Here is a 72,089-nt window from a genome sequence, read left to right as displayed (position 1 = left end):
CGATAAAATACACACTCGCCTAGAAAACTCGTTTTAACAATCATTGAAAGCACTTAACACATTATCAATCAATAATAACAAGCCAATAAATCAAGGAATACAGCCAACAAGGAACACTCATATGCAAGCACGCATGATATGCAAGAAAACAGTTCAAAAGTAACTTTGGAAACAGTTTAAAGGTAAATAATGTAAGAAAACGGTTCGAAAGTAACTTTGGAAACAATTCAAAAGTAAATAATGCAGGAAACGATTCATAAATAACTTTAGAAATAGTTTGAGGTCACTCACCTCAATGGCTCAGAAATCATCCATCATATAACATTGCCTTGCTCAAACCCAAGTCTTAGATCACAAACTCAATGCAATCAAGTCCTTTCAAAGTTCGGACACCACTTCCCCTGAATTTGCTTACTTTTCCAGCCATCATGGCTTCATTATATCCTCATCCAGTCCCAAAGGTACACACACAACAAAAAGTTCATCCAATAGCCATTCAGCAAGCTCCAAGTAGTACTAGTACAAGTCAAGCTAGGGAAAAGTCCGGAAATGAAAGTTTAGCTCAAAATCAGAAAAACAGTTTTGACGTCATTTTGCGGTAATGGCACCAAACGTACTACGATTGTCGGATGAAGGTATAAGACCCACCGTTTCGAAGCTAAGAGATAGGGGTACAATATTACAGAAGGTCACTCAACCCAGTTTCGAGTGCAACCAGGTCAAAAATGCAAGAAACTATACCAGAATCACAAAAACAGATTCACAGAACGCATTCCAGCGGAAACATCATTACTCAGGCTCTCCAAGTCCAAATCCAGAAATTCTAAAACCAGATAAAAGCTAAGAAACAGGGCTACATTTCATCAGAAGACCTCAACAACCAATTCGGAAGCAATTCCAGCCAAAACAACCAATTACAGTCGCAAATCCCAATTTCGGGTAAACCAGAACAGTAATAGTAATTTCGACTTTTCTCACTCTACGCTACTCCAATTGACCTGAAAATTTGTAGGCACCTTTAAAATGTCATTCCCTACAACTTTCATGTTTTAATCAAAGGCCAATTCGGCCTCTATGTAGGACCTAAAATTTCGGACAGAATGAAGAACCAAGAACCCTAATTTTCCAGATTTCTTCCAAAACAGAATTTACTTGCAATCTTCCACTTTTTCCACCTTCTAGAATCATTAAACATCATTTCCAATCATCATACATAACCACATAATCATACTCATATTAAAACAGAAAAATCCCCAAAAATAATAAAAGTTCATCCATCCAACCACAACTCAAAATATAATCCATCAAACCATCTCTTTAGCCATCACAAGTCTCTAATTTAGCATAATCAAGAACAAAGAAAGGATGGCTAGACATGATACCTTCAAATATCAAGAAAGGTGATGACTTAGGGATTTTTCTTCCAAAACAACTCCACCAAGAGCTTCAATCTTCCTTAGCTAGCAAGTTTTATGGAGTGATTTGCAATTTAATCGGTTGGAACTCAAGATTTGGACAAGAAATTGAAGTGCAAGATGATGGATTTTCTCTCTCTTTTTCTCTCAAAATTTCGTCCAAGACAAGCTAAAATGGAGAGAAATTGGGTCCAAATTGGTTTTAGTAAAGTTAGAAAAGTCTTGGTCAAAAGTCAAGGTCCAATGGTTTTGTGACAAATGGTCCTTTAGTGTTTTAATCTTATCTTTTTGTCTCTCCAATACAAATATCTTAACACATTGTAAAATAATGTCACTTAATACAAAATTCCAACAAGTTGTCAAAAATATAATGCATTTACCGCACTTGCGGGTCCCACGTCCAAAATACGCTTTTAATTTCTCAAAAACTAACCGATACTAGAAAAATCATTTTAAAACTATCTTTGCTCATAACTTTATCTGGGGAATTTTTCTAATCAAGAAAATGTAGAAAAGGCGGGCGTTTAAAAAAATAAACCCTAGAAAATTAGAAAATTTCCGGGTTCTCAAACTCTTTTTTTTTCGGGGCGTCACAAACTCCCCTCCTTAAAAGAATGTCGTCCTCGACATTCCCTCTTGTACCAATCAAGTCAAGACATCCCGCAAAAATCTCTCAAGAGTCAAATCAAACCCACAGTCCGGCATCCTAAACTTCAAGCCTAGGATACACTACCGAGATCTGAAGCCTAAGCTCTGATACCAATTGTGACAGCCCCACCTCCCCCTAGGGCGAACCAGAGGGTTCGGCGGGCCGCCTGCCCAGCTCTCGCCGGGACTCGGTCGTTCACTACAATCCTCAAATGAATTACAATATAAATCTCAAAAATACATCACAGTCTCCAATAATTACATGTCATAAGCGAAGCGGAAACGATTCTCAACTATACATAAAATGATTCCAAATCCAAATTATACAAGATATATGCCATCCAGACATGTGAATAAGCACAACAAGTCCTTCCTTCGCTTTGAGCCCTGTGGAGGGGAATAAAATATTTTTGGGGTGAGCTAGAAGCTCAGCGAGTAACCAGAAAATCAGTAATCAAATCGGTTTAACAATATTTCTTTTCAGTGATGTCATAAATCACATGATAAGTCCAGAAATGATTACAGCATTTACAAAACATTAAATATGGAGTATCAATAATTCAAGAAACATGTACAATGGAAAGCGATAGTAACATTCATGAAAAGGATACGTTCATTTTTTTTATAAATAATCCCTCGTTCATCTTTTTATTCGTTCATCTTTTTTTTTTTTTCCGGACGTTGGCCGGACTCCACCCATCCGGACGTAGCCGGACTACAAGGTAATACTCGAGTATACCAAATTCACCCAGGGTCACCATATCGCTCGACCGAGTCCGCTTCTGGCTCGAGTCGATCGGTAACGAAGGGCAGTGGCCAGTTCAGCCAAACGGCTTACATTCATGCGCAACTAGCATTTAATCATTAATCATTGAAAATTTCATATTTATTTAGGTCGAGTGCGATAAAATACACACTCGCCTAGAAAACTCGTTTTAACAATCATTGAAAGCACTTAATACATTATCAATCAATAATAACAAGCCAATAAATCAAGGAATACAGCCAACAAGGAACACTCATATGCAAGCACGCATGATATGCAAGAAAACAGTTCAAAAGTAACTTTGGAAACAGTTTAAAGGTAAATAATGTAAGAAAACGGTTCGAAAGTAACTTTGGAAACAATTCAAAAGTAAATAATGCAGGAAACGATTCATAAATAACTTTAGAAATAGTTTGAGGTCACTCACCTCAATGGCTCAGAAATCATCCATCATATAACATTGCCTTGCTCAAACCCAAGTCTTAGATCACAAACTCAATGCAATCAAGTCCTTTCAAAGTTCGGACACCACTTCCCCTGAATTTGCTTACTTTTCCAGCCATCATGGCTTCATTATATCCTCATCCAGTCCCAAAGGTACACACACAACAAAAAGTTCATCCAATAGCCATTCAGCAAGCTCCAAGTAGTACTAGTACAAGTCAAGCTAGGGAAAAGTCCGGAAATGAAAGTTTAGCTCAAAATCAGAAAAACAGTTTTGACGTCATTTTGCGGTAATGGCACCAAAGGTACTACGATTGTCGGATGAAGGTGAAAGACCCACCGTTTCGAAGCTAAGAGATAGGGGTACAATATTACAGAAGGTCACTCAACCCAGTTTCGAGTGTAACCAGGTCAAAAATTCAAGAAACTATACCAGAATCACAAAAATAGATTCACAGAACGCATTCCAGCGGAAACATCATAACTCAGGCTCTCCAAGTCCAAATCCAGAAATTCCAAAACCAGATAAAATCTAAGAAACAGGGATACATTTCACCAGAATACCTCAACAACCAATTCGGAAGAAATTCCAGCCAAAACAACCAATTACAGTCGCAAATCCCAATTTCGGGTAAACCAGAACAGCAATAGTACTTTCGACTTTTCTCACTCTAAGAGACTCCAATTGACCTGAAAATTTGTAGGTACCTTTAAAATGTCATTCCCTACAACTTTCATGTTTTAATCAAAGGCCAATTCGGCCTCTATCTAGGACCTAAAATTTCGGACAGAATGAAGAACCAAGAACCCTAATTTTCCAGATTTCTTCCAAAACAGAATTTACTTGCAATCTTCCACTTTTTCCACCTTCTAGAATCATTAAACATCATTTCCAATCATCATACATAACCACATAATCATACTCATATTAAAACAGAAAAATCCCCAAAAATAATAAAAGTTCATCCATCCAACCACAACTCAAAATATAATCCATCAAACCATCTCTTTAGCCATCACAAGTCTCTAATTTAGCATAATCAAGAACAAAGAAAGGATGGCTAGACATGATACCTTCAAATATCAAGAAAGGTGATGACTTAGGGATTTTTCTTCCAAAACAACTCCACCAAGAGCTTCAATCTTCCTTAGCTAGCAAGTTTTATGGAGTGATTTGCAATTTAATCGGTTGGAACTCAAGATTTGGACAAGAAATTGAAGTGCAAGATGATGGATTTTCTCTCTCTTTTTCTCTCAAAATTTCGTCCAAGACAAGCTAAAATGGAGAGAAATTGGGTCCAAATTGGTTTTAGTAAAGTTAGAAAAGTCTTGGTCAAAAGTCAAGGTCCAATGGTTTTGTGACAAATGGTCCTTTAGGGTTTTAATCTTATCTTTTTGTCTCTCCAATACAAATATCTTAACACATTGTAAAATAATGTCACTTAATACAAAATTCCAACAAGTTGTCAAAAATATAATGCATTTACCGCACTTGCGGGTCCCACGTCCAAAATACGCTTTTAATTTCTCAAAAACTAACCGATACTAGAAAAATCATTTTAAAACTATCTTTGCTCATAACTTTATCTGGGGAATTTTTCTAATCAAGAAAATGTAGAAAAGGCGGGCGTTTAAAAAAATAAACCCTAGAAAATTAGAAAATTTCCGGGTTCTCAAACTCTTTTTTTTTCGGGGCGTCACAAACTCCCCTCCTTAAAAGAATGTCGTCCTCGACATTCCCTCTTGTACCAATCAAGTCAAGACATCCCGCAAAAATCTCTCAAGAGTCAAATCAAACCCACAGTCCGGCATCCTAAACTTCAAGCCTAGGATACACTACCGAGATCTGAAGCCTAAGCTCTGATACCAATTGTGACAGCCCCACCTCCCCCTAGGGCGAACCAGAGGGTTCGGCGGGCCGCCTGCCCAGCTCTCGCCGGGACTCGGTCGTTCACTACAATCCTCAAATGAATTACAATATAAATCTCAAAAATACATCACAGTCTCCAATAATTACATGTCATAAGCGAAGCGGAAACGATTCTCAACTATACATAAAATGATTCCAAATCCAAATTATACAAGATATATGCCATCCAGACATGTGAATAAGCACAACAAGTCCTTCCTTCGCTTTGAGCCCTGTGGAGGGGAATAAAATATTTTTGGGGTGAGCTAGAAGCTCAGCGAGTAACCAGAAAATCAGTAATCAAATCGGTTTAACAATATTTCTTTTCAGTGATGTCATAAATCACATGATAAGTCCAGAAATGATTACAGCATTTACAAAACATTAAATATGGAGTATCAATAATTCAAGAAACATGTACAATGGAAAGCGATAGTAACATTCATGAAAAGGATACGTTCATTTTTTTTATAAATAATCCCTCGTTCATCTTTTTATTCGTTCATCTTTTTTTTTTTTTCCGGACGTTGGCCGGACTCCACCCATCCGGACGTAGCCGGACTACAAGGTAATACTCGAGTATACCAAATTCACCCAGGGTCACCATATCGCTCGACCGAGTCCGCTTCTGGCTCGAGTCGATCGGTAACGAAGGGCAGTGGCCAGTTCAGCCAAACGGCTTACATTCATGCGCAACTAGCATTTAATCATTAATCATTGAAAATTTCATATTTATTTAGGTCGAGTGCGATAAAATACACACTCGCCTAGAAAACTCGTTTTAACAATCATTGAAAGCACTTAATACATTATCAATCAATAATAACAAGCCAATAAATCAAGGAATACAGCCAACAAGGAACACTCATATGCAAGCACGCATGATATGCAAGAAAACAGTTCAAAAGTAACTTTGGAAACAGTTTAAAGGTAAATAATGTAAGAAAACGGTTCGAAAGTAACTTTGGAAACAATTCAAAAGTAAATAATGCAGGAAACGATTCATAAATAACTTTAGAAATAGTTTGAGGTCACTCACCTCAATGGCTCAGAAATCATCCATCATATAACATTGCCTTGCTCAAACCCAAGTCTTAGATCACAAACTCAATGCAATCAAGTCCTTTCAAAGTTCGGACACCACTTCCCCTGAATTTGCTTACTTTTCCAGCCATCATGGCTTCATTATATCCTCATCCAGTCCCAAAGGTACACACACAACAAAAAGTTCATCCAATAGCCATTCAGCAAGCTCCAAGTAGTACTAGTACAAGTCAAGCTAGGGAAAAGTCCGGAAATGAAAGTTTAGCTCAAAATCAGAAAAACAGTTTTGACGTCATTTTGCGGTAATGGCACCAAAGGTACTACGATTGTCGGATGAAGGTGAAAGACCCACCGTTTCGAAGCTAAGAGATAGGGGTACAATATTACAGAAGGTCACTCAACCCAGTTTCGAGTGTAACCAGGTCAAAAATTCAAGAAACTATACCAGAATCACAAAAATAGATTCACAGAACGCATTCCAGCGGAAACATCATAACTCAGGCTCTCCAAGTCCAAATCCAGAAATTCCAAAACCAGATAAAATCTAAGAAACAGGGATACATTTCACCAGAATACCTCAACAACCAATTCGGAAGAAATTCCAGCCAAAACAACCAATTACAGTCGCAAATCCCAATTTCGGGTAAACCAGAACAGCAATAGTACTTTCGACTTTTCTCACTCTAAGAGACTCCAATTGACCTGAAAATTTGTAGGTACCTTTAAAATGTCATTCCCTACAACTTTCATGTTTTAATCAAAGGCCAATTCGGCCTCTATCTAGGACCTAAAATTTCGGACAGAATGAAGAACCAAGAACCCTAATTTTCCAGATTTCTTCCAAAACAGAATTTACTTGCAATCTTCCACTTTTTCCACCTTCTAGAATCATTAAACATCATTTCCAATCATCATACATAACCACATAATCATACTCATATTAAAACAGAAAAATCCCCAAAAATAATAAAAGTTCATCCATCCAACCACAACTCAAAATATAATCCATCAAACCATCTCTTTAGCCATCACAAGTCTCTAATTTAGCATAATCAAGAACAAAGAAAGGATGGCTAGACATGATACCTTCAAATATCAAGAAAGGTGATGACTTAGGGATTTTTCTTCCAAAACAACTCCACCAAGAGCTTCAATCTTCCTTAGCTAGCAAGTTTTATGGAGTGATTTGCAATTTAATCGGTTGGAACTCAAGATTTGGACAAGAAATTGAAGTGCAAGATGATGGATTTTCTCTCTCTTTTTCTCTCAAAATTTCGTCCAAGACAAGCTAAAATGGAGAGAAATTGGGTCCAAATTGGTTTTAGTAAAGTTAGAAAAGTCTTGGTCAAAAGTCAAGGTCCAATGGTTTTGTGACAAATGGTCCTTTAGGGTTTCAATCTTATCTTTTTGTCTCTCCAATACAAATATCTTAACACATTGTAAAATAATATCACTTAATACAAAATTCCAACAAGTTGTCAAAAATATAATGCATTTACCGCACTTGCGGGTCTCACGTCCAAAATACGCTTTTAATTTCTCAAAAACTAACCGATACTAGAAAAATCATTTTAAAACTATCTTTGCTCATAACTTTATCTGGGGAATTTTTCTAATCAAGAAAATGTAGAAGAGGCGGGCGTTTAAAAAAATAAACCCTAGAAAATTAGAAAATTTCCGGGTTCTCAAACTCTCTTTTTTTCGGGGCGTCACATGGTGGCAAAAAACTCGATCCTAACGAGATATAAACGGTCAGCGGGATAAAATCCGGTCCTGCCGAGGTTGGTGAGATAAAACCCGGTCCCAACGAGGTATAAATGGTCAACGGGATAAAACCCGGTCCTACCAAGATTGGTGGGATAAAACCCGATCCCAACGAGATATACACGGCCAACGGGATAAAACCCGATCTTGCCGAAGTTGGTAGGATAAAACTCAATCCCAACGAGATGTAAACGGTGTGACGCCCCCACTTCTCCCAAGGGCGAACCCAAGGGTATCCGCGGAACGCCTGCCCAACTCTCGCCAGGACTCGAGACAAATTGATTCAAGCTTAACAATATATAACAATTTATACTAGTCTAATAAGGAAAAGTCGCTTCCATAATCAAATATCCAAATCTTACACCACGAGTTCAGAATACATCAGTTACCCAATTCTTACATCAGGATCCAAAAGATACATCAATTCCCAAATATATACAACATCCAAAAGTTGTCTAGACAAATACGTCCAATATGCCAAATCAAAAGTGCATCAAGTTTCAAAATACAACAATTATAAGTCGACTAAACAATTATAACCAAGGTACTAATCAAAAGAGTAATCTAGTCGGCTCTTCTCCAAAATCTTCCCATCCGGTCCTGTTAAGGAAAACAAATCTAACGGGGTGAGCGAATGCTCGTGAGGCCAAGAAACACACATGCAAACACGTATTCCAAATAGCAACAACAAATACACCGTAAGTAAAGCTATAAAGTTCGAATAATTCACATTTCCAATAAGAAAAGTAGACAGAAATAATTCAAAGATACTGTAGCTCTCAAGAGCTAAATTCCACGTAGTCGAGCCATGGTCTTGATCAAATTCCATGTTGACACTCCGTCAACCACATAAGTATCAAATCCTATAGATACACCACTTTCTTCGAATCCCGTCACCGTTACACCCTCTTACCGGGCCCGCTCATCAAAATTTTGATAATACTCGAGTATATCATGGCAATACTGCGCGAGTAATGCCGAGCAAGATCTCTCCAATAGATCATGCTCTACGAATATCTCATGGTTTGCTAAGCTTACCGACCAAGTCCATGCTGGCTCGATTCGCAAAGTAACCAACGAGTTTGGGCGTCCCCCGAATACGAATACGAATATAAGTAGATGAGCAACGCTCAAATCGACGATTCCGACTAGGAATCACAAATACGAATCATATATACGAATCATATCCACATTACTACATACAAGTCGAATATGAATTCACATAGCAAAATTTGAATATAATTTCATTTGAAAGAGAACGAGTGCGGTAAAGTACACACTCGTCTCTAAATTTCCAAATTCAAATAACGGATAAGAAGCAGTAAACACTTAGCAACAAATTCATGCACTTGACACTCACCCAGTGATTCAAGTAGCAAGTTCAAATGATGGTTTAGGCATCTCCCGTGAGATCCTCTGGAAGGTCCTCTTGAGCGCCTGAGCATTTAATAATAAACTATCACTTATAAACCCCAATTAATAAGGAAGATTGCACTCTTGTACAATCTAAGAAAATTTCATGAGAATGAGCCTTAATTATTCGTAAATTGAGGCTCAAAAGTGGAGTTTTAAAACACAAGAAAAATCTGATTTACATCCTTAAAATCGAGTGTAAAACGATCAAGTGATATTAAAAGGGAAAAGAGAGTTTGAAAAACTCCATTTCCTTTAAGTTAGAAATTTTCAGATTTGTTACACTTACTTTGAAAAATCGTATCTCATTCTTTACACGTTCAAAATTGGAAAATTTGGTACCGTTGGAAACTACTTCCAAAGTACTAAAAGTTCCTAGAATACACTTTTTCATGATTCCGAATGGAAGGTATCTAAAATTTGGCTCAAAGTTGCTGTTCTGGGGCATTGAAGACAGGTTTAGGTTGGTTTTTGGCCAACTTTGAAAATTTGAAAAAATTCACTGGATCCGAACTAACCTCTGAAATTTGGAACTCTATTAGAGTTGTAATCCAATTTTAAAACGAAACAAATAGAAAAAGATTCGGAGTTTTGAGCACCAAGATATGGTAGCTCAAAGTTACTAAAATTTCCTTGTTAATCAAGGGTTTTCCAAACTCAAATCATGAACTTTGGAAGTTTAGTTGAGTAGCGAAACGGAGTCGGAATGGCACCAAATTTAGCAGTATAATACTACCATATAGGGAGTATTCCTCTGCCAATTTTCATAGAAAAATATGTACGGAAAGTTGGTTAATGAAACCACTAAAGTCCTGAAAAGTTCCTCGGCAAATCTGCCTTGGACTTCCGTTTTTCCGTTTTCAAAACGTTTGGCCAATAAAACACCTCAAACACGGTTCATTCCAGTAGGTAATGTCTAAAATAGGTCCAATGTACATTTGATAGGTAATTTACACTAAGAAGCTTCGGATATCAAGTCCCAAATCATTGTTAGTTTCAAATCTGTCCAAATGCATGGTATTCCTTCACAAGACCAGATTCGAATTTTGATCATAAATCACTCAATTCAACTCGGAATTGAGCATGGTTGGTGGAGTTGGAAAAAAAATTCATAAAGCTATAATTTCTCAGAAGAAACCATTTTCAAAATCCATCCATAACTAGCTCATATTTGAGCATCAAGTTGTAGTTCATGTTCTTCCCTGTAGTGAACCAACGAAACAGGACAGAAATTTTTAAATGGATGGTTTGGCTCACTCGAGTGGAACCATAATGTGAAATTTATACCAAATGAAAGCTGAGAATGTCTAGTTTTCAGTGCCGCAAACGGTACTCGATTCCGACATCGGAGGGATAAATTATAGCCGAAACAAGATGACTGTCTGGGTAGTGACGGGAATCATTTTCGAGTTTCTAAACTTTGGAAATCACTTAATTTAACCAACCAAATCATGTTATTTTTCCATGAAACTTTTTACACAATCAATATAACATGTAAAAAACATAAAAAAGCCATTAGATCTTCAAAATATCACACCAAAGTGCTCGAACAAAGTAGGGGCAAAACTGTCACTTTTGGTCAATGCACCATACTTAAGTTTCTATCAACAACCCAACATTAATCCACTAGTTTAAGCACTAAATAAACATTATTACCTTCAAAACGCCACAAATCAGTCCATATATCCAAGGTGGGAGTTCATAGAGCCCACACAACCAATTTTCCATCACAAACAAGCTACCCATAAACATGCAAGGGTTTAAACGTGCATTACTACTTCCATGAAGCAAGATTTGGAGAGTTGATCGGGCTCACCTTCTTAGATGCACAAGGACAGAATTTTCGGTCCCCTCTTGGTCCAAGAAATTCGTGAAAACAGCCCCTCTTTCTTAGCTAGATACAAACTCCAAGGGTTAAGTTATGTGTAGTTCAATTTTTGTGTGATTTGGTGATTTTTTGTGCAAGAAACGAAGAGGAAAAATTTGGAAGCTTGGAGTTGTTCTTCCTTCCTCCTTGGCTGCTGGAATGAGAGAGGGAAATGAGAGTGTAGAGAGTGTTGTAGCTTCTTGAGGAAGCTTGAGAATTTGTGGCCAAGATTTGTCCTAAAAGTCAACTCTCTCTCTCGCGCGCTCGCGCGCGGTTTGTGCTCGATTCCTCTCAAGTTTATTTCACTAGTGCACTAAACCTCTAATGCACTTCCAATCATATCATCATTATTCACTCTTAATGGTCAAAAAAATAAAGGCCTTAAGTCCCTTAACTGATCGCGCCCGTAAAAACGCGTACTTCCAATTTTGCACGATAACGCTTAACTTTCAAGAAATTCTTATAACGATTGTATTACTAACTAATACTTGAGCACTTAAACATAAAAATACCTAATTTGAGACTAATGTACAAGTCTCCAATTTTCCAAACTTATTGTATTATCGAATCAATTATTTACTCCATTCGCGTATTCACAATTTTCACTTAACGAGTCTTCAGAAACTAAATTTTGAAACGAGTCACTTTAAAAATATAACTAAGCTATAGATCCATATAATTAGATCTAAAAAGGTTAGAAAATAATATTCGGGGCAATTGGCCAAATAAATAATTAAATGAGCTCGAAATAAAAATCTATTATAAGAAAATTTGTGAGTCCTCACAAATGGTCAGCAGGATAAAATCCGGTCCTGCCGAGGTTGGTGGAACAAAATCCAAGTCCAACGGGATATAAACGGTCAGCGGGATAAAACCTGGTCCTGCCGAGGTTGGTGGGATAAAACCCTATCCCAACGAGATATAAATGGTCAGCGTGATAAAATTCGGTCCTACCACGGTTGGTGGGATAAATCTTGATCCCAACGAGATATACACGATCAGCAGGATAAAATCCGGTCATGTCGAGGTTTGTGGGATAAAACTGATCTGTACGAGATATAAACGGTTAGCAGGATAAAACCTGGTCCTGCCGAAGTTGATGGAATAAAATCCGATCCCAACGAGATATAAACGGTCAGCGGGACAAAACCCGGTCATAAACGGTCAGCGGGATAAAACCCTGTCCTGCCGAGATTGGTGGGATAAAACCCGATCCCAAAGAGATATAAACAGTCAGTGTGATAAAATCCGGTCTTGCCGAGATTGGTGGGATAAAACTCGATCCCAACAAGATATACACGGTCAGTGGGATAAAATCCAATTTTGCCGAGGTTGGTGGGATAAAGCCCGATCTCAACTAGATATAAACGGTCAGCAGGATAAAACCCAGTCCTGCCGAGGTTGGTGGAATAAAATCCAAGCCCAACGAGATGTAAACGGTCAGCGGAATAAAACCCGGTTCTACCGAGGTTGGTGGAACAAAATCCAATCCCAACGAAATATAAACAGTCAGCGGGATAAAACCCATCCTGCCGTGGTTGGTGGGATAAAATTCGATCCCAACGAGGTATAAACGGTCAGCGGGGTAAAACCCGATTCTGCCGAGGTTGGTGAGATAAAACCCGATCCCAACGAGATATACACGGTCAGTGAGATAAAATCCGGTCCTGCCGAGATTGGTGGAATAAAATTCGAGCCCAACAAAATATAAACGGTCAGTGGGATAGAACCCAATCCTGTCGAGCTTGGTGGGATAAAACCCGATCCCAACGTGAAATTGAAAAGATTTTTGCAGATTGCTTTTTTGTAGAATTTAAAAAATAGATACAGATGACTTCTTCTAAAAAATTTGCCCCAGTGTGATGTTATTGGACCATTGGGCCTACAAAAGAAAAATAATCATAATGATAGATAATGCCACCACCATCCAATCAATCTTGCTTTCAAGAAATATATAAACATGAGTACTTGAGTGTTCTTCCCCGATGAACTCTCAACTTTACTCTACAAACTGTGTCAAGTTTCCTTAATTTCCGTATCTAGGCAATTTCAATAAATCCCAGGGATTGCCGTTTGATAAATCCCCGATGTAGCAAGACTCAACTTTGCTCTACGAACTACATCCAATCTTCCAATGCTCATCAAATATGACATTTGGTATCCAGGCAATTTCAATAAATCACAGGGATTGCCATTTGATAGATCTAGGGAGAAAAATGAGACCATGAAACAGATGAAAGAATATTTTATTTACACAACAATGATGAAAATTTTAGTAACATGAAAACAATAGCTTATTTTTATAGAAAGAAAACTAAGTTTAGTATAATGAACCTATAAACTCAACAATTTATGTTGGATAAACCAAAACACTTTGATCTCGAACCAATTGCCGCACTTGACCCTTTGGATATCATCTTTTCGGAGTTCAATGTTGGTAACTGAACCACAAGGTGAATAGAAATTCCAATGAACTGAGTCACCAGCCCTTCAAATCCAAGCTTACTTTCTCCTTATAAAACCCTACCTTAGCGCCTTTTTGGGTTTTCATTAAGCTACCATGCCACTTTTTTATTTTCTTCTTATCATTTTTCATTTTTTTGTTTTTGTTTTTCCTTTCATTTTTTCCTTTTCAAATGTGCCCTTTCGGGTTTTCATCTGATGAACCAATCTTGCCGATAGCCTTTATCAACTCAGAAATATGTTTTAAGAAATGATGGCATCAGTGCGATAATCATTCCCTTACAAAATTGGTGAAGGTGTATTGACATCATTTGTCGTGTGATTTAAAAAATTTCTTGAAAGAGGTGATGCAAAGAACGGAAGTCAGGACTTGCAATTTTTCATAATGTGGTCAGGTGAAATGTTAAGAAAAGGTTAAGGTTTGAAGGCAGATTTTATAAGTGTTTAAATCACCTGAGGTCGCATATTCATATTAACCCTACTTAGGATTAAACTAAAATCGCCCCAGTTTATTCTCAATTGAGGTTCTCTTTTCTTTCATTTTCCCTTTTTTCCATCACTTTTCACCTCTTGAAACTTTTCTTTCCTTTTTTTTTCTTTTCAACTCAAACTTGCCCCAGTATGGGGTTTACGATCCTCAGGGGTTGCCAAACGAAATAATTTATTCTGAAAACTCAAAAGGGATAACTAGGGATAGAATGTTTAATTGGAAAGGAAGAAGACCTGACTTTCATTCCATTCTCCGCATTAACCCTAAAAGAAAACTTTCATTTATCATATGAAAAATTTCTTACCCATATCTGAATTGATTGGTTGAGGGAAAACTTGTTCATCCATTTATGCTAGAACAAGCGCTCCACCAGGCAATACCTTTTGACAATAAAAGAACCTTGCCAGTTTGGGACAAACTCTTCTTTTGGCCTCAACTTGCACCGACAAAAGCTATCTCAATGCTTCGTCTCCTCATCTGAATAGTCATGATTTGACCCCTTGATGGTAAGCACGGGCCAATCCTTTTGTATTATTGACTGTGATAGACTGCATCAAGTGATCACTGATTTTTATTTCTTTAATTTTGATCCCAATTTGGCTTGAGTTTCTCTTTATACCATTCAGCCCTCTTTGAAATATTTTCGGATGTCTCTTCGCTACTCTTCTCATTTTGAAATCCAAATTCACAATCGTGAGATATCGAGATTGCCGTCACCAAATTTCGAAACAGTGATATCCAAAGGGTCAGAGGATTTTATTCTTGGCCATCTAAAAAGAATGCGTAAGTACCAATACATATAAAACTGTACATTTTATTGCATTTCAAGATAAAGATCAAACATGCTACTTGTTAAACAAGACGTGTCTTCAAAAGTCACTTGATTCAAAACTATTTACAAAAACATAATTTAACAAAAGACACACGCATAAATGATTTTCATGGATTTTAACCAAAGACATTTCCCAAGTTTATCGAAACTCCTTTCAAAAAGGAGGGATCTCACTAGTTCAGGATTTTCAAGTTTTCTCACTGGGGGGTGAATGCCTCGAATGCGTCATTGTGTTCGGGAAAGAGATTCGTAATTATTCTCGGTCCTTGTTCTCCCCTTTTCCTTAGAACTATATCTCCTGCTTCAATCATATCCTGGATTTTATGTTTCAAAGCCCTGCAATTATTAGTGAAATGCCCAGGAGCTCCAGAATGATAAGCGCAGACGGCTTAAGGGTCATAGACAGAAGAAAAACCCTTAGAATGGATCTTGGGAGGCATAGCACCAATTTTTCTGGCAGTTTTGGGTTGTTCGTACAATTGATCAATGGGTTGGCCCAGGTTGGTAAAGGTTCGATATGGGGCTAGGTTTCGAATTTTCCTGTTTAGAGGATAATTTGGTTGTTTGGTTGAACAGGTCTTGGATTATAAGGAGGTCGAAGTCGAATTTGAAAATTGGATTGAGAAATTGGGACGGGTAGTATAGGTGGGTTTGCATAGGTTGGCCGAGGTGAGGGTGATTGATAGTATTATGGTAAACAAGGCGTGGGTTTGGGTAATATGGGTAAGGGTATGAGTAGGTAGGTTGACTAGCAGGTAAGGGGTCATACTGAACACCACTGCTACTACCAGCAACCAATTGATCAATGACGTGCCGTTGTGCGGTCACCTCCATACTTAACTCATTGACTTTGTTTAACACTTCGCTCATTTGAGCTCCTAGATTTGCAAGGTCAGCTGTTGGCGTCGTTGCTGACCTATCGGACGATTCAGGATATGTACTCATGTTTACACTATTTCTCAAAACTCGATTACGTGATCATGCAATGATGGGGCTTTTTCGTGCAGCTATATTTGCAATTACCTGAGAATTTAGGAAAAACCTTATTGAGATTCCCCTCTTGATTAATCGCTGATAAAAGAAAGGAAAAGAAAAATACAAAGACGGGAGTCAGTAAAAGTTAAAGTAATTCGGATGCATGTCCTATTGGGGAGCCCTTTTTGTGCCAAAGGTAGGCCTAGAATGAGAATGCAATCCTCTAGGGTAGGCACCATACAATACCTGATGAATCTGATTCGAGTGAAAAATAATTTGAAAAATTTGACCGATTGGGGTGAGAAGAAACATTAGTCTTAACAAAATGAGGATAAAGTCCGAATGGATTGATTACTTTGATTAACACATAAAGTGATGTGTGAAAGAGCCTACTCTTGAAAGGATTGCAACATCTCAACTAGTTTATTCAGTGAACTTTAGATCGAAACCCTAAAAGAGAATAAACGGGTCAAATGGATCGGATGAAATTGATGATTTGTTCAAAAATTGACTGGATCGCCCTAAAAATAGGTAAACTGGTCAAATGTATTGAATGAAATTAATGATTTATTCAAAATTGACCGAATTGTCCTAAAAATGAATAAACTGGTCAAATGGATCGGATGAAATTGATGATTTGTTCAAAAATTGACTGGATCGCCATAAAAATAGGTAAACTAGTCAAATGCATTGAATAGAATTAATGATTTATTCAAAATTGACTGAATTGTCCTAAAAATGAATAAACTGGTCAACTGAATTGAATGAAATAAATTGATCAAATAGATCAGATGGAGTGAATGGCTTATCCAACAAAAACGACTCAATATCCTAGATGCAAATAAACTTGTAAGAATGGGATGGATGGAATTGATATGGTTTATTTAAAAATTGACTAGATTGTCCTAAAAATGACTAAATTGTTCTAAAAGTGAATGAATTGATCAAATAGATGAAATGGAGTTAATGATTTATTCAAAAATGACTAAATTGATAAAATGGATTGGATAAAGTTGATGAATAAATTGGTCAAATGGATTGAATAGAATTGATGGTTTATTCAAAAATCGATTGAATTATCTACCCATTGGTAGTTTCAAAAAATTCAATGCGATGCATTAGTCTAGAAGCCTTCTAAAATCAAGATTTTGGCTTTGATTCATTTATTGCCTCAATAATGAGGAGTCATTCATGAATTTATTTAATTTAAAGTCCTTTATGCAAAGGATTTTACCAATTTGATAAAATGGGTCAAAAAATGGGTGTTAGAGGCTCGTATTATAATGTACAAAATATCGCTCTATGAAAATGAACGGATCCTACCTTACCTTGTGCACTACCCCTCCGGATGTTACAAAAATGTAAACGTGCAAGTGTCGCGCCCCATTTTTAAATGAAAAATAAAAGTGTTTAGAAAAATGGATTTTTGATTTATTTTTGAGTAAAAAATGAATTTTTAATAAAAGAATGAATCTTGATTAATTTTTTATTTGAGAAATGAGTTTTTTATTTAAAAAAATGAATTTTTGTTTTTAGAAAAATGAATAAAGAAATGTGGGTCTAAATGGGAATTAAAAATGCGACGATTTTGACCCAAAATAATAGTTTAAAAAGGGTTTTAATGAAAAATAGGAGTCGCCACTTGGTATTGTGTTAAGATGTACCAAGTCACCTAAAAATGAATTTTTAAAGAAAAAGTAGAAAAAACCCTTTTTAAACGACTCCAAGTCCTCGAAAATCAGAGAAATGTGTTCGGGAGTCACATTTGAAGAAAGGGAAGGCAAGGATAAAAATCCAAGGCACCCTTTCAACCTAACCAAGGCTATTTGCGTGATTTAGTCAAAGATTTTCTTATTTTAACCTAAAAATTTATCACATTCGGATGTACTATATGAATGCAAAACCGAAACCTAGTGTATCAGGGTCAACATGTCTCTTCGAAGCTTAATTGGTGCAAATCACATTAATTGTGTTACCCAAGAGTAACTATTTGAAGAGGTCACGAATGTGCAAAATATGAGACTCCAAGTAAAGAAAAGAAAAATAATAATTATACAAATATACATGACCTAGAGAAATGCATCATAACGGGTGCGGAGAACTAAAATTCGTGACTCAATTTTCCCTTTTATAGAGGGAATACGAGCGTGCTAAGGCTAGAGAGCCAAACTCGTCCATATCCCATATTCAAAGGGTATTTCTCCTATCTAATCATGCAAATGTACTAGCCTAATTATAATTCTTAAATGGAATGCAAATCTAATGTTATGTCTCACACATAGGGATAGGGAATAAAAATATAAGGGGGAATATGGGATAAGGGATATACGTATAAGGGGAAACATGGGGTAAGAGATATACGTATAAGGGGGGTTGTCATGCAAAAATGATAAAAAAAACCCTAGAAAGTGAAAAATATGCATGAAAATGTAGTGTAGTCAAACAAACATGATCTAGCGTGTGAATGGTTCCTAAAGGTCTTGTGTTGAACTAGCCCATGTCTACGAGTTCTCACCAGCGTTGGACTAGTGAGAAATCGAAAAAAGATGCCACAACTAGCGTTGGACTAGTGTGGAGACGTCACACATTAATTATAACTAACTAATCATGTAAAACATAATAAAAGCATGTAAACACATAATATCACATAACACATAATCATGATATCTAAATGCAAGGCCCTAAGAAAGTGGATAACACGTAACACATAAGCATGCAAAACACACAAGCAATTAAAGCAAATAAAGCCCTAACTATTACACTTGGGGCCCTAACTACAATTTAGGGGGGGAGGAATAAAATAAATAAATCCCTAACTATTACATATTCTATCTAAATACAGGTCTTGAATCCCCTAACTATTACAACTTGGCATTTAAATGCCTTTCAAATAATCAAAATTGAGCTAAAATAAATATACAAAATTAAGACAAGTAAAGCGAATAAATAAATAAATGAAATGAAGACATTCAAAAGGCATGCAATTAAGCATATAAAGTCACATAGGGGCACATAGGGTCAAGTAAAAATCAAAATAAGGGGTAGAGTGTACCTCCCTTGGATTGGTGCCCTAATGAAATGAAATTACTTATTTACCCTCCAAAAGTAAAGAAAAGGTCAAGGCATCATTTTAATTAACAAATAATCACATGAAATGGAAATAAACACGAAATTGAATTACTCAAAGCATTCAAATAAACTAAACAACCCCTATTCATTAAATTGAAACAAACAAGGACCTATTTGAAAGAATTAAAGAAGTTGAGGGGTCAATTTATTATTATTACAAATATTAAGGGCCTAAAAGGAAATAAATTAAAATTAAGGGCTTAAAGTGAAACTACCAATCAAATGATAAAATTCACAAAAAATAAATAAAAACCCATTTTCTACAATTATACGACAAAATTTCCCAAAATTCCACTAAAAATCCAAATCCAAATTATAAAGTTATCAAAAGTTATTAAACCTTCAAATTCATCCCAAAATCACAAATAATCTATCCAAATAATCTTATTAAATCATATCAAATGAAATTAACATTTAAAATGGACAAAATTGATTAAATTTTCTAATTTTCTGGGCCAAAACAGAATAAGGGCAACTTGAGGGGTTAGATTGCATTTTTAGAAAATTTTCCATGCAAACCCACGAAGAACTCATCTTCTTCAACCGAAAACTTTCTGCAATTTTCTTTCTGGGTTCCTCTTTTCATCCAAACGCAAGTAATGCTCAAACAACCAAAATTTGGAGCAAGGCCACAAGATCACCAAGCCTTCTTTTTACTTTTTGCCCATAAAACTCTTATATTTACACACCAAAAATCAGAGGAAAGAGTATGCAAATATCGAAGTCATCTTCTTCGTAGCTTTTGCAATGCCAGAAACTTATGCGAATCCAGAAATTTTCACTCAGCAACGCAAAGCCCATTGATGTATTCACCAAAAGACTAAACACCAAGAATTCAAACTCACTTCTTAACAAAATCCAATGACAAAAACACTCCATAGGCAAGATTAAAGCAATAGAGACAAACAAAAACACATAAAACAGCAAACAACTACAAGCATCAGCAGCGACACAAACAACAAAACACAAAAAAAAAAAACGCAAGAACACAGCTCAGCCACGAAGGAAAATGGAAAGAGCTAAGAAATCAGTTTAAGAAGATACCTAAGGAAGCTTTTTGGATTGGATTTGAGTGAGCGAAAGTAGATGGTCGGTTTCCCTTCCTTTCTCCCTTGTCTGCAACTCCAAGCTCTCTTTCCCCTCGCCATTTCCTTCTTGCCTCAGCCACCTCTCTCTCTCTTTCTCGCCCAAAACCCTTTTCTTCCTCCCCTTCTTGCACTGCCCGTAGCCTCTTCCTTATTTCTTCCTTCCTCAAGCTCACGGCCGAAGCACTCTTTTCCCCTCCGGTTTCTTGCTCTCCTTCCCCGTCTGTTCTTCCTTTCTTTCTTTTGTTCCCCGCAACTCCCTTTTCCTCTGCCCAGAAACCCTCTTCACACCAGCCGCCTTTTTTTCCTTTTTTTATTTTCCGTTCGTTCTTCTTCCTCAGCCCCCAGAGTTCAGCCGCCAAGCTCTCTTCTCATTTTTCCTCTTTGAAAACTCTCAGCCCAAAACCCCCGTCCTCTAGTTTTTTCAGTCTTTTCCTTCCTCTTTTTCTGGTTTCCTCAGCCGAAGACCTCTTCCCCGAAGCTCCAACGAAACCCTTTTTTTCTCTCGATTTTTCTTGCTTGGTTTCTTTTTCCAGCTTCCTCTTTTCTTGCTCTCAGCCCCGAAACCTTTCACCAGCTCCTTTTCCCTCTCAGCCGTTACCCAGTTTTTGCTTGCCCGAAACTCTCCCTCTGGTTTTCTATCCTTCTCCTTTTCTTTTCTGTTTCCTAGCCCCTTTTCTTGCCTGCTTTCTTCTCACTCAGCCGCCACCTCTTTTTCTCTCTTTTTAGCCGCCACCCTCTTTCTCTCCCGTAGTTAATCCTCTTTATCCTAGCCGCCACTCCCCAAAAAAAATCCTCTCCTCTGGCTGTCTTTTCCTCAGCTTTTATATGGAGCGAATGCTACTAAAACCTACCTTCAAGGGTGCCGATGAAACCCTTGTTTTGCTGGCAGGTTTCTTAGCCATTTGATGGTTTCATTCCAGAAGCTTCTTGATGTCTTCTAGTGAGTGAGGTGGCATTGTGTATGGGTAATTTTGGAGAAAAGGAAAATGAAGAAAAATCCCATTTTGTTGCGTCTTATTTCCAGCGGCGAGGTCTGGTTCTCGTACTAGCAAATGATAGAAGAAGACGCGCGCGTGAACCTCCCTTTTTTTTTGTTGTTTGTTGTTTTTTTTTTCAAAACCACTTAAAAACAAATTTGACAATTTTCCAATGTCAATTATGTATTTTTTTTTCAAATTGAATCTAATAGGATTAAAAACAACTTTTTGTGAAAATTTTCCTTTTTCAAAAATTTAATGCAAAATATCTTAGAAATAGAAATAATGAACCCAATAAGCAAAAATGAACACTACTATCATTTAGTCAATTAAATAAAATAATAATAAATAATAAATAATTAAAATTAAAATTTTGGTGTCTATAGCAAGTCTCCTTGGATTAAGTATCCGGGACATAAGGTGGTTTATTCCTATCGAGGATCCCCTATGCGGCATTCCCTCCTAGAGTTTATGCATGATGCCAATTTATCAAAACAATTAAATATGCAATTTGGGTCAATCAAACTTAACACCGATGCAAGTGTGTCAAATGGTTTGTCTAAAGGCGGTGGAGTGATACGAGATTTTGAAGGGAAGATGCTTGGTGCTTTTTATAAGGAATTCGGGGAATATGAGGTGGTACATGCGGAGGGCTTAGCATTGTTAACTGGTCTACAGTGGTGTGTTGGAACAGGGTTGTCAGATATTTTGGTGGAAGTGGATTCACTAGCGTTGGTACGGTTGGTTACTAGTCAATCTGTTGGTAAGTGGCCATTGTGTAGCGTCTTAAGTCAAATTCGATTGTTACTATGCAAGGTGAAGGGGACCATTACACATATTTATCGTGAGGCGAATGCCGTGGCAGACAACTTAGCTTCTTTATCTCTGGAGAGTCCATATGTTACTTTCCAATCTCATCAGCAACTTCCAAGTAGAGCTCGGTCGTTGATTAATTTGGATGCAATTGGTTATCCATATATTCGCAACTTTAATGTTTAGGAATAGTACTCCTAGTTCTCTGGCATGTATTGAAGGTTGGGACTTTTCCCTCCTTCGTATTGTTAGCGTTTGCAATTAATAAAAGTTGGGGAGTTTTCCCCTTTTGGAAAAAAAAAATGCAATTTGAAATGAAACATATGACCTAAGGGACATGGATAAGTTGTGTGAAAAATTTCATCTCAAGCAACGCAAGTCCTCCATGTATAATGCCCCCGCCAATGGCCTTGCAGAGGCATTCAACAAAACTTTATGTAACTTGTTGAAAAAAGTGGTGGCTAAATCAAAGAAGGATTGGCACGAAAGGATTGGCGAAACTCTTTGGGCTTATCGCACCACATATCGAACTCCAACGCAGGCCACACCATATGCCTTAGTCTATGGTGTAGAAGTTGTCCTGCTCCTTGAGCAACAAATTCCTTCTTTGAGAATTGCTATCCCAGAAGGGCTCACGGAGGAAGAAAATGTTCGACTGCGTCTGGAAGAATTGGAAGCTTTAGATGAAAAGAGATTAGAGGCCCAACAAAATCTGGAATGCTATCAAGCCCGTCTCTCTAGAGCTTTTAATAAGAAAGTTCGGCGTCGCTCCTTTCAAGTCGGGGACATGGTACTCGCCGTTCGAGTCTAAAAAAAAAAGGAATTGGTGCTTATAAATTTCGTATCTTCATATGATGCCAATTCACATGCAAAGTGACAATGAAGTCCGAAATTGACTTGAGATAGGGGGTCAAGCATGAATCAAAGGCAGGCAGTCCCTATGTGCACTAAGTCTCATTGGGTCAATTGAACAAGCAACACATGCAATTTTTCAGCAATAAAGGGTGCACGAGAATCAAATTTGCAGCAGTGACATGCAATATGTCTATTGAGTTAAAAAGAGAATCTTGGATCCCTGGATACTATGTGGTAAAAAAAAAATGAAAGAAAAATAGCCCATTTGGCAAACATTGTGCGAGTGTTAAAAAAAAAAAAAAAAAGCTGGAAATCAAGACTAAAAGGAGGCTCGATGATTACCTCGGTGGTGTCAAGAATTTTTCTGGTTTGCTCTCTTCCCACGATGCTGCGATTTGTTTAGCTGTGTTCGAAGCCGCAAGGAGAAATTAGAGAGCTCAAACAGTAAGGGATCTTATTGTTTAGCTGTACTTGAAGCCGTAAGGGATCCCATTGGTTTCTTTTATATAGAGCTCAAGCCATGCAATAGAAAAAAAAAAGGAGATCAAGGTTCATTTGGAAATTACAGGAATTGAGTATTACGGAATTGGTTTCTAAAAGCCGGCTAAGTTGATAGCTTCCAATTGTTTACAAGTTGATTTTAGCAGTTTTTTTAGTTTGCTATAATGGTGCTTGGTTGAATGTTCGGTCTAGGCAGTAGACCAGTTTTGATTGGCACATGGTTTTGGAAGCAATTAAAGGTCATAAGGAAGGTGAGCAGTCCAATGTCCAAGGAACTTGCCTAAAAAAAAATTCTCCACCGCTTGGCAGTGGGTTTTGGCAATTGACAATTCATTGCAAGTGCCCAATTTTGATGCCTGCCAGTTTAATGTCTCATGGAAAGTAAATGGAAATGGTAGAAAGTTGCATGCTTCTAATTCCTTTGGAGTGAACAACAATCAAGAGGAAAGTGGTCTCATGGCTTTTTAAAAAAATTTTATTGAGCAAATGAAGCCACGGCATTATCATTCTATACATGAATCAATTCGGTGCACAAATATTCAACTGCATTATGAGACTAGAAAACAAATTTGGAAGCTACAAGTTTCGGCAGTTATACTTCTTTAAGTCAAGCTTAAGAAATGAATGCCAATTTGCTTGTGAATATGATGGTGTATGCCAGGGCGAGTCTAAAATGATATGCAATTATTAACTTACGAATGCAATACATCGGAATCTAAACGTGCAATAGCCTATCTAAGAGGGTAGGTTCTAAAAAAGTATCACTCCAGAACTCTTATTCTCTGATGTTTGTGAATGCAATAGAAGAGAAAACAAGGAAAAGTTAGTTCAACACATAACACATAACACGTTAAGTAGTTTAAATGATACAAAAAGCGAAAAGAAAGAGAAATAAGGAAAGAGAGGTGGAATCCCTCCCTTCATGCCTAGTGTTCCTATTCGGATAAGTTGACCCTAACTTAGGCAATTTCTATCATGGATGCATGAGATTGGCTCACTAATGCATCTAGACTCGATGAGGTTTTCAGGCTCCCATACCTTTAGACATGAATCCCAATGCCTAAAAGTCGGTGGTTGGAGTGATCCCTAGGACATTGCTATGCGCACGTCGTGCCACGGCCATATGTCCAAGTGAATCAATCCTAATCTTAAATAAGGAAGAGTGGTATGACAACCACTAAAAGTAAAAAAAAATTAGGGGCTATAAAGTAAAACGTATGCACGTATGAAGTGCTCATTTTGAAGGGAGGGATTTAAATACCATCAAATGCGGTTGACGGCTCTAGGGTAGCTATCCTGTGACGCCCCCACTTCTCCCTAAGGCGAACCAAAGGGTATCCACGGGACGCCTGCCCAGCTCTCGCCAGGACTCAAGCAATTCCATTCAAGCTTATTATCGGTCTACACAACACAAGTAAATAACTTAAATATAGTAAATGCGGAAGCGTTCAAACTTAACAACAGTCATCCATTATCCAACCCACACGTCTGGTGCTCAAAGTACATCATGAATCCCAAATATACATCATGCCCCAAAAGTTACATTTCAAATCCAAAAGTACAACCCAAAAACCAAGACATAGCCAAAATGTAATAGAAACCCTAAACAAAAGCACATCAGGAGGGTTTCTCCAATACATCTCCGAGTTCAATCCTGTTAAGGAAAACAAATCTACAGGGTGAGCAAAACGCTCATGAGGCCAAGAACACACATGCAAGCACGTAGTCCAGATAACAGTCCCAAATAACAGTTTAAGAGATAATTACAAGTAATTAATAAAGCCAGTGAAAGTAAGCAGAAACAATTCAAGGATATAGTAGCTCTCAGGAGCTAAGTTCCACTTGTTTTGCCAGTTCATTCGTATATCTTCCCGCGATGACTCTCCGTCAACCGGGTTGATATTTTCAAACCGTAGATCACCACTTACTTCTCATCCATCCACCCTATACCACTTCGGGCCCGCACGACATTTATAAGGCTATACTCCACGAGTATGCCAAGCAAGATCTCTCAAATAGATCAAGCTTATCATGTGATTCTCATGGCTCACCAAGGTACCCGACCAAACCCATGCCGGCTCGAGTTCCAAGGTCGGCTTATGAGTTTGGGCGTCCCCCATGTATCATGTAAGTGTCGAGGAGATTCACTCCAACGACGTATGCAGCCATAGCATACCATGTCATGTAATAAAGCATTCGACAGGTTTAAGCATGTATTTCAGGTCATGTAAACCAGGCAAAACATGTTAAGCATGAGTCATTTGTTTCAAATGAGAACGAGTGCGATAAAGTACACACTCGACTCCATTTTTCAAAATCAAGTAGGCTAAGCATGTAATCAGGTAAGCCAAGCATGAATCAAGTCCATAGAGTTCAAGTAGCCATACACTTGACACTCACCGAGCAAATCAAGAAGAAATATTTTCTGGAAGTTCAAGTGTTCACTGTAGGATCCTCTTGAAGGTCCTCGAGTGCACCTGAGCAAAATATAATGTATTATCATTCACGTGCCCCAATTATCAAGGAAGATTGTATGTTAGTACAATCTAAGAAAATTTCATCAAAACGAACCTCAATTACTCGTAAATCGAGGTTCAATTAGAGTTTCTTAAAGTACAAGAGCGATTGAGTTTTTATTTTGGAAAATCAAGTATAAAACGTTCAAGTAATATCGAAGGAATAAGGAGTGCTTGAAAACTCCCTTCCTTTGGAATCCGAAAAATTTTCAGTTTTGATACGATATTTTGAAAAATCGTATCTCACATCCTACATGTCAAAAATTGGAAAACTTGGTACCGTTGGAAACCTCTTTGAAAGTACTAAAAGTTCTTAGAAGACACTTTTCCATGATTCTAAATGGAAGATATTCAAAAATGGGCTCAAAGTTACTGTTTCAGAGTACTTAAGGTTGTGTTGGGGTTGGTTTTTCGCTAACTTTGGAAGTTCGGCAAAATTCACACGTTGCGAACTAGCCTCTGAAATATATAACTCAATTAGAGTTGCAAGTAATGTTTTTAACAGAAAAAGTGGATCAAGAATCGGAGTTTCGAGCACCGAGATACGGTAGCTCAAAGTTAGGGAAAAATTCAAAACTGGTGAACAAATTTCCAGATTTGAGCTTCCAACTTTGGGACTTTAGTTAGGTATCGAAATGGACTTGGATTGGTACAAAATTTGGCAGTATAATACTCCTATATAAAGAGTATCCCTCTACCAAATTTCATGGAAAAATACCTTCGGGAAGGTAGTCACTCAAACAACCAAAGTTTCGAAAATCCTAAGACAAAACTGCCATGAGCCTTTTGTTTTCCATTCCAAACATTTGGTCAAGGAAAAATTCCTCAAACATGGCTCATTAGTGTAGGCAAAGACTAAGGAACATTCATGGCACATTTCATAAGTGTTTAGCACCAAAATATTCAGTTAGCAAGTCTACACCAAGCCTTGCATCAAATCTGTCCAAAAGTTAGGGTTTTCAAGAGCAGGGCAGGTTCCGTATTTTGATCATAAATCACTCAAATTAACTCGGAATTGGGCATGGTTTATGGCATTGGAAAATAAATTCGTAGAGCTAAAATTTCACAGAAGAAATCATTTTCAAATTTGGCACACAACTAGCTCGAATTCGAGCCACAAGTTGCAGCACCAGCATTTCGTTCCAGGAAAACAGAGAAACAGAACAGCCGAATTTAAATGGTTGGTTCGGCTCTCATACATGGAACCAGAATGTATATTTTATACCGTCAGAAAGGTGGAAATGTCTAGTTTCAAATGCCACTGACAGCACTCGATTTCGACGTCGTAGCACAAAGTTATGGCCGAAACACGAAAACTGGTCAGAGCATTACGGGAACAGTTCCAGATTTACTAGCTTTGTGAAATCGATTCATTTGACCCACCAAACCTCAATATTTTTCAATGAAATTTTTTACACCATCTATACAACATATAAACATCATATATAAGCCATTAAATCCCCAAAATTCTGCAGAAATAGGTACGTTCAAAGCAGGGGCAGAATCGGAACTTTTTACTCCATGCACCCCTTGAAGTTTCTACTACTAATACACCATTAATCTACCATTTTGAGCATTAAACCAACATTAAATCCATCATCAAGCATGAGATCAGTCCCCAAGACAAAGGTGGGAGTTCATAGAGCCCACCCATTTCATTTTACACCATAAACAAGTTAACCAAAGGCATGCTAGAGCTTAATCATGCTATATGACTTCCAAAAGACAAGATTCTATGAGTTGATCACTACTTACTTTGGTTGATGAACCAAACAGAATTTTCAGCCCATTCTCAGCCAAAGAAAACCATGCAAAGCCCTTGTTTTTGTAGCTAGATGCACTCTCCAAGTTTTAAGCTAAGTGGTCTTCAATTTTGGTGTGAAATGGTTGAGATTTGGTGCATGAAATGGAGTAGAATTTGATGAAGCAAGTTTGGTTCTTGCTCTTGGGAGAGCCGGCTGTCTTAGGAAGGAAGAGAGAGAAAATTTTGATCTAAATGAGGCTTCCAAAGGAAGCTTTAATGTGTGGCTATAATTGGTGCAAAAGTCAACTCCCTCTCGCGCGCTTACGCGCGCGTTTCGTGCTCAATGCCTCTTGCATTTGTTTCACTAGTGCACTAAACCTCTAATGCACTTATATTCATATAAATATTATTCACCCTTAATTGTCCCAAAATAATGGTCTAAAGTCCCTCAATTAATCGCGTGCGTGAAAACGCGTATTTCCAATTTAGGCACGATAGAGTGAAACCTTCGAGAAATTCTTATAACGATCGTACCACTAACTATCACTTGAGTATTTAATCGTTAAAATACCAAATTTAGATCCATTGTATAAGTCTTTAATATTCCAAGCCTAGTGTACTCTCAATCGGGTAAAATTTCCAAGCACTATTCACTGTTCTCACTAAACGCGCTCTCGGAAATTAATTTTTGAAACAAGTCACTTTAAAAATATAATGAAGCTATATTTCCACGTAATTAGGTTCAATAGGTCTAGAAAATAATACTCGGAATAAATGAACAAGTAAATAATTAAATAAGCTCAAAATAGGATTTTAATAGGAGTTTTACGAGTCCTCACATGAGTCGAGTATTAACTCCTCAAATCTCCAATAAACTTGTATCCATGCATCTTTTGGAAAACTATCCACGCGTGAGTAGTGTATGCTCACTTAGAACTTATTCACCTTTAATTCCCGATTAACTTTTCTTAATCTGCTATTGTCCGTTCTTAATTTCCCCAGGATAATCATACTCTCGAATATAATATCACCTTGAAACACTCGTGTTCATTATTTCTCACCTAAACAATCCTCCGAAAATTGAAGTTGTTAACGGGACGTTTTAAAAGCATAAAGAAGACATTATTCCATACGAATGGATTTAAAATGGTCGTAATAAATTATTTGGGGAAAACAGGTGGATAAATACTTAATTAAACCATTAATATTCGATAAAAATAAGAAATTTTTCGGGTCCTCACATATCCCCTCCCTTAAGATGCAAGCGCGATATATAAACATAAGTGAATAAACACATTATTTATAACATACACGGATATCGAGATTATTACGCATGTAGAATGCAAGAAAACCCTAAAAAGGAAAAATGCAACCTAAAACCTCCAAATGTAATATATAAGAAGGTTAGAAAAATAAAAGGATTGACTAAATCAAATGCTCGGACCCTCTAAGTCCCCAGTGGAGTCGCCAGCTATCGCACCCCATTTTTAAAATGAAAAATAAAGTGTTTATGAAAATGAATTTTGATTAATTTTTTATTTGAAAAAAATGAGTTTTTAATTAGAAAGTGAATAAAGAAATGAATTTGGATTTAATTTTGATTGAAAAATGATTGTTGATTTTTTAGAAAAATGAATAAAGAAAAATGGGTTTAAATGGGACTTAAAAGTGTGATGATTTTGACCCGAAATAATAGTTTAAAAAGGATTTTAATGAAAAATAGGAGTCGCCACTTGGTATTGAGTTAAGGTGTACCAAGTCACCTAAAATGAATTTTTAAAGAAAAAGTAGAAGAAAACCATTTTTAAACGACTCTAATTCTACGAAAATCAAAAGAAAAGGGGTCCGGGGTCACATTTGAAGAAAGAGAAGGCAAGGATAAAATCCAAGGCACCCTTTCAACCTAGCCAAGGCTAGTTGTGTGATTTAGTCAAAAATTTTCTTATTTTAAGTTAAGAATTTATCGCATTTGGATGCAAAACCTAAACCTAGGAGGATATCGGGAGGTCAACATGTCTCTTCGAATTTTAGTTGGAGCAAATCACATTAATTGCGATACTCAAAAGTGATTATTTGAAGAGGTCACGAATGTGTAAAATATGCGACTCGAAGAAAAGAAAAAAGAAGAAAATAATAATTATGCAAATATACATGACCTAGAGGAATGCATGATAACGGGTGCGGAGGGTTAAAATTCGTGACTAGTTTTTCCCTTTTATAGAGGGAATACGAGCGTGCTAAGGCTAAGAAGCCACACTCGTCCATATCCCATATTTAAGGGGTATTTCTCCTATCTAATTAAGCAAAATGATCTAGCCTAGTTCTAACTTTCCTTAAATGAAATGCAAGTCTAATATCATGATTCACACATAGGAGTAAGGAATATACATATAAGGAAAATATGCGATAAGGGATATACATATAAGGGAAATGTCATGCAAAATGATAAAACCCTAAAAAGTAGAAAATATGCATGAAAATGTAGTGATTGTCACACAAGCATGATCTAGCGTGTGGATGGCCCTTAAGGGTCTAGCATTGGACTATCCCATGTCTATAAGTTCCCACTAGCATTGGACTAGCGAGAAAATGAGAACAAGGGCCACAACTAGCGTTGGACTAGTTTGGTGATGAAAAAAAAGGGGCCACAACTAACGTTGGACTAGTGTGGTGACGTCATGCATTTATTAAATCAAATAAATCATGTAAAACATAATAAAGCAAATAAACACATAAATCATATATAACAAATAACACATAAGCATGATATCTAGATGCAAGGCCCTAAGAAAGCGAGTAACACGTAAACACACAAGCATGCAAAACACACAAAGCAAATAAAGCAAATAAAACCCTAATTATTACATTTGGAGGGCCCTAACTACAATCTAAAGGGGGAAAGAGTTAAATAAAATGAAATAATAACCTAACTATTACAATTTTGGCATTTAATGCCTCTTAAATAACAGAAATTAAATAAAAATGAATATACAAGATTAAAACCAATAAAGTGAATAAATAAACAAAATAAAGAAAACATTCAAAAGCATGCAATTACACACATAAAATCACATAGGAACACATAGGGTCAAATAAAATCAAAATAAAGGAGTAGAGTGTACCTCCCTTGAATTGGTGACCTAGTGAAACAAAATTACTTATTTACCCTCCAAAACAATAAAATGGTCAAGGCATCACTTTAATTAACAAATAATCACAAGAAATGGAAATAAATACAAAATTGAATCAATCAAAGCATTCACATAAAAATAAACAACCCATATTCAATAAATTAAAACAAACAAGGATCCAATTGAAACAATTAAAGAAGTTTGAGGGGTGAAATTATTATTATTACAAGTATTAGGGGTCTAAATAAAAATTAATGGCTTAAGATGAAACCTACTAAAAAAAAAATAAATGAACAACCATTTATTACAATTAAACAACAAAAATACCCAAAATTTCACTAAAAATTCAAATAAAAAATCATAAATCGAGCAAAAATTATTAAACCTCGAATTTCATCCTAAAATTCACTAAAAACCTATCCAAAAAGAAAATTAAAGCAAGCCAAAGAAAATTAGAATTTTGAAAGGATAAAAATGATTATATTTTTCAAATTTCGGGTCATAGTAACGTTATCCAAGACTTGAAGGTCTAAAATGCAATTTTTTGAAATTCCCATGCAAGCTTGCGAGGCACTTGGGATCCTCGGTGACATATTTTGAGTGCCAATCCAATGCCATCTCTAATATTGCGCCAAGTGTCCTATTATTATTTGCACTTTAATTTTCTAATAATTCAAATTGGTTTGGTTTAATACAAGTTTTCTTTACCCTCTAAACCTTTGAACCAAAATTAACCACCGGTCTAATTCATCTACCAATACTTTCATCATTGATTGCCTTCAAACTCTCCAATCCACTCCGATGAGGTCCACACTTCACTGCCGATTCCTTCTTCCTCCGATGAGGTCCTTTTGATTCCTCCACCAGCTCCGCCATTCCACGTGGTATCATCTTCACTGCCGATTGGCTCACGGTCAAAGGCATCTTCACTGCCGATTGCCTCACCGTCAAAGCCCTTCTCTTTCGAGCTCTCCACTGGAGGCAATTTCATGTACTTCATGGCTGAGTTGTAGAAGGAGGAAGAAGATTGGATCAACTCCATCAGACGCTCAATTGTGCAGCGTTCCAGGTCCGTTACTGATTCTGAGGTCATCGATTACGATAGCAAAAGGGCTTAATTTCTGCCTTTCCAATGTAATTTTGGCTTTGCCCTTCTACTTGTGGACTGGTCCTAGTTTTCACCAAACGTTGCCTCTGTAACTTTTCCTATTGTTGATTTCCTTCCCAAGTTCTTGTTCATTCTTTTTTGCCATTTTCCCCACTTTTTTATGTGCCCATTTTCTTGCAGATGATCCTTTCGGCGATCCAAAGGTGATTGGTGACCCCTATTGCATGATTTTTGTGGGCCGTCTTTCCCACTCCACCACTGAAGAAACTCTTCGCCAGGTCCCTTTTTTTTTATTTAAGTTTCATTTTCTTGATTTTCACTTTGTTTTGTTGTTTTTTTGTTATGGCGTTTTATTTTAAATGATTACTTTTTTGAGCTTATCTGTTGAATTGGGGGATATGGGTTTTGTCTATTTCTTTAGGCTATGAGCAGATATGGAAGAGTAAAGAACTTGAGATTAGTCAGACACATTGGTTAGTTACTAATTTTTCCACTTATTGATGCTGTTCAGTTTTTTTTGGTCAACTTTAATTTCAAGTGTATTTTCGGTTTTGAGTATTATTGTGTTATATTTTACTTGTCTGTTTATGATTTGTAAAGGAAGTTATAGTTTTTCTACAATTAAATGTGATGCACCCTAGCAACCACCAATCGTTACAAGTATTTATGATGATATATGGTTTTTCTCGGCCCGGAATTTTGTCTTTCTTTTCTTCAGTTGCTTGGAAGAAAGTAAGATGAAATGCTCCATTATTATAGCTTTGTCGTGCAGCAAATCTTTTTGCTCACAGTTTGTTGCTTGTAGAAAGAATGAAAGAAATAGAAGTGTACTTGGTTTTGAAATTGTAACATGCTAGGGAGATGTTACGTAGGTACTTGGTTTTGTAATGCAGTCTAGTATCAGTTGTATAGGGAGAACAAATGCAAAGGAGAAATATAGGGAAACTATTCTTTTTTTATCAATTGTAACACCCTTTCTGTTGCAACATATAGAATGATCCTAGTTAAAGACTTGTAATTAGTGACCCTGAAGCAGGCACTGTTGTTTGTTAGCCTTATAATCATAATCTATTTTTATGCTTAAGGAAAAGAAAATATCTCTATATCATTGTGCAGCACTGACAGGCATGTACCTTGTTAGTTTACAAGGCATGCCCTTAGTTCTTTTATGTCTATTTGAAAATGATATTACTTACATGTAATGGAAACTGGATTTTTTATGATCAAATACAAAGATTGCTGAAAAATTCAAGAAAGGGAAGACAAACTATCAGTATTTAGTAATATAGATTATTGACAAGATCATTTAGTTCATGTACCCAATTCTGAGTTCTAATCCTTCTGGAGCTAGTCCAACTAAGCTAATACTCATTGTATATCAGTAATAATATTGAGAAATCAGAGTCTTTGTGATATTTGTTAGCTTGAAGGTTGCTTAGTTTTTCACATGATTACTACATTTACAATTTCCCTTCCGATTTTAAAGTAAGTGGTATCTGATTTTTGCCATCTAAAGGGGATTTTTTTATTATCTCAATCTGATTTATCTTTAGGTAACTGTCCTTCTTGGTTATGATGGCATTGATGACTCGATAGACAATGAACTATGTGAGAAGTGTAATGGTGGAAAAGATGATTTTGATGTCTCATTGGCTTGTAAACGTTTCCCATCCATATCATTGGGCCTCTTTCCACCGGTGGAATTGTATGATGAAGCAACATGCAGCTCCATGGATGAAGGCCTTTTAGCATCTCAGCTTTATCAGCAATTTCTTGCCAATTCCAGTGAGCCTAAGTTGGTTGATCCGGATTCTCTATATGAGACATGGACATCTTTATGTCCGGAAAGAGAAGCTGGGAGCTCATCTTCTTTAACAGAACATTTGCATTCAGGGTCACCAACTTTGAAGCGAAAGGCAGGAAGCAACTTAGAATTCCATCTTGACGAACCTGTCAGTGCTACCACTATGCTTGAGACACAAAATACTGCTGCACCAATACTGCTGACACAATTACCGAGTGTGTAGTCATATTTCTTTTTGACTTTTACTACATGCATTCACTCTGAAATTGGGAAAACATATGGAAATTGGAAAGGAAATCATCCTACAACCAGTTTGTTGTCTTGAGTTTGTATTTTAAGTTGGATAATTTTTTAGGAAGTACTACTATGAGCTGTTGGTCTTGTTGACCTCAATGCTATTGGACAGACAACTTAATAGTTAGTGAACTGTGTACCTTCACCTTTCTGCAAATAGACCTGTACATTCTGGAGTTTGGGAAAAAGACAAAGTTGATTTGCCAACATTTTTAAATGTTGTATGTTGTATGGTTTTCCTTTTCTAAACATATGTTTCTTTTCGAATGCAATTAACTTGCTACTAGACAAGTAATGTATGAATCTGAGGAATGAGTTCCCTCACAGGAGATGCTGCACTAATTTTCCGCGAGGAAAGATCTAAAGCACCATGAAGCAAATGTTGGAGACCTCTTATTATGTCTTGCAAAACCTATTTCTCTAACTCTCTGATAAAACATCAATCCAAGCACAAAAGATCAGAATATTCAACTAGGTACATATGGCCAAACTATGTTGCACATGCCGGGATTTCTAATGCACCAAAGAGGCTGAATGGGTTCAACACCAATCCCTCTTTTGTTCACTCATTCAATCTATCTGTGGCTTCTGCATACCTCTTCATTGCGATCAGCTCCAACTTTTTGTCCCATAGTACAAGAGTTGTCATTCAATTCGAACTGATTTATTTTTGCTCCTCTGAAACCATGTAATTCTTGTGCCTATGGTTAGATTTGCATCACAAAAAAAAAATTGAACACATAAATAAATGGATGAATACAAAAAGACGATAAATAATCTTTTCTTAAAGAAGTAATTACTCATGATCACAACAGTAATAGTTTACCTTGAGCAAGCCAGTCATGTTCATGGAACTGAAAGTGCATAGTTGGCCATAATTTTGTTGATACTGTAAAGATTCTATCATGCTCACCTCATTTGTATTTGCCTAAAAATAAAAATAAATAAGTACATTTATGAATAGCTTATAAATTATTACCTCTTGTAGTCAGTCATGTTCATCGAACTGAAAGTACATTTATAAATTATTACCTCTAGTAGTTCATGATGTTGTATACTGCATCCTGTAGATACAATATTTATAATATCTCCTACAGGCTAATGAAAAGAAAAAACAAAGATTAGAATCATAATATAAGAAAATATTGAATTGCAAAGATTGTAAAATTATAATGTAATAAAATCTCATCATGTGATGACGCTGGTAACTTCATAGTTACACTATTTTGCAAACTTTTTTTCGTTGATCTTCTTCTCTTAGTAGCCTTCTCTAGACTACTCCTCAGTCTCTTGCCTGAAATAGTTTTCGTCTTTCTTTTGATGCCCTTGATATTGATACCACTTGCATTAGTAGTATTATTTGTGGGGCTAGAAACTTTTGTTGCATTTGACATCTCATTGCTCAACCCCCTCTTGATATAACCTTGCATCAACCAAATCCAACATTTTCAAAAGGCCTTCTTTAGCAATTCTATAAGTTTCTTCTGCTTGTACAGCTTTTGTGACCAATTGAGTATATAGTCTACACAAATCTCTATAACGCTTCGTAAAAAGCACTTTCGGATCCAAATCATTATTGATATTGCAAGAATTATTGTCTCTAATATATCCTGCTTTTGCTTTGCTGGTCCATCTCTTTATTATGTATTGACTAGTGATCTTCATTATGTTTCTTACATTAAGAACTTTCAGAGAATGAGAGCACACAATCCCAGAGAATTCAAACTTCCTGCAACTACATGAAATCTAATCACCTATTGCATCAAATCTAACCATATGATAGTTTTTTCTACCTTTAGGAGTGATCTTATACTCTGTCACTGTTCCAACCTCACTGTAGGTGATTATACCACAATCATGAGATTTGCCCCACTCAACTTCAAACCATTTGAATACTTCAAGCGTATAAACACTTGCAGCTTGTTTCAAAACATCAACATCAAATGGTAGTACTGGAGTACTTGTATATGCTCTAAAGTCGGCTTTAAGTTCTTTATATCTACGATCATCAACTAGCCTCTCAAAATGACTGAAAAACTCATGAAATTTATTCTTGTAGGTTACATACCTTTTTAGCACACTATTCATGCTTTCGCTTCTTTGTGTTGTTGTCATATCTGCACAAAATGTTTCCCTTCCATATACCAATGCCCATTTCTCTTTAATTTCAAACATATGTTTCAACCAATCATTGTCTTCAAGATCATATTTCTTCAACATAGCATTCCATTCATATATAAAGTCTTTTTCTTCATCAAAATCATATATACATCTACTGAAATCACGAGCAAATTGTTTAAAATTTTTTAACACATGACTGAGATGAATAGCTGTGTGACGCCCCGAAAAGTATAAGTGTGAGAACCCGGAAATATTTGTATTGGAGAGATAAAAAGATAAGTTTTAAACCAAAAAGGTGACAAGTGTCACCTTGTGATTTAATCTTGGACTTTGACCATTATTTCTTACCTTTACTAATACTCAATTTTGACCCAAAAATCATCCTATTTCTATGCTTCATGGCCGGCTCTCTCTCAAAGGAAAAGAAGAAAAATCTCTCAACTTTCTAGCTTCTCATCTCACTAAATCTTCAATTCTAACCGATTAAACTTGAATTTACTCCATAAAACCTCTTAGTTTGGTGGAGTTGAGCTTGGTTGTGAAGTTGTTTGGAAAGCTAAGGTGACTAATTGCTCTATCTCTTGTATTGCTAAGGTGAGTTGTGAAGAACCACTTTCCTTCCTCTAATGATGTTCAATTCATGATTGGAGGTGGTATCAGAGCTTAGGCTTCAGATCTCTGTAGTGTATCCTAGGCTTGAAGTTTACGATGCCGGACTGTAGGTTTGGTCTGAAATATTGGAGATTTATATTGTAATATGTGAGTTTTATCTTGTAATCTGTTTGAGGAATGTAGTGAATGACTGAGTCCCGGCGAGAGCTGGGCAGGCGGCCCGCCGAACCCTCTGGTTCGCCTTAGGGGGAGGTGGGGCTGTCACAGTTGGTATCAGAGCCATATGCCGACGGTTGGGACTCTACGTCCTTTTACTGGAAAAGCCCCGAGCCTCTCGTTCGTGAAGAGTCACGAAGCGAAACTCTCCGTAGGGGATGGCCGCGTGCGGGTGGCAAGCTGATAGGTACCTTGTGATGTGACCCTGAGAACTGTCACAATTGGTATCAGAGCTTAGGCTTCAGATCTCTGTAGTGTATCCTAGGCTTGAAGTTTAGGATGCCGGACTGTGGGTTTGATTTGACTCTTAGTGTTTACTTGGAATGCTTGAGTGATTTTTGCGGGATGTCTTGACTTGATTAGTACAAGAAGGAATGTCGAGGACGACATTCTTTTAAGGAGGGGAGATTGTGACGCCCCGAAAAGTATAAGTGTGAGAACCCGGAATTTTCTACTTTTCTAGGGTTTATTTTTTAAACGCCCGCCTTTTCTACATTTTCTTGATTAGAAAAATTCCCCAGATAAAGTTTATGAGCAAAGATAGTTTTAAAATGATTTTTCTAGTATCGGTTAGTTTTTGAGAAATTAAGAGCGTATTTTGAACGTGGGACCCGCAAGTGCGGTAAATGCATTATATTTTTGACAACTTGTTGGGGTATTAAGTGATATTATTTTACAAAGTGTTAAGATATTTGTATTGGAGAGATAAAAAGATAAGTTTTAAACCAAAAAGGTGACAAGTGTCACCTTGTGATTTAATCTTGGACTTTTGACCCAAAAATCATCCTATTTCTATGCTTCATGGCCGGCTCTCTCTCAAAGGAAAAGAAGAAAAATCTCTCAACTTTCTAGCTTCTCATCTCACTCAATCTTCAATTCTAACCGATTAAACTTGAATTTACTCCATAAAACCTCTTAGTTTGGTGGAGTTGAGCTTGGTTGTGAAGTTGTTTGGAAAGCTAAGGTGACTAATTGCTCTATCTCTTGTATTGCTAAGGTGAGTTGTGAAGAACCACTTTCCTTCCTCTAATGATGTTCAATTCATGATTGGAGGTGGTATCAGAGCTTAGGCTTCAGATCTCTGTAGTGTATCCTAGGCTTGAAGTTTACGATGCCGGACTGTAGGTTTGGTCTGAAATATTGGAGATTTATATTGTAATATGTGAGTTTTATCTTGTAATCTGTTTGAGGAATGTAGTGAATGACTGAGTCCCGGCGAGAGCTGGGCAGGCGGCCCGCCGAACCCTCTGGTTCGCCTTAGGGGGAGGTGGGGCTGTCACAAGCTGCATTTTGAAATATATGCCATATGCAAAGACGGTGACGTGTTTCAGGCCATGTAGAAATTAGTCCTTTAGCCATTGCTGCGTCCTGATCCATAAGTATAGTGTTTGGTTTTTTTCCTAACATGGCTCTCGCAAAAGTGTCAAACAACCACTCAAAAGTTGAAGCAGTTTCATCATATAATAAAGCAGCCCCAAATATTGCAGTCTGCTTATGATTATTCACTCCAACAAATAATGCAAATGGACGGCCTTCATTATTCTTTCTGTACGTTGTGTCAAAACAAACAACATCTCCAAAACTTGCATAATCTACCCTCATTAATCTGTCAGTCCAAAAAATATTTGTAATCAAAGCATCCTGATCCACTTGAATTGCATAGAAGAAATTAGGATCCTCTAATTGCATTTTTTTCCAAATATTCAAGTACGCCTCCTGTATCTCCAACTTTCATTTGTATTATTCATTTAGAACGTAAATAATTCCTGTAATCCTCAGGAATGAAACCTAAGTTCTCCCGTCCTCCCACTTGTAGTGCCATAAGTTCATGAGAAACTTTTGGTGCTATACCCACATGGTGTGCCATATCAATTTCAGCTGCATGAATAGAATTTATCTTTCTATGTGATATGTGTAAATGACTTTTGTTGGGACTTGAAAGATAGTGATTATGCTCAATGATCAACTGACATATACGAAACTTACCAGTTTGTCTACTATTAACCTTCATCTTCGCCGAACAATTAAACCGTGTCTCAGGACGAGGGGCTCTTACATTGAGATCTCTTTTATCCTTTGTTCATTTTCCTTCAGCACTACAACAAAGTACCCTATCCATGAGCTTACCATTACTATCTTTGTGGAAGCTACTTCTTTTGATTCCAAAACCAACTTCCTTTGCATATGCTAAGTAAAAATTATAAGCATCTTCTTCACTCTGAAATTCCATGCCCATCTTCGGAAGTAGTTCAGGAGGAATCGATGCATGAATTTTGTTTACATCCTTTATCACATTTAAAACAGGTGGAGTGGAAATCTCATCATTCGTAATTTGATCTACCTTGTCAAAATCCAATCTGCGACAGGATGATACCTTAGTTTCCATAGAAGTCGTAGCATCCATATCCTGCAAACTTTCACACAAGGTTAATTGCAATACAATAAGAAAAAAATGTAAGCAAATTTTTTTCTTGGATAATTTATTGAAATAGTTGAATTCCCAATTCTACTTGTTCACTACTACTACTTGCAACTAATCAGAAAAGCTATTGTTACTTCTTGTATTTTTTTTCAATTTGGTACATTAGTAATGTGAGAACCCGTAACTTTTCCATTTATTAGGTTTTATAATTTTTCTAGGCTTTCTTATAGTCAATGGCTTGTTTCTACACTTTCTGTATCCGGAAAATTTTCTAGATTATTTTTACGAGTAAATATAGTTTTAAGATGATTTTTCTAGCATTGGAGAAATTTTAGAAAATTAAGAGTAAATAGTGGACGTGGGACCCACTAGTGCGAAAAGTTCGGAAAAATTCGGCCAATAAGGTTAAGTTTCGGATACTGTTTAAAATTTATCGGGTGTTAAGAGATTAGTAGAATGTGTGAAGTGATTGATGTGAGAGAGGAAAGAAAGATAAGAATGCATTTATGGAGGTGACAAGTGTCACCTCCTCATTGGAAGTTTTTTTAAGAATTACTATTTCCAATTTTGACTTTTTTGACCAAAGGATTATATATCAAAAAAATGCACAAAAAATCACCATTTTTCTTCTCTTGTTGGCCGGCCACCTTGAGCAAGGAAGGAAGAAACTTTCTTCACCATTCAAGCTTCTACTTGTTGCAAATCAACCAAAAACATTGGTTACATCCAATTCCATTCCATACAATCTTACCTTCTAGTGCTAGTAAGTTGTTTATTGAAGCTTGGTTGAAGGTTTAAGGTGTTCAACAACCTCTTCTCTCTTGTTTCTTGGTAAGTGAAGCTTGAACACCCTCTTACACCCTATGAAGCTTAAATTATGCTTAGTAGTGCTTGAAGTGCTGGAATTTCTGGTTTTATCTTGGTTTGAAGTGATTTGGTGAAATTTTTCATTTTATTGATGATTTTTCTGGTTTAATATGATCTTGATGTTGGGTGCTTGTATGATGGATTGTAATGGTTGGAAATGACTCTAGTGAGTGTGAATTGTGGTTAAATGCAATCAATTTTGGATTTGGTGTGAAAATTGAAAAGTTAGGGTTCTTAAATCCCCTATTCTGTCCGAAATTTTAAGTCATAGCTAGAGGCCGTATTGGTGAGTAAGAAGTGCCTGCAAAATTTCAGGGAATTTGGAGTAGTATAGAGAGAGTTATGCCGTTTTTACTGTTGCTGTTTTTGGTGAACAGAATGTGCGGAACTGCGATAGTAATTGCCTATTTTGACTGGATTTGGTTTGGATTTTGAAGTTGGTGTCTTCTGATGAAATGTTACTGGATGTCTTAGCTATCATATGCCTTTGGAATTTCGGCATTTGGACTTGTATAGACTGAGTTATAGTAATTACAGTTTTCTGTGTTTTGCAAACCTGTTTTGGTAATTCTGGTATAGTATTTGGCACTTTCGACCTAGTTAAGCTAGGAACTGGATTGAGTGCCCTTCTGCATTGTTGTAGCCCTGTTTCATAGCTTCGAATCGGTGGGTCTTACACCCCCATCCGACATTTGTAGTGAGAGTTGTGCCATTACCGCATTATGAGGTCAAATCCGGTTTTCTTATCAAGGCTTAGGTTAAAGCCCTTTCTTAATTTCTGGTTTGCTTTCATGCTGGTATATGTTTATAAAACCCTATTGGGGTTGTGAATTGGTGTTGTTTATGGCTCGGTATGGTTTCTTGTTTTATGATATTGTGAGCCTATGGAACGGCTCTTGACATGAAATGCTTATCTGTGTGTTGTTGGGTTGTGATTGAAGAAAAATAATGAAGCCTTAATGGCTGGAAAAGTAAGAATTTTAGGGGAAGTGCTGCCCGATTTTCTAGGCCGTTGGTTCCTTTAAGTTGGATTTGCCTTTTGGTAGAATGAAAGGCTTTTGGGTTGTTTGCGCCTAAGTCTTCATGTTACCTTTTTGTTTCCAAGAAAATCATGTTTTCCACCCTTGCATTAGTAATTATTTTGGCGAGGCATACGACTAGTAGTCGAGCCTCATGTGCATTGTGTTTACTCGATTCTGGAAGTAAAACCTTCAATTGATTTATTTTGATTATTTTAGGGTTTCTTGGCGATTAAGGCCAATCTGAAGTGAAAACTTTTGAAGTTGAGCCGGTGAGTGTACCACTCCCCTCCATTGCTGTTTAACTTGATTTCTGCTCTGCAATCTGTTTATTTGTTCGAGACGAGGGTGTACTTTATCACACTCGTTCTCTAGTCTGTTCATATGCCAATTTACTATGCAAAATTTGAATCTGTTATCTGTGTCTGCATCTGTTCGGATTTCTATGACCTATGAGCTCAATCCTCTGGCTAAGTTATTCGAGTCGGGCCGGCAAGGGCCTGGACGATTAGATAACGAACCACGGTAGTCTGTTCGGGGATTTTGGGTATTGAGACCCTTGATTCCGGGTATACTCGAGTATTACCATTTTTGTTCGTTTGAGGTGAGCGGGCCCGGTAAAGGGGTGTTTGGTGGACGGAATTCGGTGATAAGAGGGGTCTACGGACGCATTGGTTCTATATACGTTGACGGAGAGTCAACCGGTTAGGATCAAGTATTGCGCTGGAAATTTGGCTCCTGAGAGCCACCCGTATCCTTCTGATTTGAATCATTGGTTCCTTTGCTTTACATCTGACATGTGTATCTGATTTGTTAAATGTGAAATGCCATGATTTTAATGCTATCTGTTTGGTACCTCATTGAGCGCAAGCTCACCCCGTTCTGTTCCTTTTGTTTTCCTTACAGGAAAAATAAATACTTTTGGACTGGATTTGATAATCGGTTGCCGACTTGAGCTAGTTGAACATATCTTTTGTATAGCTCATGTATTAAAACCCTAAGTGTACTTTTGGGGCGTTTCTCTTTTGATTTGGCAAACCGTGTATATGTGTTATCTTTTGAAAGCTTTTGTATGTCCTTTTGGATTGTAATCGCTAAAGTTCAGATGTGAATGTTTGCGTGCTCTTTCGGTTGGGTTTTGACGGATCGGTTACTATTCATGACCGACTCCGGATTTCATTTTTTATTTTGGGTTATTTTACCATTTTGACCTGTTTACGCTCGTTTGTAAGTTCCGGATCGCAATAGATAGCTCTAATTTGATCCGTAGTCCTGGCGAGAGCTGGGCAGGCAGTCCGCTAACCCCTTTGGTTCGCCTTAGGGGAAAGTGGGGCTGTCACAATTGGTATCAGAGCCACTTCGCGTGGTCTCTGCGCGGAGTGAGACTGGGCCAAGTGGTGTTGTGGTCCTAATTTCATGAATATGTCTAAGTGCTCGTTTGAGCGTAAGTTATGAACCGGGCATGTGATAAGTGTACGAATCATTATCATAGGACTCGAGGAAGCTAGGTATGTATGTCGGGTAGGAATCTTTAATAAGGATGGTTTACTCTTGGGACTGGCCGGCTCGAGTTGTGAATTATCTTAGATGGGATTCTTGTGCCCGGATACGGAAGAGATGAGAGCCTAGGTTAAAAAGGACTTGGGCGAACTAGAAATGTGATTCCATGGAACTTCGCGTGGTCTATTCGGGTATTGTTAAGCCTGATCACTCTTGATTAAGATATAAACGGTGTTGTTAAGCCTGACTCGTCTGAGGACGTAGAAGGTACTTTAGATTTGATAGATTCCGTTGATAAGAAAATTTCGAGGGCGAAATTTCTTTAAGGGGGAGAGAGTGTGAGAACCCGTAACTTTTCCATTTATTAGGTTTTATAATTTTTCTAGGCTTTCTTATAGTCAATGGCTTGTTTCTACACTTTCTGTATCCGGAAAATTTTCTAGATTATTTTTACGAGTAAATATAGTTTTAAGATGATTTTTCTAGCATTGGAGAAATTTTAGAAAATTAAGAGTAAATAGTGGACGTGGGACCCACTAGTGCGAAAAGTTCGGAAAAATTCGGCCAATAAGGTTAAGTTTCGGATACTGTTTAAAATTTATCGGGTGTTAAGAGATTAGTAGAATGTGTGAAGTGATTGATGTGAGAGAGGAAAGAAAGATAAGAATGCATTTATGGAGGTGACAAGTGTCACCTCCTCATTGGAAGTTTTTTTAAGAATTACTATTTCCAATTTTGACTTTTTTGACCAAAGGATTATCTATCAAAAAAATGCACAAAAAATCACCATTTTTCTTCTCTTGTTGGCCGGCCACCTTGAGCAAGGAAGGAAGAAACTTTCTTCACCATTCAAGCTTCTACTTGTTGCAAATCAACCAAAAACATTGGTTACATCCAATTCCATTCCATACAATCTTACCTTCTAGTGCTAGTAAGTTGTTTATTGAAGCTTGGTTGAAGGTTTAAGGTGTTCAACAACCTCTTCTCTCTTGTTTCTTGGTAAGTGAAGCTTGAACACCCTCTTACACCCTATGAAGCTTAAATTATGCTTAGTAGTGCTTGAAGTGCTGGAATTTCTGGTTTTATCTTGGTTTGAAGTGATTTGGTGAAGTTTTCATTTTATTGATGATTTTTCTGGTTTAATATGATCTTGATGTTGGGTGCTTGTATGATGGATTGTAATGGTTGGAAATGACTCTAGTGAGTGTGAATTGTGGTTAAATGCAATCAATTTTGGATTTGGTGTGAAAATTGAAAAGTTAGGGTTCTTAAATCCCCTATTCTGTCCGAAATTTTAAGTCATAGCTAGAGGCCGAATTGGACTTTGCTCAAAACATGAAAGTTGTAGGTATTGGTGAGTAAGAAGTGCCTGCAACCGCTAACCCCTTTGGTTCGCCTTAGGGGAAAGTGGGGCTGTCACAAGTAAAATTTATAAGAATTTTTGAAATAATAAACAATTTTTTAATCCCACAAAGTAACTTATTTTCAGGTATATCACAATTAGCATGTAAGTAGTCAATTTGACCACTCAACTAATATTTAACCTTTCCAAACTCACAATTCAATGTAGATTTGCACTTTCACGGAAATGAAAATGAAGAATTCAAATATGAAAATATAAATTGCATAACACAAGGTAGGGTGATGTTACTGTTAGTAATTACATAGGCTACAAAACCCAATGCCACCTTTAAAATTTTGTAGTGGCATAATTGGTTAAAGTATTCAACAGCTTAGTTTGTTCTTTCGGAACCATTGAATGATTATTTAAACACTTTCCTACAGAATTTCACTCTCTCTCTGTCATTAATGTAACTTCATTCTTTAGGGGACAACATATTCGGGACAAATGCAACTACTATGACCAAAAATCTACTATGCAGTTTAGGGGAATCATGACCAAGAATCTACTATGACCCATGCAGTAAATATTTTTTTAATATCAAAATTATTCATACATAGTAAATTATTTGTAAACAATAAACAATAATTCATGTTAAATCAATAACAATAAAAACAAAAGTAAAAAAATAGTGCAATCAGATTTATGAAAATTTATGTACGATCAGATTTTTAACTTATGGGTGACGGATGTCACTTTGATCTTTTAAGGGTGGATGCAGTTTTGAAGCGATTGATTGGAGGATTTCAAAACGAGAACAACCCAGGTTTATGTGGAGCTGGTTTTTAATCTTTGAGGGCTTGCACTGCTTCAAATGACCAAGAATTACTATGACCCATGAAGTAAATATTTTTTCAATATCAAAAGTATTCATACATAGTAAATTATTTGTAAACAATAAACAATAAATCATGTTAAATCAATAACAATAAAAACAAAAGTAAAAAAATAGGGCATATAAATTACCTAGAATTGAAGATAGTAATAAAATCTCTTTTTAATTCCCTTGCTGATGTTCGCTCCAGCAACCGTTCTTGACGCTCAATATGGTGTAGAATCTCGTTATCCAAGAAAGGGGAAGAAAAGTCACCTCTTGGCATTAAAACGTAGGCAAAACTTTAGAGTGGTGATGCAAGGTCTTTCCTCAACTTTTAGCTTATTGGGCAACGGTGCCACAAGCTTCCAGGGACTTTGTCTCTTTTTGGCTTTGTTCAAAGCAATCACCGATGAAAGACTTTGGTGGCTCAATCGCTTAGGTTTTCTTTTTCTTTTTCCCCAGATCGTGAGTGGTTAACTCAAAAGTGATGGTATTTGAATTAGACCGGCCGGTTAATTTTGGTTCAAAGTTTTAGAGGGTAGAGAAAATTTGTATTAAACCAAACCAATTTGAATTATTAAAAAATTAAAGTGCAAATAATAATAGGACACTTGGCGCAATATTAGAGGTGGCATTGGATTGAGACTCAAAATATGTCACCGAGAATCCCAAGTGCTTACGAGGAAACTTTTCTGCAACTAATATTTCCAGGTTTCTGCAACCGAAAAACTTTTGCAATCTTCTTCTGAGTTTCATGATATAAACTTCCTTTTGCATAAAATCTCAACTAAACATCAAAACTTTAATCTAAGTAACAAAACACGGAATTTTAACATCCAAACAAGCAAAAATTTTCAGAATAGGAACGGAACATGCAATTCTTCTTCGCTAATTTTTTCCACAGCTTTGCAACTCTAGTAATCTCATACGGCAATCTTAACAAGAAACCAGTCTCAAGCACTTGTCAAACACCCTAAACCCTTCATCAAGATGCAATACACACAAAAGGAAAAAATCTAAGGTAAGGAGAAACTTGTGAGGCCCCAGGTTCGTCCATTGGTCTCAAGTTTCTGGGTTTTCATGTCAAAATCAAGCAAGCACCATACTTTCAAGCCAAGACAACAATCAAAAAACAAACATACTCCAAACTTCAGGTAGACCAAAGGCTTCAGCATCCCAAAAAGAAGAATGACTCTGTTAACATGGCTTAAACCAACCCAGTTTATGCAACTCTGGTCGAAAAGGCTATTGACAAGATAACGAGGAAGAAAAATGAAGCTTTATGATTCATAACTTAGAGATTATCACCATTATTCTCTCATTTCCTCTGTCAAACCCATCTGAGACTAACGAAAGGCATCAAATGATTGAAAAGACTAGCATTTAACTAATGTTCATGAGGATCTGGACAATAAAGTCGCAGCCATGGCTATAAAACATTGACAGCAGCAAATAACGCAAGATTCATGTCTTGCGGATTTGAACTCTCATGAAAAAATGGTGTTAAGACTGTCAAAAAGGAGAATCTATGGTTACCTTAGAGAAGTAAGATGAATGTACAACGCCCCAGGAAGTCACTCTGATTCCAGAAAGGAAGTTGAGAACTTCGTCGCAGTAAACTTCAGTAGTGACGAACCTGATACTTTGGATCTCGATTTGGCCCTTTTGGAGGTGTTTTTGTTCAACACATTCTGAATAAAAGTTTCTCAGGTTCCTCCCCAGAAAGCACAGAAACCATAAGATCTCTCAAACAGAAAAGATAGAAGTAGAAATCTAGCCCCGAAGTGGGCTAGCTCATCACCCTGGCTGGGTTTTCGGCAGAAAATGTTTTCTGCATTTTTCCTGAAATTTTCCCTCTGTTTCTTTTCTGTTTTTCCTTCCTTTCGATGTCTCAGCCGCCCCCTCTCTCTCTCAAACCCTCTTCTCTCTTTTCCCCGTTTCTCTTCTCCCTTTCTTTTTTCTTTTCTTTTTCACTTTCTCTCTTCCTTCCCTATCCCAGAAACCTTCCGTTTCTACTTTTTTTCGTTTGTTTCTTTCTTACTCCGCTCTCAGCCTCTTCCTTCCCCTCTGGTTTCTTACTCTGCCATCCCTTTTTTCTCCCCCCCTTAGGCTGTGTTTTTTGCATCCTTTTATAGGGAGCAAAATCTCCCAAACCCTCATCTCGAGGGTTAGGATGATAGCTGGGTTTTTGCTTCAGATTTTGGAGCCCTTGATTCCTTGTTTTTCTGGAATCTTCATGATAAGTCTTGGAGGGATGATGTGGCCTTGTACTGGATTTGGAGGGATAAAAGAAAAATGAAAAAGAATCGAGTAGAAATGGAACAAAATGCAGCTGGAAAATTGGTACCTGGCCTCATCAATGCCATGTACGAAGAAGATGATGAATAGTGTGCGTGTTTGCACGCGCACTAGATCTATTCTCTTTTCTTTTTTTTTTCCAATGAATTAATTAACAATAATAAAATGTTTTTCTTAACAAAATGGAAATAAAATAAAATCAACTAAATCAACTAAAAATTTTGGTGTTTGATTGATGATTTTTCTTTTTTCTTTCCAATGAATTAATTAATAGTAATAAAATGATTTTCTAAACAAAATGAAAATAAGATAAAAATAAACAAAAATTAAAACAAAATCAACTAAATGAAATAAAAAAAATGCTAAAATTTTGGTGTCTATAGCATGATCAAACCGTCCCTGTGCAAGGTGCAGCATCCTTGATATAGCATATAGCTCGGCCCATTCGCGATTAGCCAACACCCAATCCAAACTCTGCCACAGAGTCCCATTCGTCCAGGTAAACGGCGCCCCTTTAAAATCGGCCGAGACCAGGCCACAATTAAATATCGCTTGGTTGAACTCCTCTATGTTTCGAGCATTCGGTGGCACCCCCCCCCCAGCCGCTCGGAGGCCTTCGAGATAATGTTAAAATCCCTAGCCAACATCCAGGGTCCCTGGTGTGAACTCGCCAATCCCTCCATGGCACTCCAGAGAGGCCGCCTAGCTACCCTCGTGCATTGGTCATGGACCACCGAGAGAAAGAGTGCACCAGCTGGGGAGCTGAACTCCATATCAACCAATTGGTCCGCAAAAGTGGAAAATGAAATAGTGAGAGCAAGGTCCCATAAGACCCAGATCTTGCCATTCACAAAGGAGGCTGCCGACTGACAACCTATAAACTGTTTCACAAAATCTAACCGCCCCTCATCAGCCATGGGTTCCAACAAAACCAGAATTTTTACGTTAAAATCAAACTTCATCTTTTTTAAATATTGGAGCGAGTCCATCTTTGATGCACCCTGAATATTCCATACCAGAAAATTAATTGGACCTAGCATTGGAACAAAGAGCATACCTCTTGCGAGTTTCCCCAACCATCGCGTTTAGTTTTGGGAGCCTGCCTGTTCTTTCCGTACCTGTTTTATGGTCTTGCACTTCCAGCAGCTCACTTGCAGTAGAATTCCTCCCATAGTGCTCCAAGCTACCAGTATGCTCCAACCGACATGTCAACTGCTCCTGCATGGCTTGAAGTTCCTGATACCGCAACCCTCTGGATGCCTCTCTGTGACGACCCCACCTCCCCCTAAGGCGTACCAAAGGGTTCGGCGGACCGCCTGCCCAGCTCTCGCCAGGACTCACTCACTATCTCAATCGAGTCATGTACACACATCCATGAACCATAAATAACATTCACAATTCAAGCTTATAATTTACATTGATAGGAATCAAGGTACAAAGTCTTAATACATCAAACTAGTTCAAAACGTATACAATCCCAGTACAACATGTTCCATCCGAGAAATAGCGCGAGTACAAGTCAAAAAAATCAAACAACTAGTCTATGCTAGACTTTACATATCTCACACCTCGCTCGTACCCCTGAAAGGAAAACAAATGGAGTGGAATGAGCTAAAAGCCCAGTGAGGTTCCAAATAGCAAATTGACCATTATTTATAAGTACGAGTTTTCGATATAGCAAAGTAACGAGTATAAAGAGTTCATAAATGTGAACAGTAACATGTCAAGTAGCAATCTTAAAATGAGCGAATGTAGAGATTTTTCAAAAGAAACAATAATCCAAAAAACAATAATCACTCCAAAGTATAAGGATACGGATGACTCTCAGGAGCCAAATTCCCATGGCATTACCAGAAGCTTGATCCCGTAGTAGTTGACACTCCGTCAACTTTCAAGTAAGTAACCAATCCAGTAGAACACCACTTACACGACTCTCCGTCCACCGTTCAAACCCCCAGCTGGGCCCAAAATCCTCAATAAACACGGGTGGTAATACTCGAGTATACCGATTAGTCGAGGAGATATCACTCCACTCGACAATACAAGAGACCCAGGGTTCGTTACCCAATCGACCAAGCCCTTGCCGGCTCGACTAGAGTAACTCGCCACAGGGTTTCTGGAATTCCAGGAAGTGCGCGCACCACAATCAAGTATATCAAGTCAATTGCAATCCATAAACAAGTACAAGTCACGTAAGGGCAAGTGCGATAAAGTACACTCTTGCCCTATCAATTCACGTATATAACATGTACTCATATTGGTCACGTATCAAGTTCAATTCGGTATTTGAAAGCACTCACCAAAAGATATAGTGCTTCAAGTATTCACGTTCAATTACACTCCAGGCTTGGAGTCCAGATCTGCGATAAAAATTCCAGTTTGAGAACTTTGAAACACGAGTCGAATTCGAAACGTTAACATTCCATTCATTAAAAATCGACCAATTGAAATTCATTTGAAAGACACTCGCGAAACACTTGCTCGCTTTTCAAATCATAAGGTTTTGTAGCATAAATACTTGGAAATAACACTTGAGTTGAAAGTACATGGAAATACAAGTTTACATTGGCCATTAAGTCTTTTCCTCAAGGTACGAGCTCGACCAAGTCTTAACATATAACACTCAAGAAACATAGTAGCAAAGGTCTTTACTAGTTCAAGTGATAAATACTTAACCTTCACTCAAGTCGCAAATATAGTTTTCTAGTCCTCGAGTAAAAATTCGGGCAGCATGCCCTTTGTGTTTACCTAATTTTCCAGCCTTTTAGGCTTCATTGATTTTCTCAAACACAACCCAACATTATACATATCAGCAATTCATGTCAAGAGCCGTTCCATAGGCTCACAATATCATAATAACAAGAATCGTATTAAGTACAAGTGCAGAAATTCAATTTAGTTCAAAACAGATTTGACGTACAAATGCGGAAATAACATATCTGAGGCTACGCTTATCGGATTAAAATGAAACCTATGCCGTTTCGAAGATAAGATACAGAGCTACAATATTCATGAAGGTCACTTAGTCCAGTTTCTAATGTAACTTGGTCAAATTCTCGAATTACTAAACCAGAAACCAATTCGTCGGCTGTTTAAACGCAGAACACTGTAATGAACATAACTCAGTGTACAAAAATCCAATTCAGGTGTTCTTAGAGGAATTTTAAAGCTACTTCAGAACACTACAACTTTCATGAAGAGCACTCAGTCAAATTTTCAATGTAACCTGATCAAATTCCCAACTCATGTAACCTGGTTTCAACTATTCGGCTAATCAGCCGCATTTCACGCAAATGACCATATCTCAGTCTACCAAGATCCAATTAAGGTGTTCTTGGAGGCGTTACGAAGCTAAGACAGGGTACTAAAACTTTAATGTTTCGGTGAAAGGCCAAATCTAAACGGATCATAGTGAATAAACTCAATCAAAAGGACTGAACTGTCCACGCGGAATTCTGGAAAGTGACCTAGATCAGCGAGGGTATTTTCGTCTTTTCACAAGCTATGATGCTCCAAATGAGCTGAAATTTTGTGGACACCTATAAAATACCATTCTGAACAACTTTCATGTTTTGACCAAAGGCCAATTCGGCCTCTAACATAGGGCTACAAAAACGGGCAGAATGGAAGAACAATTTTCCAGATTTCTGGGATTTTCAGTTTTTAATGTAACTTTCCTCAATTTCTTGTTCTAATCACTACCAAAACCCTTTATATAACCTTAATTACAACATATGTGAGTCACACATCAAGTTTGGCAGCAAATCCCCAAAACCCTGATTTGATTATTTCATCCAATAATCATCACAATCACTTGCTCATCTTGAAATCAAGCCAAAACTTAAGCTAAATAACATCTTAACACAAGATTTAAAAGATCAAGGACCATGATCAGATTGAATACCTCAAAAACAAGGCTTGGATGAGTGATAGTTCACTTCCTTTGAAATTTCTTGGTTCCTTAGCTTCCCAAGCTTCCAAACTTGCAATCAATCGGTTTAGATTTCTAGCTTAGCACTTGGTTGGTGTGAATCAAGAAGGAATGTGGTTGCTCAAGCTCTCACTTCTCTCTCTCTCTTGGTCGGCTGGAATGATGCAGAAATGGAAGGAAATGAAGCTAAGTTTGTCTTATAAGAAGATGGAAAGATAAGAATTAATTCTAGCCACAAGTTTGGCTAACACTTGGTTTAATCTCAACCACAAAATTTTCTCTTTCTTCCTTGCATTTTCTAACTTCAATTTCTTGGTCAAATCTGATGTTAATTAAGGAGATATTTTATCCAAGAGTCAATAAGTTTGTTTGGTAAGAAAAATGGTAGGCAAGTGGTGCGTTCAATCGGTAGTGCGCGGGACCCGTCGGTTCGCGCCGTTTTTCTTAAAAACTCACGTACTACTGTTTTTTTTCTTCCCATTCACTAACCTTATATCATTGCTACTACTCACATATTATTTCTCACTTAAAAGTCACGTTTAATCTCCAAATTTAATCCTTACTTTGTACCGAAAATTCATCCGGTGAAAAATTGCGAAAACCCTAATTTTACTCCGATCTTAAAACCAAAGGTGAAAACCTACTTTCTAGGTTTATTTACACTTATCGTGGAATAAATGGGGTAGCAAGCCTTAATAAAAATAATAATTTCCAAATAAAGGGACATTTTTAAAATAACATGAGGGATTTTCCAATTCCATAAATTGAATTTAGAGTTCCTATTAAAAGATGAGATATTGAAGGAAACCAGTTAATCACAAGTAAACTAGGGTTTTTGATTAAAATTTTAGGGTTTCTAATCTTTTTAAAACAAAATAAGGTTTTAAATCAAACCCAAAGAAATACACTTTAGTATCTTATTTACAAACAATCTCCTAATTTTCGGGGCGTCACACTCTCCACGCACTGGCTAAGTGACACAGCGCCTCTCAGATACTTGGTTCTCCCCTCTCCACCTCCTCTCCCACCCCCTCAAGAACCCAAATGAATTGCTGAGTTGCAGTCGCAACTCCAATGACCCTTGCCCAGCCCCCTTATCCCCAACCTTCACAAACAGCAATGCATCAAGACCCCTTGCATCTGCCTCCCCCACTCCAGCCGCAGCCAATGGTGCCGTAATGAACCTATCATGCGCCTGTCCACCTGCGTTGCCTTCCCCCACAGCCGCAGGCTTTGTTGCCACAATCAACCCCTCTTGCGCCTGCCCATCTAGGTTTCCTTCACCCTCACCCACATCCATTGTTGCTGCACCTATCCCAGCATGCCCCTGCCTACTTGCGCTTCCTCGACCCTCATCCGTGCATCCGGCAGCCGGCTACCGCTGCACTGCCTCGTCCCCAGTCTGCGCCAACCCATTGGCCAGGACCAGTTGCTGTTGCAGCACTACCTCTGGAGCCTCGAGTTGCTCGTGGTCCAAAGCCAAGGGCGACCTTCCCCCCTCTACTTCTGCCCCAGTCACAGATTGCTAGACATCCCTCCACTCTCCAACATCCTCCCCCCTCGCCATGGTCGTTCCTTGATCTCCTTGGGGAAGAGGGTCCTTGGGTTGCGGCAAATGTGCCTGGGGATTTTTCGCAGGCCTTAGAGCCGGAAACTTCCTATAACACTCTTGTTGGTCATGGCCAAATCTCTCACAGAAGGAGCAGAACGCTGGCCAGCTCTCGTACTCCATGTTCTGCCAGAAACCATACTCCTCATCACCTATCCAGACCCTTTTTGCTGGTGCGCGGGCTACATCGATCTCCACCAACACCCTTGCAACCGACAGCCTCCTCAAATCTCTCGTTGCGGCGTCAATCTTTAGTGGTCTTCCCAGGACAGAGGCCAGCTTATTGAGTGGGTTCCTCCCAAAGAATGGCAATGGCAGGCTTGGAAAACTTACCCACACAGGAGCAATTGAGATTTCCTTGTTGGCTTTGAAATCCAGAAACCATTTGGAGATTGTCATTGGCGAACTCCTTATATACCATGTGCGGCGTACGAATAACCAAATGTAATCCTCTTCTACTGTTGGCCTGATGAGAACATGGTTCGTATCTAACAAGGCCACCGCATAGTCCCCCTTCAGCCCTAATAATAAGAAGAACCTCCTTACAGCCTCCATAGGAGGACGACTGTATGAGAATCTGCCCACCAGTGCTTGTTGGAATAGACGTGCTAACTGCTGAATGTCGCTGTTCGCTATTCTAAAAGCTGGTTCCCCTCTGCGCGTGGAGATTGTCCCTGGGTCGAAGGCCTCAGCACTACTGCTGGCTGTTACCACAGCCGCGAAGCTCTTCGACAAGGGCGGCGCCGCTCCTATAGCCCCCTCAGATGGCTGGAGTACCGCCATGGCTGGCGACGGCCACACAACCCTAGTTTACCTTATTTAGCCGAGAAAGAGAGTTTTCCTTTCATGAGTTTCTCAACGCCACTCTACAGCCTAATTCGCCAAATCCGAGCGCTTCTGTTATATTTATTCACTTTATTTGTTTTTAGTTTTGTATATTTATTTTAATTTAATTTTCAATTATTTGAGAGACATTTAAATGCCAAATTGTGATAGTTAGGGGGTTCAAGACATGTATTTAGATAGAATATGTAATAGTTAGGTGGTTATTTTATTATTCTTTCCCCCCTTAGATTGTAGTTAGGGCCCTCAAATGTAATAGTTAGATCTCCATTTCCTCTTATTTGCTTTTGTGTGTGCTTGCATGCTTGTATGTTTACGTGTTTACTCGCTTTCTTAGAACCTTTTCATCTAGATATCATGGCTTACGTACTATGTGTTTATGTGATATTATGTGTTTACTTGCTTTTATTATATTTTATATGATTTATTTAGTTATAATAAATGCATGGCGTCACCACACTAGTCCAACGCTAGTTGTGGTCTATTTTCTCAATTTCTCGCTAGTGGAATACTAGTGAACTTGTAGACATGTGCTAGTCCAATGCTAAACCCTTAGGGACCGTCCACGCGCTAGATCATGCTTGTATGACAAATCACTACATTTCATGCATATTTTCTACTTTTTAGGATCTTTACCATTTTTTGCATGATATTTGCTCTATATGTATATCTCTTAGCCCTATATATGAAACATGACATATAGAATTGCATTCCATTTATGAAACATGACATATAGAATTGCATTCCATTTAAGAAAATTAGGACTACATTAGATCATTTGCTTGATTGGATAGGAAAGGTACCCCCCGAATATGGGATATGGACGAGTATGGCTTTCTAGCCTTAGCACGCTCGTGTTCCCTCTATTAAAGGGAAATTTGAAGTCACGAGTGTTAGTTCTCCGCACCCATTATGATGCATTCCCTTGGATCACGTATACCTATATATTATAATTTTTCTATTTTTTCAAGTCTCATTGTTGCATATTCGTGACCTCTTCAAAGAATCACTTTTGGGCGTCGTAATTAATGCGATTTGTACCAATCCAGTTTCGAAGAGACATATTGACCCTTCCGATAGCCATTAGATCTAGATTTGCATTCATATAGTAACATCCAAATGTGTTAAGTTTTTAGGTTAAAATAAGAAAAATTTTTACTAAATCACGCAACTAATCTTGGTTAGGTTGAAAAGGTGCCTTGGATTTTATCCTTGCCTTCCGTTTCTTCAATCGTGACTCTCGAGCTCTTTTCTCTTGATTTTCGTAGACTTGGAGTCATTTAAAAAACGGTTTTCTCTACTTTTCATCTAAAATTCATTTTAGGTGATTTGGTACACTTTAACTCAATACCAAGTGGCGACTCCTATTTTTTTTTATTAAAAATCCTTTTTAAACTATTATTTTTGGGCCAAAATCGTCGCACTTTAAGTCCCATTTTAGGCCCTTTTTCTTTTTTTATTCTCAACAAATAAAAAATTCATTTAATCAATCAAAAATCATTTTTATAAACCCGTAATTTTATATTTTTTCAAAAAAAAAGGGCGCGACAGCTTGGCGACTCCACTGGGGATGCTTTACAGAGTCCGAACATTTGATTTAGTCATTTTTTTTCTTCTTTTAACCTTCTTATATATCACATTTGGAGATTTTATGTTGCATTTTTCCTTTTTAGGGTTTCTTGCATCTTATGCGCGCAATCGCCCCTCGTTCACCATACATGTGATGGATAGTTCATTTTTATTTATATTTATCACGCTTTGCATCTTGGGGAGGGGGGATAGCCACCCTAGAGCCTTCACCCACATTTGATGGTATTTAATCTCTCCCTTCAAAAGGAGCACTTCATACACGCATACGTTTTACTTTATAACCCCTCATTTCTTTTTTACTTTTAGTGGTTGTCACACCACTCCACCCAATTAGGATTAGGATCGATCCACTTGGACATGTGGTCTTGGCATGACGTGCGCGTAGGAATGTCCGAGGGGTCACTCGAACGACCGACTCTTAGGCTTTGGGATTGATGACTCTTTGCCTTTGGTCTGAAGGTTTGGGGACCTGAAACTTTATTGAGTCTAAATGCATTAGTGAACCCAACCTCATGCATCCATATTAGAAATCGCCTAGGATAGAGTCGACCGTACCAAACTAGGAACACTAGGCACGAAGGGAGGGATTCCACCCTTCTTTCCTTAATTTTCTTTTTTGCTTTTTGTATCATCTAAATTGCCCCAACGTGTTATGTGTTATTTGTTGAACTAGCATTTCCTTGTTTTCTTGTCTATTGCATTCAGAAACGTTAGGAAATAAGAGTTCTGGCATAATACTCTTTAGAACCTACCCTTTTAGATAGGTTATTGCACATTTAAATTTTGATGTATTGCATTCATAGGTTAACAATTGCACGTCATTTTAGGTCCACCCTGGCATACGAAGGGTCCCTTAGGTCATGTTTCATTCCAAATTGCATATTTAAATTGCTTTGATAAATTGGCATCATACATAAACCTTAGAGGAAATGCCATTTAGGGAATCCCATGTTAAGAATAAGCCAACCCTATATTCCCATGGGTATTTAACCCTGTTTTGGGATTTTCACGTTTAAATTCCGGTTTAACCGGAAAAGTAGGACCTGTAGATAAGGTACTTGACACCAACTTCTTGTCCCTAGATGGAACGCCCTCGACGAGTCCAACAAATATTAACAGCACCGATTGAGGTACAGAAGTGGCCCGCATTGCTTTCACCTAGTGAAATTAACCAAGTAGCCTCTCACTTAGGCCCAATTGGGGATTTTAAAGATATCAAATCCAACGGCTACTTGGTAGAAACTTTGATACATTTGTAGGACCCTATTTGCTCCGCATATAGACTAGGCAAGAAGGAAATGACCGTGACAATTGAGGAGGTATATGGCCTCCTTAATTTACCAATTCATGGTACCGTTGTAATATTTCCGTTTGTGTCAAACAAGGCCGAGTTCTGCCATTTCACTGGGTTGAAGGAATCTGCACTACAAGGATTTGATCAAGGCATATATGTGAAATTTCTATTCGATCGATTTGCATTGAGAGATGGGTTCGAGAGACACTTAAGAGATTTCTCATTTACGTCTAAGGCCGCGTGGGAACATAAAAGGCCGTGGGTGTATGGATTGGTTATGGTCGGAACTTACCTTTTTCCGAGGAAAGACAAGAAGATAGCTTTTAATCTCACTAAAGTCATGTTTGATCTATTTTTAGGGATAAAAGATAGGCAATACTCTTTTGTTCCGACTATCTTAGCCAACATCTTTGTAGCCTGTACTACTTGCCAAAAGTGTAGAAAATTTTTTCACGGATCCAATTTAATTCTGCACATATGGGCAATGGAGCACCTTATGAGACAATCACCTATTCCTAATAGTCTGCCAATGTCTGGGTATAATTAGATAGTTACGCATCGCAAGAGTGTTAATGGAGATGGTTTGCTGAGTAACGCATCTGAGTATGTGGATTTCTTAAAAGAGTTGCCCGATCAGAATGTTAGATGGATTTTAGATTGGACTAATTGTGTTAAACCTGTACTTCGCACCAAAGCATCAGAGTTCATTCCATTGCTAGGCACCCAGGGTATTATGGCTTATGCTCCGAAGAGATTTCTCTGACAGTTGGGTCGCACTCAAGAATTGCCGTGTACATTTGATTTAGCCGAATTCATCATTGTTTTTAACAAAAGGATATGTCCAAGTGAAATTCCGATGAAGATTCCTATCATTGAAGCCTGGGGGACATTGTCCGATGACGAGCACATCAAGTACATTCCGGAACTCAAGCAAAAGGGTTCAGTAACTCCGCAGTATGAGGATTGGCTTAAAGGTTTTGGTACACAAGAATCGCAAGGTGAACCGTCCGAGGAGGTCAAGAGATTGATGGCCATTATTGAAGCCAAAGATAGAGAAATTTGCAACTAAAAAAGTCCATCAAAACTAACAAGGAGATGGCAGAGAAACATAAGAGCATGTGAAAATATGCGAGAGAAACACCAAGAATTGAAAAGAAAATGTGGGGAACTATACGATCAGGTGGAACACATGAGCAATCCCTATGCCAGAGAATCCAAAAGTGCTGTAATAGATAGGTTGAAAAGGATTAATGACTTTGTACGAAACTGTCTCTGAGGAATGATGATAAAAAATGCTTATAAAAATGGAAATTTGCAAATTCGAAGTGACTTTTCTTTTGTGCCAAATGGTGGTCAAAAGCAGGTTTGATAAACGGGTCCCACTTTGAAGGTGTTACATCATATTAGGCCTACCCTTGGCACAAAAAGGGCTCCCCAATAGGATATGCATCTGAATTACTTTAATTTTTACTAATTCGCGTATTTTTTTCCTTTTTCTTTCTTTTTGACAGCAATTAATCAAGAGGAAAATATAAAAAGGGTTTTTCCTAAATTTTCAGGTAATTGCAAACATAGCTACATAAAGAAGCCTCATCATTACACGATCACGTAGTCGAGTTTTTGAGAAATAGTGTAAATATGAGTACACATTCCGAATCATCCGATAGGTCTGCAACAACGCCAACAACCGACCTTGCAAATCTGGGAGTTCAATTGAGCGAAGTGTTGAACAAATTCAATGAGCTAAGCATGGAGATGGCCACACAATGGTGCGTGATTGATCAGGTAGTTGCTGGTAGCAGTAGCGGTGTTCAACATGAGCCCTTACCTGCTAGTCAACCTGAACCTGAACCACTATCCATATCCCATACTCAAACCCTTTTTGCTCCACATCCACCTGAGGAAGCTTTCACCTATCCCATTCATGGCCTACCACATACCTATGTACCCAATATCCAAATCAATCCTTCTCATATACAAGCTCCTCAAATTTATCCACCTGTCAGTCTGAACATGCCACTTGAACCTCAAGGACCATATGATTATTCCACTGTTGAACCATTCACACTAGACACCACTGCACAAGGAAAAATTGAAGTAGGAGAATCTTCTGCGCCAATTGACAAGAATTTGTTAAAGAGGTTGGATCGGTTTGACGAATTCATGAGGAAGAGCCAAGGTTTGAACAAACAAGGATTTAGACTATAACGAATTGTGCCTGTTTCCTGATATGCAACTACTCGTGGGTTCTAAAGCACCTAAATTTAGCAAGTATGATGGAATAGGCAATCCTAAGACACATCTCTGAATGTTTACAAACAAGTTAGGAAAGCCAATAGATGAAGAGAATTTGCCAGTTCGATTATTTTTCGAAAGCTTAGAAGGCGATACACTGGATTGGTATTCCAATTTGAAACCTGATGAGATGAGGACATGAGTGGATTTGTCAACCGCTTTTGTAAGACAATATGAGTACAATTGCGAGTTTGCTCCAATGAGGACCACACTTGAGGGGACCAAGAGAAAACCGTCGGAGAATCATAAGACGCATGCCAAACATTGGAGGAAACTAGCTCCTAAAGTGGAACCCCCGATGTTCGAAGATGAAGTTGTTCGAACATTTATCAAGGCTCACGACCCGCCTTATTTTGAGAAATTTTTTTGAATGACTGGAAGCTCATTTTGCAGCTATTGTAAACAAGTTAGAAGAATTTGACGAATTCGTCAAAGCAAGAAAGATAGTCAACGTGTCAACCTTGAAAATGCAACTGGAAGCTTTGCAAGGTTAGAGTGGTAGTGGCAAGAAACCTTAGTTCAATAAGATGGAAGGAGAGAATGCTTTCGCCTGGGATCAGGACCCCTCGACTAGACCCAGATTTCAGAACTGATCCACCTACTCATACCCCTACCTTTATTACCCAAACTCACGTTCTGTCTATTATACTACTGTCAATCATCCTCGCCCCCGACCCAACTACACAAATATACCTGCACCACCTTTCCAGATTTCTCAACCAAGTTTGCAAACTCAACCTTGACTTCCTTTTAATCCAAGACCTGTTCTGCCAAACAACCAAACTTATACATCCTCAAACCAATGAAATTCAAAATCAAATTCAATACCATACCTTTACCAATTTGGGCTGACCCCTCGACCAATTATACGAGCAACTTAAGACTACTGCTAAAATTGGCGTGGTGCCTCCTCAAACCTACCCTAGGGGCATTCCTGCTGGTTATGATCCTCAAACCATTTGTGCATATCATTCTGGAAGTCCTGGCCATTTTACCGGCAATTGTCGGGCACTAAAATATAAGATCCAAGACATGATTGATGCTGGGGACATAATTTTAAGGAAAAAATGTGAGTCAGGGCCGAATATCAGCAAGAACCCTCTTCCTGAGCATAAAGATACTGTAGGGTTATTACCATTGATGAGGAGTTTGAAGAGCCTGCCAAATACACTGTGGGGGAGCATGAAGTAATCGAAATAGTCCAGAAGCCTTTTGTGCTCGAAAAAGTCATCTAAAACTGGACTGCAAATCACATTCCCTCCCGAAGGAAATTTTGATAAATCTAGGGGATTGCCTTTTGGTTGAAAATTATGAAAGAAATCATTCGCATTGTTCATCTTTTACCTTTCAATTTTGTAAATAGTTTTGAATCAAATGTCTTTTCAATACAAGTCTTATTTCAAGTAGCATATTATGACATTTTGTCCTTTATTTGAAATTCAATGAAATGCACAGTGTTCATCTTCCAATTGTTTTACTTACGCATTGTTGCATCTATCTCATTCTTTTTTCAGATGGCCAAAAATAAAGAACATTGACCCTTTGGATATCCCTATTCCGGAATTTAATGACTGCAATCTCGATATCCCTCACGAATTCAAAATTATGGAATCAGAAATTCAAAACGAGAGCGATAACGAGGAAGCATCTGAGTCTTTGTTAAAGAATCTTGAACACTATGAAGAGAAATCCAAATCGAACCTAGAGGAAAAAGAAATCATTAATATTGGTACTGAGATCGAAATTCCTTCATTGCGCATACTAATAGAGACCAAGTTGGATGAATCTGACTGGAACAATGTCAAAACAATTGTCTTTGATTGATGAGAAAAGGTTAAATGCCATTTGTCATGGTCAGTGCTATCAAAAGAGAATGGCCCGTGCTTACAACAAGAAGATCAAAACGAGACTATTCGAAGAAAGAGACAACGTGTTGAAACGGATTTTGCTAGTGCAAGAGGAAGCCAATGGCAAGTTTGCACTAAATTGGCAGGGCCCTTTTATTGTCAAGAAGGTATTGCCTGGTGGAGCACTTGTTCTAACAGAAATGGATGGACAAGTTTTCCCTCAACCCGATCAATTCGGATATGTGTAAAAAATATTTTATCTGATAAATGGAAGTTTCCTTTCAGGGTCAATACGAAGAATGGAATGACAGTCAGGCCTTCTTCCTTTCCAATTAAACATTCTATCGCTAGTTATCCCTTTTGAACTTTCAGAATAAATTATTTCGTTTGACAATGTCTGAGGATCGCAAACGCACACTGGGGCAAGTTTGAGTTGAAAAAAGGAAAGAAAAGCCTCAAGAGGTGAAAAGTGATAGAGGAACAAAAGGAAAAGAAAATTAAAGAAAAGAACCTTTGTTGAGAATAAATTAGGGCAATTTTAGTTTAATCCTAAGTAGGGTTAATATGAAGATGCGATCTCAGGTGATTTAAACACTTATGAAATCTGCTTTCAAGTCTTAACCTTTTTCTTAGCACCTTACCTGACCACATTATGGGAAACTGAAAGTCCTGACTTTCGTTCTTTACATCACCTCTTTTAGGAGATTTTCTAATTACATAGCAAAGGATGTCAATACATCTTCACCAATTTTTGTAAGGGAAGGATTGTCGCACTGATACCATCATTTTTTAAAGCACATTTGTTTGAGTAGATAAAAGCTATCAGCAAGATTGGTTCATTAGGTGAAAACCCGAAAGGACACCTTCCGAAAAAGAAAAGAAAGAAAGAAAGAGAAAAAGAAAAAGAAAAAGAAAAAGAAGAGAAATAAGGCTGAAAAAAGGAAAAGAAAATAGAAAGGTAAGGGATAGCCTTAGTGAAAACCCGAAAGGGCGCTAAGGTAGGGTTTTATGAGGAAAAGTGAGCTTGGATTTGAAGGGCTGGTGACTCAGTTCATTGGAATTTCTTTTTACATTGTGGTTCTGTTGCCAAACATTGAACTCCGGAGGAACGATATCCAAACGGTCAAATGTGGCATTTTGTTCGAGAATCAAAGTGTTTTGGTTCATCAAACATAAACTTTTGAGTGCACAGATTCATTTCTCTAAAGTCAATTTTCTTTCAATAAAAGTAAATGGTTGTTTTCATGTTACTAGAATTTCCATCATTTTTGTGTAAGTAGATATTCTTTCTTGTGTTTCATGGTCTCATTTATCTCTTTGGAATTATCAAATTGCAATTCCAGTGATTTATTGAAAATATCTGGATACCAAATATCATATTTGATTAGCATTAGAAGTTAAGAAGATTTGATGCAATTCGCAGAGTAAAGTTGAGTTTTTACTATAACGGAGAAGAACGTTCAAGTACTCATGTTTACATATTTCTTGAAGGAGGGGTTGATCGGCTGGTGGTGGCATTATCTTGTCATTGTGATTATTCCTTTTTGCAGGTCCAATAACATCACACTGGGGCAAATTTTTTAGAAAAGTTATCTGTCTCCATCAAAATCTTCAAAGTTTTACAAAAAGCATTCTGCAATAATTTGTGACGGCCCCACCTCCCCCTAAGGCGCACCAAAGGGTTCGGCGGACCGCCTGCCCAGCTCTCGCCAGGACTCAGTCACTCGTATCACGTGCGTACATCCATAGACAATAAGTAACCCATCCACTTCAACTTAATATATACATAGATGCTCAAGTAAAAGATAAGAAACTTCTACACACCAGAAGTTTTCAAAGTTTTTACCATTCAAGTACAAACATCGAATATACAAGGTTCTCATTCCTCATACAACCAGCCCGTGCCAAGCACTAGGGCGAGAACCATTACAAGGCCAAAGAACTAGATCAACCAGACTATACAGAACTCTCGTCCTTGCTCGCCTTCCCCTGCTAAGGAAAACAATTGACGTGGTATGAGCTAAAAAGCCCAGTGAGGTTCTATATAAATAAACAAGTAATTAAACAAGGAACATATCAAAAGGTATGGCACATGATTTCATGTTGGCATTTTAGCATGGAACAATTATCATGATACACGGTAACCATATACTGAAGGATACGGTGTTCTGGTGGAACTTTGTCGGTCCTCTGCACCTTATAACTTCCGGATCCCCACGGTTGACTGGCCATCACCTTATCCCTCCAGTGGTAATACTCGAGTATACCGACGGTTGTCCAGGGTTCCAACCTACCCGACCGAGCCCAGTCCTGGCTCGAGTAGGTCGGTAACCGAGGCGGGGCCCAAGTTCAGCTTAGAGCTTACAACATGCACAAGTAACCAAGTAAATTGGTAAACGGTAAATGGTAAAATTCATCAATTGAATAGGTCGAATGAGGTAAAGTACACACTCGCCTAACAATGATGGACAACTTCATATAGCATGTGATTCATGATAATTAAGTAATCAAGTGGACACTTAGCACGTAAACAATACAAATTGATTTCATGGGAGCATGTAATTCACGAATATCACGTAATCACATAAATTGGAAATCGAGTAAACAGATAGTCAGGTAATCAGGTAGTCACAGAAAACACGGGTATATAGAACACTCACCTATTTACGCACAACAACGTGCAAAATATCCTTCCGGATATTATCTTTAGTCACTGAGAAAACCTAAAATTAAATGAAAAGAATATTACCACTCATTTATCACAAACAATTAGGTGCAATCAAAGAAACTCGACGAATGATGAGTAGAACGTATAAAAAGAGACTTTAAAGTGGAACGAGGACATTTGGACCCGTGGACAAAATACTCAAGAAAATCCTAAACCACTCCTCTTTATTTGGTAAGAGTAAGTAAACATTTGGAGTTTCCAATTGAAGAAGGATCATGTTTTTAAGATGGAAAAACGGTCATAGTATTATACAAGTTCAAATAGAACTTAGCTTTCGGGCGAAAATTTGGGCAGCATGCCCTTTGTGTTTACCTAATTTCCAGCCATTTATGGCTTCATGATTTTTCTCAGCCAATCCCAAAGTCATGTACAGCACAAACTCATCATAATAGCCATTTCATAGGCTCAAGACAATATAAGAACAAAATCAAAGGAATAACAAGTGCGGAAATGCAATTTGACAAAAGACAGCTTTGACGGGTTCATGCATAACGGTCACAACCGGAGTTACACTTATCGGATTGGGATGAAACTTAAGCCGTTTCGAAGCTAAGACACAGGACTACAATGTTGAAGAAGGCCACTCAGTCCAGTTTGCCCTGTATCTAGGTCAAATTTATCAAAATGATCCCAGATTTTCTAGTTCGAGGTTTACTGTGGTAGTCTTGATTCATCCACTCTAATCTCCGCACACATAACTCCAAATCCAATAATTCCAAAGCCATATGAAAGCTAAGACAAATGTATACAATTCTCATGAAGATGACTTAGTCAGATTTACAGTGCAATCTAGTCAAATGCCCACTTTACAGATCCAAAATCCAACTAGTTGGTCAATTAACCGCACTGCATTCAAATGACCATATCCCAGTCTACCGAGGTCCGTTTAAGACGTTCTTGGCGGCGTTGAAAAGCTAATACAGGGTACTAAAACTTTCATGTTTTGACAATTGGCTAAATCTGAACGGATTATAGTAAACAAACACAACCAAAGAGACTAAACTGTCCACGCGGAATTCTGGAAAGTAACCTAGATCAGCGAGGGTATTTTCGTCTTTTCACAAGCTACGTTGCTCCGATTGAGCTGAAATTTTATAGGCATATATAAAATACCATTCTATACAACTTTCATGTTTTGTTCCAAGCCAAATTCGGCCTCTAACATGGAGCAATAAAATCGGGCAGAAAAGGGGGAAAATTTTCCAGAAATCTGGAATTTTGATTTCTAATGGAACCTTTCTTGATTTCTTGCTCCCATCATCACTATAACCACTTATCTAAGCTTAGATACAACATAGATCATCCATATAGCAAGTATAAGCAGCACATACCTCAAAAGAAACAAGGCTTGCAAGAGTACCACTTCACTTCCTCTTGAAAATTTTAGCTTCCCTAGCTTCCCAAGATCACAATTCACACTTTAATCGGTTTAGAATTTGTTTCTTGCACTTGGATGGTGCAAATCAAGAAGAAATTTTGGTTTTCTCTTGCTCTCCCTTTCCTCTCTCCTTGCTCGGCTATGCAGCAGAAAAATTGGGGAAGAATGAAGCTCACTTGGTCTTATAAGAAGACAAGAAAATTAGAACAAATTCTGTCCACAAGTTTAGCCAACACTTGGCTTGATTTCCACCACACAATTTTCTCTCTCCTTCCTTGCATTTTAGCCACAAATTTCGGCCAAGCTGTCATCATGAGAGAGGAGATATTTTACTCCATTAGTAATAAACTTGTGTGACAAGTAAGTGGCGGTCAAGTGGTCGGTTCAAACGGTAGTGCACGGTACACGTCGGTGTGACGCGTTTTCTCTTAAATCGCACGTACTAGGGTTTTTGCTTCCTATTCACTAACTTTTTATCATTGCTTCTAATCACATATTATTTCTCACTTAAAAGTCACTCTTAAGCACCAAATTTGATCCTTACTCGGTACCGGATAATTATACTTCGGTTACACGAAAAATCCGATTTCACCTTGAATTGAAAACGAATAGGAGAACCCTAATTTCCTATGGTCATTGGCACTTTTCTAGGGTGATTGAACCATGGATAACATGAAATAATAATTTCCAAATAATTTTCAAATAAAAGGGAATTTTTGAGAAATATGTAAGGAATTTGCGAGTCCTCACACTCTCTTCCCCTTAAAAAAATTTCGACCTCGAAATTTCAACTTGCATTAATCAGATCAAAAATAGTTCTCGAAAGTTGATCACGTACTAAGAATCATTTCAATCTTACTTATCACAATCAAATACTAATCAGATCAAATATCTCAGAGGTCAATCACATTATAAGAATCACTCATCACAATCAAGTACTAAAAGTACTCCAATTCTATTTATCACTTAGCAACAAGCCAACCTTAATCAAACAAGAAGACTAGAAGAAGGATGCAAAATCAAAAGTTTTCTCAACCATTTCGGCCACCACCACAATCTGTCAAAACCCAAGCTAAACACTTATTGGACAAGTCCAAGGTATTATTTTAATCTACTCATTCAGTTAAGTCTCGAGTCCAAGACAAAATCTTTTTGATCCTTTCACGCGTAAGGTTTGGAATACTCTAATATCTCATAGACGAGTTTACCAGTAGTGGTAAGGATTACCTTCTTTAATCTCAGGCAACTCTGAACCGTGTGGTGTGTTCATGTCATGCGTTCTTTCAGATGCCACTGGTTGGCTCCTCCTTCCATTAACTTGTCGAGGAACAGTTCCATTTCCCTGTTGAGCAGTAGTTTCTCGTGGATATCTCCTTGGACAGTCATGAACTTTATGGTTGGTACTCCCACACCCCATACACTTTCGTCCCTTTAGCCAACAGTTTTCTTCAGTGTGATTCGTCTTTCCACAATATCCACAAGTCGGACGGGGTATTGTGACCTGACTTGCTTGCGAAGTTTTCTTTGATCGTATTTGTCCCACTGAAGTCCCTCGCGACATAGTTCCTTTTGGTTCCTTTATCATGAGTGGTGCAGGAAGTAACAGTCCTACTCCATCCATTTCTTTTCTAACTTTGGGTGGTGGTTCATTTTCCCCTAGTGTACTATCAGATGCATTTCTTTTCCTTGCTTGAAAAGCTCTCAGTTGAGATTTTATACTTTCTACCCTTTGCGCTTTTTCGAGAGCGTCACTAAACGTTTCGATCTGTGCTGCGGCAAGGGCATCTTGGATTTCTAAATTTAATCCTTGGATAAACCGTCTTATTCTTTTCCGTTCAGTAGACACCAATTCTGGGGCATAGGTAGATAACTTCGTAAAGCGTGTTTCATACTCAGCTACGCTCAAAGTTCCTTGACGAAGCTTTATAAAATCATCTTCTCTCTTTTCTTGGACAAGTGGAGGAAGAAATTTCTCATTAAATTCACGTACAAAATTTATCCAAGTCCTTGGAGTTTGATCCCTTTCCCACTTGTTTCTTATAACATTCCACCAGGCTCGTGCTGCTCCTTCAAGTTGAAATACAGCAAAGGTGACTTGTCTCTCCTCGGTGTAATCCAAAGCATCGAATATATTTCTTATATTTTCTAACCAATTCTCAGCCACTTCTGGATCAGGTTCTCCAGCAAATTTGGGCGGGAAGAATTTCTGAAACCGCTCTAAAGCTCGATCCTCCCCTATTTCTTGGTTTCCTTGTCCAACACCTTGACCTTGTTGAGCTACTAAGAGCTCCAGGATATCCGTCATGCGAGTTAAAACTTGTCCCATTTGGTCATTTCCTCTCCCAGCACTTGGCTCAGCATTTTGGTCAATATCAGATCTATTATCTACTCTTTCATTTCGGGGTTGTCTAGGTTGACGTCCCTTTCGTTGTCCTCTAGTTTCCATGTCCACGGCTAATCTATACACACATATATAAATCTCACACTAAGCCTTAGTCGAACTACACACAGGTGCCAGTAACACCCTTTAGAGGAAAAGAAATCACATATACATATATCATTATCACTGTGCAAGCACACGCAAACTAGAGTTCATTAAATCATAAAACAAGTTATGGCCAAGTAAAGTCCATGCCAAATCAAAGTCAATGCCAAAATAAACAAGTAATTATCACAAGTACACTCGTTCCCAAGGCGCAACTCTTAAGTTTTACCCCCGTCGTCTCACTATAAAAGATCACAAGTAGGGATTCATTAGATTAATTGGAACTAGATGATTCTCGTTCCCTAACATGCTCGATTTCAATCTCACCACAAGGATCTTTGGGTTACAATATTTTCCAGACTCAGCTAAGATGACCCCGTCCGGTCTCTCACGTCACTTCCTAGTCACTAGATGTCCGTAGATTTCTTATATTCATTTTAGTCGGACAAAGCCTGTTCATGTTCCAAAATACAAGTCTCAAGTACCTAGTAGCTAGCATCGCCTCAACTCTGGAGTACTCGGGCACGAGAATCCGAAATAAGGTAATTCACAACTCAAGCCGGCCGGTCCCAAGAGTATATCACCAAATTCGGGATTCCTACCCAACATACATATCAAATTCCTCCAAGTATCAAGATAAAGGTTTTTATAACTATCACATCTATGATCCACCCCTTCACTCTAGAAGAGCACTTAACCCTTTTTCTCATCCATATGATAAGGACCATAACACCACTTGGTCCTATCTTGCTCCTTTGTAGGGACCACGTGAAGTGGCTCTAAATTACATCGCTACAAGAAATCATTTAACTTTCAAGCCAGTCCCACAGTTTGGCATCCTAAACATCAGCCTAGGATACACTACAAAGATCTGAAGCCTAAGCTCTGATACCACCTGTGACGGCCCCACCTCCCCCTAAGGCGCACCAAAGGGTTCGGCGGACCGCCTGCCCAGCTCTCGCCAGGACTCAGTCACTCGTATCACGTGCGTACATCCATAGACAATAAGTAACCCATCCACTTCAACTTAATATATACATAGATGCTCAAGTAAAAGATAAGAAACTTCTACACACCAGAAGTTTTCAAAGTTTTTACCATTCAAGTACAAACATCGAATATACAAGGTTCTCATTCCTCATACAACCAGCCCGTGCCAAGCACTAGGGCGAGAACCATTACAAGGCCAAAGAACTAGATCAACCAGACTATACAGAACTCTCGTCCTTGCTCGCCTTCCCCTGCTAAGGAAAACAATTGACGTGGTATGAGCTAAAAAGCCCAGTGAGGTTCTATATAAATAAACAAGTAATTAAACAAGGAACATATCAAAAGGTATGGCACATGATTTCATGTTGGCATTTTAGCATGGAACAATTATCATGATACACGGTAACCATATACTGAAGGATACGGTGTTCTGGTGGAACTTTGTCGGTCCTCTGCACCTTATAACTTCCGGATCCCCACGGTTGACTGGCCATCACCTTATCCCTCCAGTGGTAATACTCGAGTATACCGACGGTTGTCCAGGGTTCCAACCTACCCGACCGAGCCCAGTCCTGGCTCGAGTAGGTCGGTAACCGAGGCGGGGCCCAAGTTCAGCTTAGAGCTTACAACATGCACAAGTAACCAAGTAAATCGGTAAACGGTAAATGGTAAAATTCATCAATTGAATAGGTCGAATGAGGTAAAGTACACACTCGCCTAACAATGATGGACAACTTCATATAGCATGTGATTCATGATAATTAAGTAATCAAGTGGACACTTAGCACGTAAACAATACAAATTGATTTCATGGGAGCATGTAATTCACGAATATCACGTAATCACATAAATTGGAAATCGAGTAAACAGATAGTCAGGTAATCAGGTAGTCACAGAAAACACGGGTATATAGAACACTCACCTATTTACGCACAACAACGTGCAAAATATCCTTCCGGATATTATCTTTAGTCACTGAGAAAACCTAAAATTAAATGAAAAGAATATTACCACTCATTTATCACAAACAATTAGGTGCAATCAAAGAAACTCGACGAATGATGAGTAGAACGTATAAAAAGAGACTTTAAAGTGGAACGAGGACATTTGGACCCGTGGACAAAATACTCAAGAAAATCCTAAACCACTCCTCTTTATTTGGTAAGAGTAAGTAAACATTTGGAGTTTCCAATTGAAGAAGGATCATGTTTTTAAGATGGAAAAACGGTCATAGTATTATACAAGTTCAAATAGAACTTAGCTTTCGGGCGAAAATTTGGGCAGCATGCCCTTTGTGTTTACCTAATTTCCAGCCATTTATGGCTTCATGATTTTTCTCAGCCAATCCCAAAGTCATGTACAGCACAAACTCATCATAATAGCCATTTCATAGGCTCAAGACAATATAAGAACAAAATCAAAGGAATAACAAGTGCGGAAATGCAATTTGACAAAAGACAGCTTTGACGGGTTCATGCATAACGGTCACAACCGGAGTTACACTTATCGGATTGGGATGAAACTTAAGCCGTTTCGAAGCTAAGACACAGGACTACAATGTTGAAGAAGGCCACTCAGTCCAGTTTGCCCTGTATCTAGGTCAAATTTATCAAAATGATCCCAGATTTTCTAGTTCGAGGTTTACTGTGGTAGTCTTGATTCATCCACTCTAATCTCCGCACACATAACTCCAAATCCAATAATTCCAAAGCCATATGAAAGCTAAGACAAATGTATACAATTCTCATGAAGATGACTTAGTCAGATTTACAGTGCAATCTAGTCAAATGCCCACTTTACAGATCCAAAATCCAACTAGTTGGTCAATTAACCGCACTGCATTCAAATGACCATATCCCAGTCTACCGAGGTCCGTTTAAGACGTTCTTGGCGGCGTTGAAAAGCTAATACAGGGTACTAAAACTTTCATGTTTTGACAATTGGCTAAATCTGAACGGATTATAGTAAACAAACACAACCAAAGAGACTAAACTGTCCACGCGGAATTCTGGAAAGTAACCTAGATCAGCGAGGGTATTTTCGTCTTTTCACAAGCTACGTTGCTCCGATTGAGCTGAAATTTTATAGGCATATATAAAATACCATTCTCTACAACTTTCATTTTTTGTTCCAAGCCAAATTCGGCCTCTAACATGGAGCAATAAAATCGGGCAGAAAAGGGGGAAAATTTTCCAGAAATCTGGAATTTTGATTTCTAATGGAACCTTTCTTGATTTCTTGCTCCCATCATCACTATAACCACTTATCTAAGCTTAGATACAACATAGATCATCCATATAGCAAGTATAAGCAGCACATACCTCAAAAGAAACAAGGCTTGCAAGAGTACCACTTCACTTTCTCTTGAAAATTTTAGCTTCCCTAGCTTCCCAAGATCACAATTCACACTTTAATCGGTTTAGAATTTGTTTCTTGCACTTGGATGGTGCAAATCAAGAAGAAATTTTGGTTTTCTCTTGCTCTCCCTTTCCTCTCTCCTTGCTCGGCTATGCAGCAGAAAAATTGGGGAAGAATGAAGCTCACTTGGTCTTATAAGAAGACAAGAAAATTAGAACAAATTCTGTCCACAAGTTTAGCCAACACTTGGCTTGATTTCCACCACACAATTTTCTCTCTCCTTCCTTGCATTTTAGCCACAAATTTCGGCCAAGCTGTCATCATGAGAGAGGAGATATTTTACTCCATTAGTAATAAACTTGTGTGACAAGTAAGTGGCGGTCAAGTGGTCGGTTCAAACGGTAGTGCACGGTACACGTCGGTGTGACGCGTTTTCTCTTAAATCGCACGTACTAGGGTTTTTGCTTCCTATTCACTAACTTTTTATCATTGCTTCTAATCACATATTATTTCTCACTTAAAAGTCACTCTTAAGCACCAAATTTGATCCTTACTCGGTACCGGATAATTATACTTCGGTTACACGAAAAATCCGATTTCACCTTGAATTGAAAACGAATAGGAGAACCCTAATTTCCTATGGTCATTGGCACTTTTCTAGGGTGATTGAACCATGGATAACATGAAATAATAATTTCCAAATAATTTTCAAATAAAAGGGAATTTTTGAGAAATATGTAAGGAATTTGCGAGTCCTCACATTTTATCCCACCAACCTCGACACTGACCGATGTTATAGCAGGCTCGGGTTTTATTCCACTGACCTTTCTATGTTTGCTTATTTCAGTTCACAACAGAATAAATACAGGCAAGTATTTGGTGTCTACGCCTTTGTCTCAGGGCAAATTGTAGACACCAAAATTTTAATTTTTATTTAATTCAATTTTAGCTTTATTTTTTATTATTTATGCTTGTTTTATTTTATTTTATTTTAGTTGACTAAGCTTACAAAATGATAGTTAGTGTTTATTTTTATTGTAATAAATTAGGTTCAACATTTTTAAAATATTTTTTGCATTGACTTTCTAAAAAAAGAAAATTCTCAACAAAAATTTATTTTTAATCTTTTCAAACTCAATTTCTTCCAAATAAAATGAAGTTTTTTGTAAGGCAATCTCAATTAGGAATTAACATTTTGTTTACCCTAAATTGGTTTTGAAAAAACAAAAAAATAAAATAAAAAGAAATAGGTGGAGGCCATGCATAATAGCTAGGTGGAATGCATGCAAATGAGTCATGTGTTTTTTATTTTTTTTGACACCACAACATGCAAGGTTAGATGGAAAGGACACTTGTTGGATGAGGAAAATTTATAAGGCAAGGGGAGAGAAAAAAGAAAAAATCAAGAGAGAGAGGTGGAGAAGAGGTGACGGCTGAGGATCAGGAGAGCAACAAAGGGGAACCTGGGAAAATCTGG

The 72,089-nt window shown here is 37.9% G+C and overlaps 2 protein-coding genes, 2 long non-coding RNA genes and 1 pseudogene across 4 annotated transcripts; 1 reads left to right on the top strand and 4 right to left on the bottom strand.

The window, feature by feature from the left end:
- The first annotated feature begins 22,374 nt into the window (after positions 1-22,374).
- On the top strand, positions 22,375-22,848 carry LOC140005544 (uncharacterized). The gene has a single exon (XM_072046551.1). It carries the CDS (start codon positions 22,375-22,377, stop codon positions 22,846-22,848), a length of 474 nt encoding a protein of 157 aa, XP_071902652.1.
- Positions 22,849-35,385: 12,537 nt separating this feature from the next.
- Positions 35,386-39,343, bottom strand: LOC113740910 (protein FAR1-RELATED SEQUENCE 5-like; annotated as a pseudogene).
- A 9,319-nt stretch (positions 39,344-48,662) lies between these two features.
- Positions 48,663-51,348, bottom strand: LOC140005756 (uncharacterized). The gene is made up of 3 exons (XR_011813325.1): positions 51,169-51,348; positions 49,565-49,624; positions 48,663-48,845 (listed from the first exon to the last, which is right to left on the bottom strand). It is a non-coding gene; the product is annotated as an uncharacterized lncRNA (long non-coding RNA).
- Positions 51,349-52,720: 1,372 nt separating this feature from the next.
- LOC113740911 (uncharacterized) lies at positions 52,721-53,587 on the bottom strand. The gene has a single exon (XM_027268424.1). The coding sequence runs from the start codon at positions 53,585-53,587 to the stop codon at positions 52,721-52,723; it is 867 nt and encodes a 288-aa protein (XP_027124225.1).
- An 8,822-nt stretch (positions 53,588-62,409) lies between these two features.
- Positions 62,410-65,516, bottom strand: LOC140005755 (uncharacterized). Its single transcript, XR_011813324.1, has 3 exons — positions 64,733-65,516; positions 63,334-63,396; positions 62,410-62,662 (listed from the first exon to the last, which is right to left on the bottom strand). It is a non-coding gene; the product is annotated as an uncharacterized lncRNA (long non-coding RNA).
- Positions 65,517-72,089: the final 6,573 nt, after the last annotated feature.

The sequence above is a fragment of the Coffea arabica genome, chromosome 4e, assembly GCF_036785885.1.
Source record: "Coffea arabica cultivar ET-39 chromosome 4e, Coffea Arabica ET-39 HiFi, whole genome shotgun sequence".
NCBI classification, from domain to species: Eukaryota; Viridiplantae; Streptophyta; class Magnoliopsida; order Gentianales; family Rubiaceae; genus Coffea; species Coffea arabica.
Note: the sequence above shows the minus strand (reverse complement) of the source record. Positions and strands in the feature narration are given on the sequence as shown.

Bases quoted from the DNA above. Each gene is read 5' to 3' on its own strand.
- LOC140005544 (XM_072046551.1), top strand. From the start codon at position 22,375: ATGGATAAGTTGTGTGAAAAATTTCATCTCAAGCAACGCAAGTCCTCC.
- LOC113740911 (XM_027268424.1), bottom strand. From the start codon at position 53,587: ATGGCGGTACTCCAGCCATCTGAGGGGGCTATAGGAGCGGCGCCGCCC.